Source organism: Ciconia boyciana, chromosome 21, assembly GCF_034638445.1.
Source record: "Ciconia boyciana chromosome 21, ASM3463844v1, whole genome shotgun sequence".
Classification (NCBI taxonomy): Eukaryota; Metazoa; Chordata; class Aves; order Ciconiiformes; family Ciconiidae; genus Ciconia; species Ciconia boyciana.
In genome coordinates, this window is record NC_132954.1 from 4,839,144 (window position 1) to 4,891,255 (window position 52,112).

Here is a 52,112-nt window from a genome sequence, read left to right on the forward strand (position 1 = left end):
GACAAATGCAAACGCATGAGCAGTAACAGCTCCTTCCACCCACACGGGCTGGAGAAGAATCTCCCTAAAGCAGGAGGCGGTCTGGAGAAACTCCAGCTTCGGCCAGGGCCAGTATCCTGGTTAATGCAGAGCAGTCTCTCTCTGGTGAGGATAAAACATAGGAGGCAGCGTGATTCCCTCCCCTCCCATCCCTTCAAATACTGCTGAAAAATAGTACCAAGCCCGCAAGACTGTCAACTGTAACAGAAGATGGATTACGTTCCTTTGCAGAAATCCAAGGCGGAGTTTGAAGCAGAATTCAAATCTCCCGATTCTCACTGCTTTGTTCTAAACAAGTACGTTCCCTTTGTGGCAGGTATCTGAGGAGAGACAATTACATCCTCTCAAGTAAAACGCCCTCAGAGTTTCTGTACGCAACATAATCTACATTTGAAAATAAGTATAGAGGGTCCCACTAGAATGACAGCAAAACAAACTAGAAAGAGCCTGGTGTAATTGTTTCCAGGCATCAGAATGTGCCAAGTCCGCTTTCAACTCTAAAACAAACCACCTTAATTTATTAAGTGCCATCTCTGCTACAATGCTTGGGAAGGGGTGTGAACATCTACAATGAAGCCAAGTTAAAGCTCAATCAAAGCCAATGAGTTCTCTAAAAGCCTATGCGGCAAAAGAGGAGGAGGGCGTGACTTTCCCAAGCACTTGCTTGGGAAGCGGTCCCTCACCACGTCCTGAATTTATAGCTTTTATACTATTAGTTATAGCCATACGCTGGGTTTATACATTGTTATGCATAAAGCTCTGCTTTCAACATCGGCTATTCGGTTTACAGGTCATCAGCTGCCAATCCTGGTCTTATCCCGTTAGCAGTGTCAGTGGAAGACCAAACGAGCGATGGGATGCTCCAGAACAACCGTAATGAAGTCAATGAATGCCAAAGGACCTAACGTAACTCTCAAAGAGGAACTGCAGGCCCAATTTGCAGCCTTACAAAAAACCGAAGGAAGTGACGGAACCTAATAATGGGATAAGGCTCGCTGAATTTGTACATCCAGCTGACACTTCCAAGAAGGTTTTGTACTCCTCCTGGATCATAAGGTCAGTTCACAGCACCCCTGATTAAATTTGCAGTTTGCCTGCAATTAGAAGGGTGGAGAGCAGAGCGAATACACCGGAACTGTCTTAGTAAGAAAAAAAGAGAGAACAGACATATTGCAACAGGTATCACGACCAACTGGATATTCATTGAGTCTAGAATTGTATTATGAAATCAGGACCTCGGTACTGTACCCACGGTCACAAAAAACAATTACAAACCACCCCTGCAAGGGATGGAACTGAACTGCAGAGCTGAAGCGAGGTGCCCCAGCAGAGAGCACATCTAAGCCTGCCTGCCCTCCCTAATCCCTGCTTGCTGTGCCACGTTGTTCAAACAGGGACACGGTCATTGGCTATAGAGTCAGAAAGGATACAGAATTTGTTGGGTTTATATTTTATGTAACGCAGCAAAACAACAGATTGCCGTAAGTATCCTTCCCACTGCCTCACCCTAGTACCGCTGACATCTGGGTTTCCCCTGATACTATAGTTGGAATACGTTCGCTTCACCAAGGAAATCAAACATTCCCTTCTGCAAGCCTCAACATGCCAACCCGTTAAAACGCAAGAGACCTTCTTCAGAAGAGGATTTTAACACATTAGTTAACCTTTAAAATACTGCATGTTTTCTAGTGTGACTTAATACAAACACAACTTAAAAATTAAAATGCATAAATGACCAAAGCACAAGATACTGTCTCTCCATGAAGGTGGGTACCATGGGACCGACACAAGGGCTCTAGCCCTGATCTTCAGGCGAAGGGTACGGAGACATTCAAACAGACATCGTGCAAAACTTCCTCAAGCTCCATGACTGATGTTAGGAGACAACCTCGTAGTCACGCTCGCTCAGATTTCAGCTCGGTCAATAGCTACAGGAGAAGAAGTATTTTATCTTGCTCAGAACAAAGGTACATGGCTGCTGAAGCAGACATTCCCTGAGGTATCAAGGACCACAGTTCCCTCCCGCTGACTTCAGCGTCACCGTTCAGCTCCGTCGGCGGCTCTGCGCACCTCAGGCTGACCTTCACGCGCGCGGAATGGAGAAATCCCGGAATGATGTATTGCAGGTGCTGCGTAAGCCCACACAGGAACAAAGACTCACAGATCCAGCCAGGTGTGCACCTCCTGTTTGGTTTGGTAAAGGAAATACTTCTGCATTTTTCTCCAAGGGAATGAGGCTTGGCCGTGGTCTCTTTCCACATTAAAAGCACAGCAGACCATGGACCCCTCCTAGCAAGTTTTACACATTAAGCAGAGCAAGTAAACAAAACCCGGCAGGCGTAAGATTCATAAGACAATCTTCTGTTCTGGGCTAAAAAAGATCAGTAATCCAAACCCAGACAAAAAATGGAAATATAACCTTTCATGGAATAAATTAAGCAAGAGACATGTTATGCATGAGGTCTTTCAGGGGGGAAGCAGTTCAGTAACAAGGTAGAAATAGAACAAGAAGCAGTAATCACAGGACTGCAAAAATAGGGCCCATTCTCAACTATTTTAAAATAAAAACAAAGCACCCCCGGCAACTTTTCCTCCAGAATACACAGACAGACTGCCCAAAGAAAAGACCATACATTTTTTCAGCTGCTTCTCAAGAAGAATGCTTTAAAGGAATTTGGGATATTTATTTACACAAAGCGCAAGCTCAGAAAGGACTAGGCACAGTTGGTGCCTCTGTGCAAGCCCACTTCTAAAAATAGCACTTGAGTTAATAGCAGGTCAGTGATTAAGAGAAACAGGTTCTGATGGTCGTTACTGAATCATCACGCGGAGTAAATAAAGCAAACTTAGAACTTCATTCATTTTACAAGGAAGGCTCTGCCACCCTGGAGATTATGGACAGAGCAAAAGCAGAGTAGAATCACTTCTGATATTGATCGATGGCTAAATTCAAGTTTCCTTTTTGTGAAGCCTCTGCTTTGCCTCCTCCTTGCCCACCCACGTCAGTACTTGCAAGGAGCCAGCCACCTAATTCCCTTCAGCTCCTGCGAAGCCCTGCCTTCGCCACAAATTCTGAGGCAGGCATTGTGCTAGACAAAGTCTCCCATTATATTTGCACAATGGGGCCCCTAGGCACTGTCACGGAAAGGAGGCACGGCTTCCCATACAGTAAAGGAATGTGATTTTGTAGCATTTCTAATAGAATTCAATTCTATTGCACCAATGCGCGTCAGGAGAAGGGCACGCAGCTTCCCTCTACCGGCTAAGACAAAAACACTGCTGAAATTTGCCTGATCCGAGAGAGAGACGGGAACCTGGTGGCAAACACACATGCAGTGCAACAAGCTGATGTTTTAGTTTTGTTGATCAATGCATGCACATTTTATATAAAGTCTGACCATTTCCTTCCTGTGGAAGTTGGGTCTTTGGAGATTTTTCAAAACAAGTAATTACTTATCTTTATTACAACGATAACTTTGAGCTCAATACTGCAACCCAAACCGGACATGCTCTCCCACAACAGCCGAAGCAGGTGTCAAACTCCCATTCCAAATTCACGTGAGGTAAACATGCAAATGGAACTCCGCTGTGACAGGCACCCAAAAACACCGTAAAAACCTTCTCAGGCCCTGCTTCAGCCCAGCTCTTCCCAGGATTCTTCTGTTGAAATCCCCAACGTCTTCAGTGCTATTTTTCCAATAATTCGCTTATGGAAAACCATAAATTATCTTGACTGTTCACTCCATTGCACAAGCATGCAATACTATTAGAACACTTAATGTATCTAACTCGGGCCACTACAGAATACAGTTAAAAAACCACATCTGAATGGCACTGCATTGTTTTTATTTTAAGTGTCTTTACACAGTGGAAGATGTTGGAATGCAAGTTGTTATACATTTTACACAATATACCGACAACATTACTTGCTTGATTTGCCTTATAAAACTGTTTCTGAAGGTTTTCCACTTATTCCTACTAACAGCAACTTCTACAATGGGGTAGAAATTAAACAATTAACAAAATATAAACACCACAGAAAATCCAAGACGGACTTCTGGAATTTTAAAAATACACAAGCCTGATGGACAATACAAGTTTTTTGTTGTTTTTTTTTTAATAACATGGAACAGTGAGACAGAGAAGTCGGACGTTGAGTGTGTTTAATACCTGAAGAGATACATAAATATCATGCCCGTGGAGGCAAGATGAACAAAAACCCATTTTCCTACCTTTTTAATATATACTACTCCTGCCTCTGGAACAGGGACCTGCCTGCAGGATCCCGTTTTGCAACTTGAAGCTGGTGGCAGGAAGGGATCACGAGCTGGCACAATACGGAGTTGAAAACTACCATGCCCATGCAAATTCATGACCATTACTTTTTCTCTCTGCCGTCAATCAATTGAAAAACACTTTTGAAAATTCAATAAGCGCTTCATGTAGAATTGAAACACACTAAAATGAATTTGAAAAAGGCCAATTTCTGAATGATTTTTATATATGAACATCAGCAGCCTGGTTTGTTCACAAATTATTTTATTTTTTTTAATAGAAAAAAGAAGAATCTGTCTAGACTAAAAAAGGTTGATTATAAAATAGCATAAAAGTATAGGAGCATGTGTCATTATACCGAGGCATATTTTCCTCCTACTAAAACACATAACACAAGATCACAAAAGTAAAGATCTGTATTTTAAAAGATGCATCCTGGTCTCAACAGTAGCAGATGTTCTATCAGACAGACAGGATGCCACACAGAAAAAGTCTTCATGAAAAACAGCAAACAAGGGCTGAAACTGCATAAAAACTGGCTAAGCCAGGCAACTGATTGTCTTAAAAAAATACAAAACAGACTGGAGAAGTTCAGGAGCACAAGTTAAAAGTTAACCCTAGATGTTCTATCTCCTAACATAACTTAGTCATAACATAACAGTCACTGAATTTATCTCTAAATGTCGGCCATCTCTAGGACTGTAGAGGAACAAACGTTACTGTATTTTCAGAGAGGATCAGAGACAACACATTCAATAGCTGAATCCGTATTTCACTCTCCATATTGTAATTCACTCCTAATTAGGTGTCAGTGCAAACCATCGCACCTATCGGTGTACCATCACAGATAGTAGCAGCAGTAGTGTTGGCGACAGACTCGGAGTCTGTCTTCTCAGTGGTCTGTGGTTCTTCCTTCTGTATTCTTCTCCGTGTAGTTAGCAAAACTACTTGAATTTAGTTCCATACGTGTATTTGTGCCTCATGTCAAATTAAAAACACATACTTGGCATTTCTGAGAAAAGCAAAGATTAATCTTCACTTCAGAAGATTACTAGCTGGGAAGGAATTTTAGCATAAAGAGTACGTTTCACTTGTATTTAACACTACATTAATTGGAAGCTGTTGTACCAGTACAGATCAGCTTTTAATTGCTATACAATGAACTTTCTTGAATCCAACTGTGACAGTAAGAAAGATATTATTTCAGCACTTGGTACATCACACTGTAAAGTATAAAGAAAAGGGTAACATCTTAAAAACCGAAACAAAACAACAAAACCACAACCAGACTTCCTATTTTTCACTATTTCAAGTCAGGTGGATTTGCTACACTTGGGGGACTAGTCCCTAAAATTAAAGTGCTTTTCAGAGCATTGGCATCCAAATTCTTGAACATGAGAGACAACTACAAGTAAAATCTGTTGTCGCTATACATAACATATAGCAGCAGTACAGACATCAACACATGTACTCATTAAGTGTCTGATTTTTTGATACTATCTTAAGCATCACACAATTTAACAGTGCATAGTACCCCCTACCTCCAGTGTACAATCAAATGCTTTAGATTCATTCAGTATTGTTGCAGGTGGTTCTGGGCGCCTTGTCTGCATGATCTTCTGTTTGGGATTTTTTATTTCATCTTCCTCTTCTGTCTCACTTTCACAGACATGGACAACTACACTAGGAGTTGATTCTGTTCCTGCGTGAAGCTCGTACTTCTCTCCTGAAGAGTAGCGAACAAAAATCATGCTAAGAACATCCCCAAGGAACAGCATTAAGCCACTTTATCTCAAAAACTCCTTAACAGCTGCAGTAACACAATCAAATATTCATTTATTCCCGTCTCACCTTTAATTTGCTCAACTTACACACTTCACCACACCTGTTAAATGTTTTAAAATAGTCCCTGTATCTGTTATACTGTCCTTTGAATACAACCAATCTTTTAATCGATATTTAAAGGAAGGGCAGGAGGGATGTAAAAAACTATTGTGAAACACTGAAGACCTCAGAAGACAAGCAGCATGCAAATTTTTAAGTGACATCATTTATGCTGTACATTTATATGACATTTGTAAATTAAAAGCTACAAAAGCATTTGAAAACATTAAGCCTCCCGATCCCCTCTCGTCACAGAAAGCAAACAGCATGTTTCCTCAGAAGGCTCATAAAGAAGTTTGACGATTAAACACAAAAAGTACGTATTAGCATCCTTAATAACTGGAGCTGTCCATCTGCAAGAGACTGAACTTTTCATTCCTCCTCTTGTTTGTTACTTAAAACATGGATGTGACGGAGCTAGTACCACACAATCCAGTTCTGTGCTATACTTTCAATCAATTAACGAATTAAGTAAAAAAAGTGATGGATCATTCTATTCAAGTAAGAAACATCACACAAGAGAGACTCAGTTTCTTCTCACAGAAAGAAAGATAAGTAGATAAATTCCCTCGATAACTATTTTTGAAGTAACACAACAAAAGCAGGTAAATAGTCCCACCTGGCCCCAACTTGGAGACAGCACAAAGCAAGTCATAGTTTATCAGGGGAGTTGCATCTTCACTCTGTTTCCATCCAACTGGTGGAGATGCAGGTGGTGATATCAGGAACTGTTTAACAGGTTGTGGAGGAAGGAGGTAGGACTTGTCGCCTATTTCACTGGATACCTGTACCTGAAGACAAAAGCCAGGAGATACAAAGTAAGATGACAAATATTAATTATCTTTTTATTTAGTCTACTTCCCCAGTAATTCATGCCTATTCTCTGTATTAGCAATGCTTGATTCAGCCTGGCTTTAACAATAATAGTACAGCTTTTGTCAGTTCTTGGTATGACACCTTGGAGAAATGCTGCAGGTAAGAAACTGGCCTATGTAAGTGCTGACAACGTAGCTGTATATGACACATGCAAGCTGCTAATCCAACAAGAAGAATATGCCTGTAAAGCACCTATTATAAAGAGATCTTTGGACCCACTTGTTTTCTTTCAGCACATTTCTGTTTAGGCATGAGGGAAGGTGGTTTGTGTCACTACACTACAGCAACTGTTCCACACCAATTACAACTCTGTAAGCTCAAGCTGAAAAGCAAAACTGTCCCCTAAAGCATGAATTTTCTCAATGAGTGAAAATAATACATCTCGGTCTAAAAGAATGAGGTTGAAGGTAACTTCAGATCTCTATCAAATTAAACTCGTGGGCAAAAGTGGAACAAAGAAGAAAGAGGGACACATCTTAGTGTGTAATACTAAGGTAATGCAAAGGTAATACACAGTAATACCTGTGCAAAGTACAGCTTCAGCTTTTTCCCGTTGAAGTCAGTTTCATGCAGTTCTATCCGTGCTCTTGCTGCTGCCTCTGGATTGCTGAAGTTTATCCGTACTCTTCTAAAGCTTTTAAACAACTGGAATGTAACTTGATTATCGTAGACTGTGAAAAGTGCTTCAAATCTTTCCTAGAGATGAAGTACAAAGATTCTCCAAACACAAAATGAACATTTTCACTCAATGAAAACACATTTTCCTTTCACTTTCCTCTCCCAAATCCCAATAATTTCCTTAATCACCTTCTAAACCTGCACCTTCCATACTTCCCTCAATTACCCCGACTTGCAGATCTGTATTCAGTGTAGTACTGCTTTGTCTCACTATTTAAATCTGAATTCCAAGAGCACATTGATGTGAACAAGCCTACAAAACTCTCAATACATAAACTGCCACCTAGCGACACTTACTCAAAAGTGCAAATGTCAGGGAAAATACTGGTACTTGCACATGACTTCCACCCAAGTGTCTCCAAAAATACTATGCAAATCAGTTAATTTTTATATTAGATAAACTAAAGTACCGAGTGCTTACAGAAAATGTCAAAATTCTCAGGATGAATAAGACTACTTTGGAAGAGACAAAAATCTATTATCACTAAACAACACTTGTTCACAAAAATAAAAAATTGAAAAAAATCATGTTTTCTTGAATATGGAATCTTATCCTCAAGTTCTCTAAAAAAACCAACAACTGAATTGTTATGAAATTCAATCTGTTTTAATGTACTATTTCTCTGATCTACAAGAGACCTAATTTGCAGATATTTCTTTTTTTTCCTAGTGTAAATGCACTAGGAAATTCCCTGGTGTAAGTTTTCATTCACTGTAGAAAGTCAGATTAAAATCAGTAGATGAGAAGTATGCAAGCAATCTCTTTTCAATTTTATTTACTATGTTCTGATAATATTCAGTTATTTAGAGAGATCTACATAAGCAAATAAGCGGAAAAGGAGTACTTTTCCATTATGAACTCTTTCCAATGACAACAGTTAATTTGCTTGATTCCAACAGACCGCTCTCTTTACAAAAATCCTGTTGATGCCTTCATTCCCGTGAAAATAATTACAGGATGAGGGGCTTTCATTTTAAATAGGACTGAAGAAATTCTTCAGATGATGCCCATGTTAGTTTTAACAAAAATATTATTTTGCACAATTCTCTCCAATCTGTACGTCGAGGTCTTTATTAAATCAGAAAACCTGTTCCTTCTGCACACTGGCCAAATGTTGTACTTGACAAACACAATACTGCAATCTAGTGCATCAGCCCTGCAACTGAAAATGATGACGACAGTGTTCCAATCATGACATTACCCTCCAAAAGGTGAATATTTGAGAAAGAGTGAAAGTACGTATTGTTTCTATCTGGATTTTTCACCTTTTGCTGTTTGAACTCAACTTGAAAAAACACTTTTAGATGCTATGTAAAAGACAAAATGATTAAAAGATGTATGCCAGCTTAGACATCTTACAGTTTTTCTGTAAACATACCACGTATTTAACCTACAAGTAGAAGCTGACTGCCTTAAATTCGACAACTTAACAGTCAATTCAACATGAACTGTTAATGTTTAAGTGTTGCTTTAACAAATCAGCAGTAAAACCAGAAATGTAGCTAAAAAATGTCAAAAAAAAAAGGATGAAAGAATCAGGGCAGAAACAGAACCTAAGCAAAATGCTTCATAAGAATTATACAGATTTCAAATCAATAGTGTCTTTTTAGCCTTTTCTCCTCACCAGAATATTAATCATTACTCACTTACGTGAAGTTGCACAAATGAAAATGCTGAGCATAAAATATTTGTGCCTACATACAGAACCGGACAACCTATTTTGTACCGTGGTGACTACTACAATATCAGGGAAGAGGAAGACTGATTTTGATAGTCTGCTTGCCAGTGCTGCTAGCTTTGCCAGCGTTACCAAATGAACTAGAAGAACATTGGGTAGCAAAACCATAAGTGCAATGAAACACCACCCAACCCCCTCACCCCCCAAAACCCCTAAAACTACCACAAATTGTCAAATTGCTTTCTGTTTGTGCACAGACAGCACAATTTCCATTTGTTTCATTAACTGTTTGCTGTGCATTCAGCCTTTAAAAGAAGACGTAGGCAGAAGTAAACCAAGCCGTTGAAATGTGTGTCCAGGGGCTGACTAAGCTGAATTTCATAAGACAGATAAAAGCCATATAATATATCAAAGCACCTCTACTCTTCCAAGCACTAGGAAGAAGTCTTCATAGTAAACACTCAATTTAGAGATATATATAATTCTGACCTATTCTAAACTAATGTCTTAGCTATGACAATCAGCTTAGATGAGCTTGCTGACAGTACAATCAGTACACTTCACAAACTATATTTAAAATTTAAAATTTAAAATTTGTGGTTAAATTTACAAGTGGTTTAACGTGGCAACTAACTATCCCAGTATAATCAGAGAAAAAGCTAGCACACCTCCCTTGATGCACCTCATATGCACGGACATGCTGTGAGAACACTTCCATGGAAAACAGCAAACGTGCATTAAAGTGACAAATCACATGTAGACATGTGCAAAACAATTCAGCAAGGCAACATTTCCTGTGCACACTTTCTATACCGGACACACAATGAATTATGAGGCACTGTTTCTGTAGCATCAGAGTTAAATTAGTCCAGCGCATTATTTAATGTTCCATTGATTAACTGATGCTTTACTACCTTCATCCAAGGGTAGTAACCACTGAAACAAACGGAGTGCTCCCTGCTTACAGAAGTCTTTTGAACTAGAAGCTGATCTAGTAGAAACAGTGACAATTTAAATTAGTCATCAGTGAGTTAAAAATTTACCTAGAAAGGGAGACATCACCTTGCAATGTTTTTAAATTAGATGACATATGATTTACATACTCTTATGCATCACCTGTTTTGTTTTCCAGTTAAAACAGCACTACTATGCAAGGCTAGAAATTAACTCTCCTATGGACGTACAGAGGCTAGCAATAACTCATGTCCTTTGAAGAAAACCATTTGACACCAGGCACATAAATAATGGCTAATGAACTGTATCTCATTCTCTCTATAAACCATGGGGAAGAAAAAATAAAAGCATTGCATCTGAAAATAAGCCACTAAAGACTCAACAGCCTTTTCTGGCACCTTTCTTTCATACCCATAGGAACACAATTATAACAAACTACAAGAGCAACAGCTCTCATTATGTAATATCATCCTCCCGACCCGAAAGGGCATCTGTAAGCTGCTTTACAAACTGTTTATGTGACACCATGTGCACGTTCTCAACGGATCACTGTTCCTTTTATTTTGAACGTACGATGTCCATTTGTTAGCAGCACTGGCTTAGGAATTCAGCGCAGAGCACATATTTGAAAGACTGACTTAAATAGAAGTACAGAATTTAGAAACTGAGGCAGAGAGCAGCATTTCCTATCTGACACCACACCTTTCCCTCAAATGTTGAAAACTTTTCCGCAGAACTGTAGGCTTCGTAAGTACTTTTGTAAATGGAAACTGAAGAAGCCACAGACCAAAGCTTTCATATCAGCCCCTCCTATCTTCCCTCACTCATGTAACGTACGTAATTCTTCCTGATGCTCTTGGAAGGAAAGAGAAAGTACAGATTTGACTGAATACAAATGTTAGCAGGCCAGAGAAGACTTAGTTTATTACAAGGTCTTTATAAGCCACTTGCAAAGTGATCAAGTCAGAACACACATCCTGCAAATTTATAATGCTCTTTTAACAGAATCCTTGCCTTAAAATAAAACATTTAAATTTGCTTTCAGATTTTATTATTTAAATCTGCCCTTCGATTTGGTACCTTGAATAAAGGGGGGAGGGGATCAGAAGAGCTTTTCATGGGAGAAGCACTGTATATCCATTAATAATTTCAAATGCCAGAAAAGTGTAGTATTATCTGCTCTTTGCTAACTGTACTCATTCTGATCTGAGCTTACCAGGTAAGTACTTTGGGTTGGTTTTTTTCCCTCAGTTATAATATGCAGTAATACACTGAAAATCCAGACAAAAATGTTCCAATAGCTGTATCTATACTTACAATACTATACCCCAAATATGCCTCTCTCTACCTTACCTTTTCTTCCTGTACCTCAAACACAGCTTCATGAACACTGCAAGCAAAGAGGGAGGTAGGCAAGTCACTTAAATCCATCATCTCTTCCAAATCATCTTCATTTTCTCCAAAAATCATCTGTTCCTCCTCTTCTTGGTCACTGCTGTAGAGGTCTGACTGGCTGTCACTCCAGGACTTCATAGTATCTCTGAGCATCGTTCACCCAAAGCAACTCTTCTTTACGTTCCAGTTTCTAGTAGGGGTCTGCCATTCCAAAAACCAAAACCAAAACAGAATGTGAAGATATCACAGCTTCTTGTTTTGACTGTTCTTATTAAGGCAAATAATTTTACAAAAAATAATAGAAATCAACATGAAACTTCTCCTCTCATCCACAAAACAGAAGCACTGTATCCCATTTCTGCAAATGGGATAAACACACTGCTGTTCAATCTATGAAAAGGAACATAAAGTCACTCAGTCAAGTAAATAAAATTTCTCCTCCCTTTAACTCTGACATAAATCAAGAACTACAATACTGTTCTAGAAGCTTTTCTCCATGACACGCTTTTCAGTTAACAGTAATTTCTTATTTAATAACTTAAAAGCACTTCCCAAGTAATCAGAGTAGGCTTCTGATATGTGAAGAAATATCTTTATTTCATCAATGGGAACACGTGTATACAGCAAAGTTAAGTCATCTGTCCAAAGCCTCTCCGAGCCAGTTCCAGATATGGGAACACACCCCAAGATCTCCTAATGTGAGGACATTTCCTTCTCCTAAGCACTGGAGCATGCCTTTCCCACAGGTAAGAGAGTATCTGTAGCCTGCAGTAAACACGTCAAGGGAGAAAAACAGTGCAAACAAGCAAGAGATGAAATAAAAGACTTTAGGTAACAAACTAGTTTTTACACAATAAAGATTATTTTAACAGAGCATACCTTTTGCCACCTATGGCTGCAAAAGTCATGAGGAGGTTATCACACTACTGTATATTCTAATGTAAATGATAGAAAACATGTAACTGTACTATACCTAGATTTGGAGGGGGTGTTAATTTGTGACATAACGCTAAAAAAAAGGTAAGTAAAGATATTATGTTTCATTGGCAATGATCTCATTTGAATATTTGCTTAACTAGCTTACTCTTTTGAAGCAGGCACCAAGAAATGCCATCAACTGAAACCAATATGCACTCAAAAATGCATTAAAAAATCCATAATAAATCAATGCTCGCTCATGGGAAAAGGCTTAAGACAAATTTTCTAATCAACCACACCCAAACACTCCCAACACTTTGTACTTAAGGAGAAATAGCATGTGAAAATGAGAAAAAAAGATTTAGTACCTATTTTAAGTATTTACAAACTCCTTAGAGACACACAGGCAAGGTGTGATGCTAACTTAAATGAGTTAAATCCATGTAACCTCGGTGCGGATACCTAAAAGCTGTCTGAAGCAATGTGCGCACATGCACACGTAACTGCACCGGTTCACTGTCACACCTTTAGTCAAACCATTACGAAGTCATGCACAGAGCTGGCTAAATCTTCCCAGCACGGCAAGTTTCAAAATTTTCACAGGAAACACTCCTCAGCATCACCGAAAGAAGGATGCAAATGCAAGAAAGCACGTAGCTGGTGGAAACCTAATTTTTTGTGCTCGCTGATTCATGCAAAAAGGAAAGAGAAAAGGGAAAGAAAATACGCCGACACAGTAAAAACAAAAGCCACCATCTGGCTTGGCAGCACAGACTCCAAGAGAGTTCTGGGCTAATCAATCCAACATGCAACAGGACACAGACACCTACAATCAAGCCAAGCTGGGCGCAGACAGAATTGAGAGCCACATGCTAGCCTTATCCCGGTTTTGGTCCTACCTCCCCAAGCATCCCTGCCAGAGAGGAGTACAGATCACAGTAAGGAACACCTAACCCACACATAACTGCTCCAAAAACCTGGTTTTCTGACAAATCAAAGAAGGAGGAGACTTGCAAACAAGGCAAGAGAGCAAAACTGGCACAGAAAAGGGAGAGTCTGAAAATGATGGCAAATTCAAAGATTTAAATTAATGGTGAATAAGACAGGAAGCAAGATAACATACAGATCAATACAAAATTTGGTGAAGTTGGCCACGCTATGAAGAGCTTTAAAAAGTTCAGCCTGTCTGAGCCTCACACACTGCAAAATGAAGTCAACAAAGCAGACTGGAGGGAGGCAAAAGCATCAAGAAAATAAGATTAAGGGAGTGCACGATTACTGTGACTTACACTGTGCCTGCAGTAGTACTCCTCTCTTCATTCTGTTAGTACTGTGGAATCAGACATCACAATTAAAATGAGAGAGAATTTAATCCATAGATTATCAACTGAATCCATTACTCCTCCTTTAAAGTTGTTATCATCTATTATGTCATTTAAGGAGCTGCAATCTGCAGATTACTAACACCAAGCACTGCAGTGACCACAGAGATGTTCCTCCGTTTGGTATGTTAGCACAGATGAACAGCACTTCAGGAAAAAATGAGCAAAGAGATGGACAAAATGAAGGCAGATCTAGGTTTTTATTTAAACGTATAAGACACCTGAACTCTACATTTTTGGCTAATATTCTTTACAATGAGATTTTGTATAGGCTCCTTGAATAGAAACCATCTTTTACACACCAATGAGACAAGTATGCAAATATCTGCTTGAAAATAAAATAAAGCTGATACTGTTAAAAAGAGCAATACAAGACACTTTCTAAAACACCAACTTAAAGACATAAAGAAGGTATTGTGGGGAGAAAAAGCAAAAAAAAACCCAAAATCCCAGTTTTTCCTTCTTTTGCCAAATTTGGTTAAAGTAATTCAGAGAATTAAAATTAAGTTCGAAGTTCCAGCATGAGGAGGTTCTAAAACTCTGAAACTGTCATTTTGTATTTTGAAAAAAGACGTCCATGTTATTTCCATGTCATTTAGTGTAACAGAATAGGGCAATTTTGTAAATGAAAAGGTGACAACATACAAAAGACAGAGCAGTAAAAGGCAAGAACGATAGCCAGGTAAACAATACAATTACGGATAGGTCTTTGCCAAATCAGGTTCAGAATTGGAGAGGGATCAATAACAACCAACTGAAATGTTTGCAAACAAATGCCAGGAGCTCAGATATCACAGAATACCACACACACTGTAAGAGAGGATGGGAAGAAAAAAAGAAAGGAAAAAAGCCAACAAAAAAGCCACAAGATCTAGCTTCTTTTACAATTTAATTTACATAACATCAAACGGTTCAAGTAACCTATGAAGTAGACAGAGATAAAGCGATGGCTACAAGGTCGCTATCATTTTCACTATGCATGAACTGGTGAACAGACGTAAGCAAAACCATCTAGTTAGCATCTTAACATTAACAAAATTAAACTTGCAGTTCCCTGCATCTTTAGTCTTCTGCATCCTGATTCATTTCATCCAGTTCCATGTGAAACAGGCAATCAATAACTACCATTGTCTACCTGTGTATTCCCACCTTCAAAATGCACACAGATTAAAACAAACTACGAAGGCAGGATTGCTCAGAAACAGAGCTGTGACGACAGCCCTGGTGATCCTGCACTGTAGGCCTGTCTTCTGCTCACCACAAAAGATCTTCCCTGTAAATCTTTTACAGCGTAAATACCCTTGATATGAGGAAAATACTGCCTTTTGCGCAATAGCAATTTGTGGTATTATGAAACACATCAAATTCTGCATAGGCATGCATTATTGCACAGAAGAGATGCTCTTCAGATTTGTAAAGAAGTTTAAGAATCCTGATGGAAAACACACAAATCTGTCAAGGCACACTGTGTCCAGCTTTGCACACAGCAAACAACCTCCCTGGCTTCGAGTTTCATTGTATATGAATTCATCATGTTGTAACATTTAAATAAAGCAACAAAACATTTTACTGTAAGATATTTTCTGCTCTGTAAAAAGGCAGCAGGTCTCAAATGATGTGTATAAACGATATGGGAGACCTGGAGCAGTTTAAACCTCCCCATTGCCAAGAAGTAGATTACATTTTTTTCTCAACTAGTAACAAAAATTGAATTACCAGAAATCATCTTGTTCCTTTAGAGAACAAGAGTAGAAACTTGTACACTATTAAGCTGCAGGAGACAATGCAGTTATTCCCTTGAATTCCTGCAAACAGTCTGCAGGGCAAGTGATTTAATAGAAGCAATCTTAGTCAAAGTTAAGGAAACATTTCAGCAACAAGATCAACAGTTCTGTATAATTTACAGTACGGCATTTCTTGCCAGTATAAAAACAAACTCTGAAAAGCTTCTGTAGAGAGCACTGAACTATAAAAGCTTCTTCAGTTATGTTTTGTTTTTTAAAAATTAAGAATGCATCACAGTTGTATTTTTTTTAATCATAAACCTACATGGAATTCTAGTTTTTTTTCACAGATGACTTGTTTTTCCTGACTTCACCCAAATCAGTATCAAAACACCATGGTTACTAAGCAATGCAATACCCAATAGCTTCCCTGAAATAAAGACAAGACAGGTAAGACTGAGGTACGAATGTTATTTAAGAAGTACTGTTAGAAACAGTACTGTGAGAAGTGATATTTTAACAGATTAGGCAGAACTATTTTGCTGCGCAATTATTAGAAAGCATCAAAAATCAGGCAGAGAAATAGTCCAAGCTTGACAGGTACACCGATGTGGTTATCAGTGCAACAGCCAAACCGCTCTGCTTCAGCTTCCCCTATGCAAAAAGGGAATTACTTCACTTACCTCCTTGGAAAGGTGAGAAGCACCTATTTATCAGATAGTCTGATATGAATGGAAATACACAAATGCTAGTCATTTACTACAATCAGCTAATTCCTACAGTAATATTAACTGCAATAAACAATTCAAAATTATAAGCAAATCATTGTGTAGACAACGGACAATACTTGTTAGCAAGCTATTCGATCACTCACTCCCTCACAGATTTTGGATTAAATGGCCTTACAGCACAGGACTAAAAGGATCCCAAGAACTAAAGCCAGCTGGATAAGACCTTTTATTAAGTCCTTTGTTCTTCTGAGAATTAATACCTGCTTGTCATTTAAATACCAGGTGACAGGTACACTGAAACACTTAAAAGCAAACTCTTCAACTTCATACAAAGCTAAAGGTCTTCCGATATTTAAGCAAACTGTGGAAATGCAGTTTCTGCCATTGAGAGCTTTAGTATCTGAGCCTCAGTACAGACAGAACTGGTGTTTTTACCTTTGCATCGTCTGGACCCATCTCTTCAGGCACTGCTGAAATACAAGCAGCTCATGTACATTATCGCATCCTTCCCGAAACCCCTGAACACTCACAAGGACTAAAAACGGCATGGCAATTCCTACATAAACAGTCCAATCTGCTCCGAGGAGTTTACAAACTCGGGTTCGATCCTGCAAACCCGCAGAGGACTGGTCTACCCAGGGGAGCAGCCCCGGGCTGGGGGATCAACACCCAAGTTCAGAGTTAATACGGCATGTGATGAACACGAGGGGAGGGAAAACACCGCTCTGGGATTATTCTTAAAAAAAACAAACAACAACAAACCCTTTATACCTGCCCTAACGAGCAACTGTTAAAGGAGAAAACAACTCAACTTCGCCGCCGCCGCTCCGCCCGGCCAGGCCTCGCCGCGCCCTCACCGACCCGCCCGGGAGGCGACGGCGGGCGGTGCTCGGCGCGGCACAGCGAGCCGCCACCGGGCCGGGCCGGGCCGCTCCGCCTCACCTCAGGACGGGACTCCCGGTGAAGGGACGGCTGAGGGGACGGGGGAGCAACAGATGGCCGGCGGCGGGCCGCTGGGGGGAAGCGGGGGGCGCCCACCGTCTCCTCGGCGGGGATCCCCTCTGCAGCGGCGGAGAAGGGGGGGGCCGCGCAGGGGGCGGCAGCGGGAGCGCGCACTCCCCGCCGGTCGCCGTGCGGAGTAAGCGGCTGCGGGAAGGGAGCGGCGGGAACGCGCCTGCGTGCGCGCCCCCTCGCCTCCGCATCGGCTCAGGGAGCTGCGGGGAGGGAGGGGGTCGGTGACCCGGATGGAGGGGGGCGACTCTGCGCATGCGCCAGCCCCATCCCCGCACTGAGGGGTAGCGGCGGTTGAGGTCGGCGGCCATCTCCTCAGCCGCCCCGCCGTGAGAGGCTGCGGGGGGCACCGTCCCCACCGCCCGCTTCCCCTCCCCGGTGGGTTTCAGAGGTATTCCGCCCCCCATGGCGTCCGGGGGTCTCCACAGCAAAGGGCACGAAGCGCTTTGGGGCAACGAAGGGTGTTTTACACGTATCGATCCTTGAGGCGATGGGCTTCCACCGCCTGCCGGGCCTCGAGGAAAGGCTTTGCGGGGTTCCCCGTGGGAATGACTGAGCTCAGAGAGATGAGAATTGATTCAAAAGCTGCGAATTGCTCTAGGAATGGCCTCTGGAGAAGCGGTCGGTGGCTGAGTTGCTGGCAGAGCCAAGTATGGAGGACAGAGGCCTCTTCCATGTTTTTAATTAACAGCCTTGAAACGCAGTTTGAGACCTGATGGAGGAGCGCTTTGCAGTGTCCCGGCAGGACACTTGGGTGACCTTGAAGGCTAAAGTCAGAGAAGAGGACGTGGGACTGACTCTCGGAGCACAGCACCTGCGCTGCAGTGCTTTGTGCTTGGCAGATTTCTGCCGTGAAAGGCTTGCACGTATGCTCCTAGATGGCAGCCGAAGTTAAATCGGTTTTACTTTGCCGTTGGCCTTGGCTGGCAGACACGCTCAGGCAGTTGCCAGATGGGAACAGTGAGAGTTTGCATCCCTCATCTCTGGGAGTAAATCGTGGCTTAATCCAGCGATGAGACGATTTGAGACAGTGGTCATCTGAACTGTGTGATAAATGAATGCTTGTGTACGTTTACGTCTAAAGAAAGCACAAACCAACGTCCTTTTTTTGGTTGTATTCAGTTTTCCACAAAAAGCATGCACAAAACTCCATTGAATTTCACTGGCACAAATACTTAGTTCAACAGCTTCATCCTCACTTGGAAAGCTAGAAGACAGGATTTTTCACATAAATACTGAAATTTCTGTGGTTGAAATGCTTTCTTCTAAAGTCTAGGTACAGAAAAAAGGCAGGAAGCAACACTAAGCTGGTCTTCTTTACCAGGCTTGTAATTTGTTCATCCACAGTGCAGATCTTCCCCTCGTAAGAAAACAGGGCATAGCAGAATTCACTTGTAGAAAGGTAAGATCAGGCTTACCTGTCCAGATAAGGGATTTTGCAATTTAGATGCAGTGCAAATTGAGGCCATAATTGGTTAGTCTCCATTACCTTAGCCTTTCCTTGCTGCAATCACATGCTTTATTATTTCAATACCATGCTCTTCCTCCCTGGTCAGCAATATATTCTGGCTTTAATACCACAAACTCCCAACATCTGTGTCCATTTCAGGGGCATTTTAAATACTCTGTCTTCTGTAATAACACCTCTTTTGTGGCATGCATTTTTGTAATGATCCTGACCTCGGGCTTGATCACCACCTCTTTGTATTAGCACTTGACCCAGTTGTCTCTGATACAACACACTAACCCTTAAATGATGTATCTTAACAAAGTATTTATCAGAAACTCTGGGACTTAGGTATGCTGCTTCTGCAAGCATTCAAGAAAGTGCTAGTCCGTGTCTTAATACTCGTGTCCAGGGACTTCAGTGAAGTGCACCTTAACACCAAAGTGGGTAAGGCTGCTCTTGTTGGGTTTTTTTTGTTTTTTTGTTTTGTTTTTTTTTTTTCCCATTTGTGGTTTGGGACCCCAAGAGATACATTTAATTAAGAATATCCTGAGGGTTATCTTCTGCTTATCCCCCTGGACTAAAACCCATATGGTGAGTGTTAATTAGGTTGGCAAGCATTCGATTAAGCTACATCGCCAGTATTCTAAATTTATGACCGTCTGTATCTGTTAATGGCATTGTTAGGAAATGCCCTTAAGCTGTCTACTCCTGCAATCAAAGACACGATATCCTGTATCTAAAGGATGGCATCTCCTACCGCGTAGCGTTCCCAACTCGTATTAGAGGTCTTCGCTGTCTCAGAGAAGCATGCTGTTGTCTCAATTTCAGTATTGAGTTGGCAGGCATGCAAAAATCATGAGTCAGGCCACCAACAATATAATGCTTTTGGTTGTGTGATTTGGCCCATCTTGTGTCGTTCCCCCCCTCCTTTAGGCTATACTTGGATCACATTTTCAAGCTCTTTGCTGAAATAATGAATGCTAAGATTTTTTTTCTAAAGCCCTGTAAAACTAAGATTTTGAAGTAAATTGCGTGATTCCTAAAGCTGACACCAGATACTTGGAGACTGATGTAAAATGGCGAGCATTAGTAATGCTGCAGCCCCAGACATGAGTTGTAGCAATCTGCATTTCATTTACAAGTATCCTGTTAAAAAAGACAGTTCTTTGAATGCACATAGTACTTAGGGTAGTAAACTAAATTCTGTCTTAACTTCTCTCAAGATATTTATGGCTGATTAAAGCTATACTAAGAGTATGGAGCAGGCCAGAATTCTATAGGTTTTACCACAATCTTTTATTAAGTTTCATTTCCAAAGGTCTCACCTAAAAGACAGATAGAATTAAATAGACATGCAACATTGCTTATGAAAAATTAAGCAGTTATCCTTATAGTCCAACACTGTAAAGCTTGATTTATTTACACATTTTAAAGTGAACAAGAGAACATTGTAGGCAGATCATTTTGTACATTCAGCCAACATAGGAGCTGTATTCCACAGCATTAAGTTACATGTAAGATATACACTGAGAACGTATTAAGTGCTCTGGTGCATTGAAAAGCCACGCAGTGTCAGTTCACATTTGATAAAGAAGCTAGGAGATGGAGAGTCAAGGAGCTATTCTACCAGTTTAGTAAACGAGACAGCAGTCAGTTGATTTTTGTGCATGCTTTTTCAGCTCTTGATTCCGAAAAATGCTGCGTGCTTTGGAAATCTAAGCATACTCTGCTGTTCACAGTGCCCTGCCTCTCGGGATCAGTCCTGGATAAGCTGAAGTTTTGACATACACATGTTCAAGTGTGCTGTACACCAACAGATGATTTTTCATGCTGCAAGGAGGACTAGAATGTGGCATGGGGCTCCTCTCCTTTAAATCTTCATGTGCTGTTTAGCTGTAAATGTTTGCTGCAATCCCGGGCATGGCCATTGTCACCTCAGACTAACAAATATTCTGTAAAAAGTATAGACTTGAGGGTACCAATAGCTTCCTGTTTTCAGCTTGTAAGCTCTGAACTAGAAGGGAGGCAAGGAGTTTATTTCAATCCTGAGCTACACCCTCCTACTGTTAGAAAGAGCGCCAAAGTCCTACAGTCAGTTTAAACAGATGTTTGGCTTCTAGGAGCCCCTGTTCATGCCTTCTCAGCAACAGAGATGGCAGCTGTAAGGATGTGCTGAAGAGCAGAAAATAAAATCTTTTGGAAGCTTGGGAGAAAGACCAAGAAAGGGGGAAGTACATAAAACACAAAAACCCCTCACATTTTAAAATTCAAGTATTAAACATAGGCAGCAAACAGGAGGGAGGTGCAGTCTGGCAGTCCTACTACCGTGCTTATGGTGGCTAACACAGACTGGCAAAAATGCAACCCTTACAACATCAGTGCAGTGAGTTGAGGCCTATAGCCCAAGGAACACCTCGGGCTCTACTGATGTGGCACAATGGAGTAATCTAAATATTGTGATTTATGTGCTGTAGAAACAGACATCATCTCCCTTGGAGTCCTTTGTCAGGAAGTTTCCAAAAGCAAGTCTTGCTGCAGGTAAAGGGAACTGTCATTATTAAGTAGAATTATTTAAACACACACAGGCTGTGTAAATAAAACATGGTTATATAAAGCTTTAGAGCAAGACTCTTGCCTTTAGAGTCTTTTAAAGAAAAGGGCCAAAATAGCACAATAATACAAAAGCTCAGGTTATGGCTGGAGGAAATTTCACTCAGAGCAGAAGACAGCTACGTGCTGACAACTGAGGGCTCTCTGGCAGAGAGGAAGGTCAGGCCAGGAGTCAGTCAGTGCTCAGGCTGCAGGGCTGTGGAGAATCTGGGCAGCTTACTGCAAAAAAATCACTGAATCAGGCCAGAGAGCAGCCCACAGAAGAGAAGTACAAGCAGGGGCTCAGCACCAGAGTAGCGCTCTCCCCCTGGCAAAGCACTCTGTGTCTGTCTCTCATGATGTCAGGTCCCATGATCAGGGGAAAAACCTAACCAGCCATTTACTGGCTACAAAGTCTGCACACCAGTCAACTGCAGTTTTTAAATACTACTGAAAAACAAAGAACTGAGAAAATGACGTTCTGTTACACACAGGACCATCCTAATAGTAGAAGTCAACAGCAAAACATTTAGGCGCTGCTGATTATTTTATACCACAGCAACATCTGTAATAATTAAGCACAGAGAATATTGCCATGTAAAAAGTAGAGTTTGTAGCTCTGCATGGTTTAGCACAGCTTGTTTTAAAACAGTATGTTTCTGTGGTTTCAGAACTAATAGGTCAAAACAGCTAGTGCTTCATTGATTAAAAGGGAAGAGATAAGAAAAGCCAGCATTCTTGTACCCTTCCCATTCAGCCTCCCCTGTACTACTTTGTTTTGTATTGTTAATGAACAAAAGCTGCACATAAATTCACAAACAATTGATTAGCAGGGATACAAAGCCAAAGGTAGTAAATCAGTGTCACTGCAACTCCAACAAGATTAATGTTCTGGCAGTATTAGCCCATTAACATTGTTATCTTACTTAAACACAAAAAGTATTGAGGGCAAAAGAAAAGCTGTTATTTCTTGAGTTTCATAAGCTGCAGTGTACGGGACGCCACTGATAAGATCTGAATTGTCAGACATGCCAAGTTGGTGAAGAAACTTCACATACAGGTACACGTACAGCCACGAGGCATCTACTCTTTGCAGAGGGGGAAGGTTATCATTTTTCTATGCCGCACAAAAATGCCAAAGCAATCTCAAGTATTTCCGGATTAAATTAGTATTCATAGCTGGCAAAACAAACATATGCAAAAGAACAGTTCTGTTGTCATATACAATAGCAAGAATCTGGAATAACTATATACAAGTCAGTGGAGTTCTTGGGAATTTTTGGTAGTGGGAACAGAAACTGGCCATGAGTCAATTAAACAACAACAACAACAAGAAGGCAGAAAGCCACTGTTGCAAGTCCAAGATCCTCCCAAACCCCTTGGTATCAGAGTAACCACTCAAAAATGCGTGGAACACAAGCACTATTCATTTCAAATAAAGTCTTCTAAGGTCCTGGAGACACTCCACCATGCATACAGTCCAAGACACACTGAGTAGACTTAAAATTCTGTTTCCCAGCAAAACAACTGCTTTTAAAGAAGATGATGATATCAAAGTGCCAGTATAACTTGCATGTGCCAGTAAACATCGTACTTTGTCCTTTTCACTTGACAAGTTCCGCCCCCCTTGTATCTATTCTCCCTTCCTATCAGCTTCTAGCCATCTCTTGGAAGCTGGAAAGATAAATATCATGAGTACACAATGCTCCATTATTCTTACAGTCCTCACTGAGTGCTGGACTGTGCACACTCATTTTTTCTTCTTAGGTCATTCACAATATTAGACCAGTATCTTTTTTTGCCTTTTTTAAAGAAAAAAAAAAGAGGGGGACCCCATCCTACAACACCTAGACTGAGCTTTTTAACTAAGGAACGTCAGCACCTTTAAGAATTTAAGTCCACTAAACAAAGTTGGAAATTCTGCCTCAACCAGAAAGAAAATAAAAATGATAACAGAATTAGGACCTCATCAAGAACTACAAAAAACTCCCACCAGATACCAGTCATGTTACTATTTTCATTTCTTCTTGTTCTTGTACTTTACAGGGTTCCCTCTGCACCATTTAATCCAACTTGAAGCTCCTGCTATGAAACGAGAAAACCGGCAAGTAATCTTTGTTCTGAGCTGCCATATAATCCAGTGGTGCTATAAAAACAATTCACATACTCAGTGCACATGTTCAACACGAGTCAGAGAACAGTTGTACAGGAAATGCCCAAGATTCACGTTTTGAAGGAATAAAGTAGCTGGCTTACTCTAACCAAATATGCTGCTCTAAAGACACAGTAAGTTTCAGTATTCGTGCTTGAAAACAATTACATTTTATTGCCATGTTAAGGTAGTTTGGTGGTTACGCTAGAGACACGAGGATTTACAACTTTTCTGGAAATCCGTCACAGTCTCTATATATGAAAGATTAAATCCTGCCCTCCTCTCTCTGTGAGGAACTCCTGAAAACTTCTATTTGGAGATAAACCCACTCCCAGCAGGACTAAAAATTGCAGAGTCACTTCTCTTCCCACAGCTCTGCATTTTCACAGCATCTGCTATCGCATTGGTTTCATACTGCCATGATCCTGCACTCACCATTTCACACTTCCAGACGGCAGCCTTCAATGGAGAACTGTGATTTACTTCTTGCCAAGATGAATGCTTTCAACTTCACAACTATAGAGCGCTGTTTATTTTAATAATCAGCCTTGAAAGTTAAGTTTGAGATGAGCTTGAAGCTATCAACGTTGGCTTTACACTTGCTTATATTTTAATTGGTAAATAAATAAAGGTCATACTTCCGACGATTCAAATCAGTTCCTTAAAGGTCACTCACTCCTTTTTGCTGTGCTCCAGCACCCGGTAGGGTGGAGCAGAAACGCCTTTGGAACCATGTTGCTCCTGCACGATCGGCAATGTCGCTGGAGTATAAATTTCCGGCATGTTGTCATTGTTCTCTAGGGCACCATAGGAAAAAGAAGCTTTGAGGTCAGGCTGAACTGCAATCCCTTTATCGTGCATGTTCTGCATGCCTGAAAAGAGCAAAGACAGAGATTAAATGCTTAGGAACAAAAGTGCATTCTTCCTGCACTCTGTTAAATCAGCAAATTATATAGTCTCAGGGTTTGTGATATGCGGCTCATCAGTTCCTTGAGTGTTAAATGAAAGACATAATGTTTTTCTGCTTAGAACTAAAGCAGTTAATGGAGAAATAAGCTTCAAGTGAATGAGGGATGGCAGTCAGTTATTTATCAAGTGTTGCGTATCTTTTACACAGCTCACCAGAAAGAGAGTTTAGCTGTACTTCCCAAAATAAATTTCTGCTCCCCCTGGCCTCCACCTCTTGCAACACACCTCAGTCTTCCCCAATTATCAGTTCTTCCTGCTGGATGAAGACCAAGCCCAGTCCCAAGCAAATGCTCAAAACTAGTTAATCTTCCCAGACGGTAGCCAGCTGGACAAGGCTGTTCTGACAAAATCTGACATCCCCCCTGGTGTCAGAGGACCCAGAATAAGTGGCATCCAAGTGGCACATCACCTCTTCTCTGCTCCATGCAAAACAGGTACGTACCCCTCACAAGGCACAAACAAACAAGAGAAGGAAAAACTAGAAAACAACACAGCTGCCTGATATATCCTGATAGTTAACAGAGCCTAAAGCTTGAGCTTTCACTGTGAACCCTAACACTTAAAGGAGAAAGAGTGATAAACCACTGTATTTTTACTGTTACCTGGCATAGCATCCATTGATATGTAAGGTTCAAATGGTACAGATTTCTTCCTATTTCTTGTGATCAGGAAGACACCTAGAAATGCTATGAGGCACCTGAGAGGGAAGACAAGATCTATTGAGATAACTATGAAAAGGGAGAGGAGGTAATATATTGCATGTTGCTGCTTCTGAGTGCCTATCGTGTAGCACCATAAAGAATTCAGAACAGGAAGAGAAAGAACCGTGAAGTCAGAATTACAGGGAACTGTCTCAGCCGAATAACCCTCTTCAACAGTTTTGAAATCCACCTAGCAATCAGAACAATTTCATCTTTATCAAATGGCAGGGAAAAGTTTTCTCATTAATTAATTAACCTTGACTAACTAAAGGGGAAAGGAAACATATGAAAATTTGGTTTTCTTTGATGAAATTCCAGGATTTAGCAGCTCAACCTTTGAAAGGTTTCCCATAGGTAAACACATTAACAACTGTCGATCTTGATTTTTACAGTATGTTGACAGAGAAAGGCGCAGCTCATAACATTAATCTCCCAATTGTTTTTTTTCTGTACTAATCTGAAAGACATTTCAGAATGTCCCCTGATTATGGAGAGCTAATCAGATCAAGACACTGTACTAGGACTAAATACTGAGTTACACAGCAAATGTTTTACTGATCATATCTGCATTGTGTGAGTGCCCATGCCCTAAGAAACAGGACTCCGGCAGTCCAGTCACAGTTCAGTGAAGGCTTGGAGCAAAACCTGAAATAGATTCCCTAGAGATGGTTTCTTTTGGTTATTCTGCAATTCTTCTAGGTTCACGAGCAGGTAGCTTGAAAAATAGCCCATATGCTTCAACATCCAAGCTGATCTCCAGTACAGTCAGTAAGGGATTTAGTGTTTAATGTTGTACAACTATGCATAACTTAGTGTTACACAACTCCGACAAGATACTGAGCTCTACGGGCCAGTGCCTGCTCCAATAGAGAAAGTGCTTTCAGTTTGTCCTCCTCTCCAAGAATGCACATACCTCCAATATATATATGGACAGATAGATAGATATGTATTTTCAAAATTTTAGTCATATGAACAAATACTTTCCATTTTTCTATCAAGGAAACTTTAAACACTTACCCAAGCGCAAACATACATATATGGAGAACATCTTCACCGGTGAAGTCCAAGTAAAAAGTTGCTCCTTTAAAAGGAAACAATTCATGACATCTTTCATCCCAGCTTGCCTGAGCAATTAGCGCTGCATCTCCAGCACTAGTCCCTCCAGAAACCAAATCATGTAAGATTCCTATTTTTATAGTCAGCACCTTTGGTTTTTTTATGATCTTAAAATAGAAAAAGGTGGCCTGATTTCTACTTTAACACAATTTATTGACAAATCTTTTAGAATTTCACTACCAAAACAGTTATACTGGTGTAACTAATATAGATGCAAGTAAATCTGTACGGCAGCACAGCAACTAGTACAAATCTTTCCGTATTGGGGTAGGGGGTTGTGAAGGAAACATTGCTGGAACTATTGCATGTCACTGTGCTAATAAAGCCTGAGCCAAATTCTCACCATACAGCAGTGGCTACCACATAAACAAGACAGACTGTATTTCTGAAGTCTAATGACAAACCAAATCGGATCTCTAACTACAACAGGATATAAACTCTTGACCCCAAAAAAGTATATACAGCTCAAACCTATAGGATGACAAGAGTCCTTGGTGTCCTGGATGTCAACAGGACACGCATTCTGGCTCCTACTCTTTACATTTCTAATTGAAGTAAAGTAAATAAGCTGATGAATCCGAGAGGAGTGTATGGCTTGGAACATGACAGGAAATAAACATTAGCCAAAGAGTACGCCATACTCCCTCATTACATTGAAGAAGAGCATTAAAACGCAATGTGTAATTTACGGGGGAAGCTATTGCCCTTATATACCTAGAAGAGCATTACTCTTTACACAGATAGTGCATCTGCTTGACAGTGATGGATACTTTCTCCAGTGCTGGGGTTTTGGTTGGTTTGTTTGTTTGTTTGTTTTCCCCAGTTTTGTTCGTATGTCTAAGTGAGGAGAACGAAACCTTAAAAAGGCTGCTCGTCAGGTTTGAAGCCTAAGGGGTTTACAATGCTCATCTTTGTTCATGCAGATGAAGTTTTTCCTATGTGGGCAAGGGCTGAAGCTGGAGTAAACTGTTCAGAAAGAAAAGTGCCTGTAAAGCTGTGAGCAGCTGCACGCTAGATACAATGCAAACAAGACTATGGGGAGAGAATTGTAACACATTTGTAGGGAGAAAGCAAATACGTTTATACACTGTATCACAAACATTTTAACAAAATCTAGATAAAATTACACAAGGGAGAAGTTTTAGCTGTGTATTCAAGTTGTACATCTAAGAGCATACATCACCCTCTGCTTCTACATGCTAGCACGGTATGACTAATACAGTCTCAAGCGTAAGTTCCCATGCACTTCAAACAAAATGACAGAACTTAACAGAAAATTTTAACACGGTCTAATGGGATAATTCACATTTTTGGAAAGAAAAAAAGAAACAAAGCCAGCTGCAGAAGAAAAATGGCAAGAAAATACAATTAATAATCTTGCTGAGTAGTCACCTTCCTCATCTGTTAAGTGAGGATTATTTTCCAAAATCTTTTGCCCTTCTTTTAGAAAGGACCAACACACCATTTTGTGCACTGTTACCTGCTGTGATCGCTACTGTTGTGGACAGGATATAGCCGATGCTGGCAATCTGAGATGAGTCATACAGCTGTGAGGCTTGAGCTAAAAATCTGCAATGCAATGACAGACAACAGGAGTTGATTTGGGAAGGATACTCAAATTGGATAGCAGTGATCATGGACTAGTACAGGTCTTCTTTTTGGAAACACCTTTCAAAAGTGATGCATAAATTTAAGAAACTTTATTCTCTTTCTCACTAAACCTGCAGCAGCATCCCTTGGAATTAATATAAAGATAGAAGACTAAGCCTTATGGCTGTACTGACTAAAGGCAGTGACATTACTGCCACAGACCTTAGGACCAGAATGTCACTCACATTTTGAATAGCTTTTTATGTTATTACAAGTACAGAGGAAAAAAAATAGACACATCATCAACAACACTGATTCTGCACTTTGATTTTAGCAAGTGCACAGATACTGTATTCAATTTGCCACCATTTCATTCCTAACATTGTTTTGCAAATACTTGAATGATGTATAAATTTGGGATTAAAGCTAGTTGGCAGTGTCCCTACACGGAAAAGCAAAGAATACCACTATCCCAGGCTCCTGTGACATGGATTTGAGGACAGGTCATAGTGGAGAATGGATAATTCTTCTCCTAAAAATTTAATCAGCATTCTTGGAATGGATAACAAACAGCCCACTAATTACTGATCCACTGAAACCAGCACAATTATAGACAAAAAGAGAGTGAATGTCTTACATTGCTTGAAAGATCGCCGTAGCAATCATGCACACCAACATGATATAAAATATAGGGTAGTCGAGTTGTAAGTTTCCTTGTATCGAGACAACAATCATGCCTGCCACAGCCTTCACGGTCACAACAGTCATGGAACCTGTGAATGTTCACCAAGACTCAGCTAAAGCACCGATACATGCTCAGTGGGACATGAACGCTGCACATTCGCTCTATGCATGACAGGCATCAGCAAACACACCCAAGATCTACAAGAACTTGAACCCTCCTTTTGCCAGGGCAAACAAGGGATGCAAACTGAATATTTTATCCCCAATTCTGCCAGTTTTATTCTCAACAACTTCACCACAGTGACCCTCAATAAATCACTTAACCTTTCTGTAACATGGTTCCCTTCTCTACAGGACTGGGAGCATTTACTGGGGTTTTTTTAAGTGTTTAAACAGTGTTGTGCAATCACATGATGGAAGGATACAAATTTTCATTTCTGTTGCCATATTGGCTTGGTTAATAAAGCTCAGGAGTTTTCAAAACAAGAATCAGAAAGAGCCTACATCCTTTCCTTTTCTTTAAAGCACAAGTCAGGGCCATTCAGAATTAGGATAGTTGCTTTGTCTATGATTCACGCAGCCTCTGAGGCATCAGTTTCTGAAATCCAACCACAAACAGTTAAAAAAAAGAAAAAGACAAGACACTGCAGTGACTGAAGTTGCATAAATAGCAAAAACTGAGGACTGTGACATAGATTCAACAGCATGTCAGAGTGCGTCACTGCCTTGCTATTATTCACCCTTTTTAAAGTTTAATTGATCACAGTTTCTTAAAAAAACAGATTAATGTGGAGCAAGATACGAGTGAAATCCTGGCCTTTCCAAAGTCACTGTAGGATCCCACTGTGACTATGAGGATATCACAAGCATCATTTGACCCCATGCCCAGAGGCTCTCCTAATTTAAATAGGGACATACTGGCATGGCAGAGTATTTATCATTTCTTTAGCTACACAGCAAATCTTCCCAGAGCCAAAAAGATTCTTGTAGGTCAAATCCTCTCTTTCATGCACTGAATCAGCCTTCCTTATCCATTGAATAGATAAGATATTGTACCATACTTTGCATGCACAGATTAAAATTAAGAACACAAATAAATAACTTGCACTTGCGGTATTTGGCAGATTATTCATCCTTATGGGAAATAAGTCTTAATGGTTCAAAGGTCATTTGCAAAGATCCTAAACATCACTGCAAAATATTAGCTTTATCTAATTTGTAGTAACATTTCTATAGTAGATTGGTGCATTTGATGACATTAATTAGGTCAAAATAATTCCCTAAAAGCCATAGATGCCTAAGTTTACTGTTATAAGCCGGAGTTAGAAGATCTTACAAGTCCGTATCAACTTACCCAGCAAAGCTACCAGCAGAAGAATAACTACAATGTAGTTTGCATTTTTTTCCTTGTAAAAATATAGTAGCAGGCAGAAAATGATGATCTCCACAAGCTACAAAAGACAGAAATGAGAATATTAAAAGATGTGGGTGTATGGGGTTGGCAGTAAATGGGATTTTGAGACAGTCAAACATTAGAATTACACAAAAGGGTAAATCAAAGGAAAATGAGGATCCCACACAATTATAGATCAAATTTAGCATGATCTTAGATTCTAATTTGATTAGATATTCGATAGCTTCTTGCAGAACAGGAAACATGGGACACTTTTGGCATTATATTCATGGTAAAGCAGCAGATCAAATAATCCTGACTGACTATTCACCTCAGAGATCTCAGCCTACTTTCTGTCATGAGGTTCTTTAAGTGATCCCTGCAGCACACATTTCATGGCCAAACTTATCTCCATTAAAAAAAAAATAGATTTCATAAGATTTTCAAGGAGAGATTGATGGCTCCAGAGAAAGTCAGTGTAGAAAGAGCCCAGATGCAAGCACAGTATTTGGACACCTCTGGAACAGTTGCTCTCAGCTGCCATCAGTACTACTGCCACAGGCTGAAGCTGACAGGTCAGGGAGAGAACAAGCTATTTTAAAACTTTTCAGTTAAAGGTATTTAAGTCCTAACAGAATAATTCAGAGAAAGAATGGGAGGTTTCCAAATTGTGCATGCAGGTGCCCACAGGCAATGTGGAACTGCCACCGGGAAAAGCTGGCATAGGTTCATTAGCAAATACCAGGAATATTGCTAGTAACCATACGGAAAAAAAATGCTTGGAATGAAACTCCCAGTCAGGCATATAGCAGAAAACTGTCCCACATTTTATGGGCCATCTTACCATATACAACAGAAATGGCCAGCTCACTAAATGCCTAGTGATATTTTCTCCTGTCATCTTCTCATGACTATTAGGTCCAAATGTTATCAGCAGATAAGTTCCAACAATTGCCAAACCACAGCCTACAAAGGACAAAACATAGCGCCCTTCGGCAACCAAAGGACAGAAAAAAAAAAAAAAAAAAGAGGACAAAGTTAGTGGGTTAGTGTGGATGCATGGAATTAATATTGCACATGCACAGTGACCATTAATGACATCATGCACATTCCTCTGGATGACTCATTCCTCTGCCCTTCATGCCCCACTTTCAAAATATTAGAACCAAAAAAACCCCTAGGCAATGTGTGTGCTGTGAGTTGAGAAAAAAAGCTCATACCAGGTAGCATCTGCTAAACAAACAGGAGCTACAAGATCTATATCTGGGGCTTATCCTGCCTGGCACTGCCCACAGCCCATTTTCTAGGAAATGGAAGAATGAGTGCCCCAGTTCTGCAAACACTTACACATGTATGAAATTCAGCTGATTCAGTTGTGCCTACGCTATTGCAGAATCAAGGCCCTAGGCTGCAGCTTCAGCGCAGAGAACCATGATTCTCAAATCCTGCAAACAAACAGCACTCCAGATATTTCTAAAATCTGTGAGATTCAGGTGATTTGGCACAAGTCAGAAAAAAACCAAAAAAAAATCCATTTTTAACAAACAGTGGATGGAATGACGCATGTCTTCGAACAGGTACTATAGCTAATGGAGATCTTGCCATCCCTCTAATTATGATTCTTGAGAGGCCATGCTATGTGTTGAATAGCTCGTTAACAGAGAGGAAAAAGGAAGAGGAACTGTGGAACTTACTCAAAAAATCCTTGGGCTTCCATTTTTCTTTAATAAATATAATTCCTATGATTGCACTAGCTATAAAAAAAGGAGAGAGAAACAGTGAGTTATGTATCAGCCCAACGATCAGCAATCTCACACTGGAACGCACTCAGACTTGTATGGCCGTTATCTGCCTCCCCCTTACCTATAACAGACACTGCACTGAGTGGCACAATCAGTGAAAGAGGAGCAAAGGCGTAAGAGGAAAACACTCCCAGTTCTCCCAGCACCAGCAGAAACAGTCCACACCACCATGTCTTAGTTCTGAAGTAGGCTCGGGGGTCTTTGGAACCTGCCAGTCGGATGTGGCTGTATTTCTAGAAAAGAAAATAAAGGCAAAGAACCTTCGGCATGCTTGATGCTTTTTAATGCAGGATGCTTGAGGCAGGATCAATATTTGCTTCAGGATACTCACCTGGAGGTTGAGTGCAATACTGATAACAAGATGCCCAAAAATAGCTAGTAATGCACCAATCAAGTTCTCCTGTAAAAACAAAGTAAACACACAAATATTAAATTTAGCCACTGGACCCTGAAGGAAGTTGGAGCTTTTTGCACAATCTGGAAGAGAGCAGACTTTTAAAACAGTTCCTAGATCACCTGTCAATAAAATCTCTGTTTATCTTCCTCCCTTTCTCCGTGATCTAGGGCAATGCAGGTAAGTTCCGTGTGGCTACGTTCCAAATCTGTGAAACTCAGGTGAAAGATAACCCTTCCTTAACAGACACTTTCTAGAAGAGACTGAAATTAGCATGCATATATTTGCATTCTTTGCAGTTTCTCAGAGGGGAAGAAGATAAAGCTAAACACAACAACCCATTCACTCATTCTTCCCTTTGAAAAACTCTTTTCATGAGGATGTTTGTTGCCCTGGAATTCAGCAGAGTATGGATCAGGAGCTTCTGCATTCTGCAGGTCACATCTTAAGAACTCTTCTGCTCTTCTCCACTTTTAACATCTGCTGTTTCAGTAGGTAATTTAGCCCATTTGATGAGGCAGCCCAATTATCACAGATTTTATGCTGCTTTTTATTTGAACCAGTTATTCCAAAGTAATAGGCAACTGGTAGCAGCTCCTAGCAAGCTCCCAACCCCTTCTACATTAGCATTCCCAGCTCAGCAATAATTCTCTCAGTCTAAAGACAGAATTTGAAATAAAAAAGGATGTAAATCAGGCTGAGTCACAAAGGAAATGTACATTAGGAGTGAACAGAAGAGCCTGAGGCCAAGCCAGGCCATTTAGCATTTGTGTTCTTCCAACAATTGTCTAAATCTCATTAGATGTCATTAGCACTTTTTGTTTCAGTGCTGGTCTCCAAGATACAGTCTAGGACTGTATCTTTGATTGATTTCGGATAACTGAGCTCACATTCATATTCCTCCCTTAATACTAAATATACTATTCTTGATTTTCTCATACATAGTAAGACAAGGACTTTAAGATTTCAAGTTCTTATTAGTGGAACAAAAATCTCTTTATCAGGATGTACAAAAATAAGATTCACCCAAACAGCTTAATTCAAAACCACCTGAGGGATCTTCCCACAACAGATAGTAAAGTTGGCAGAAAAACGTCACTGTGTGATCACAGACGTAGCCAGAGAAGCTCAGCACAGTTTACTGGTTCAGCAACTGGACTTCAGTTTAGAAGACATGGAGGAGATGGTGCCCCAGCTGAAAAGCAACTAAGTGCAGCACAGGTTTGGGACTGGCTTCTGGACTGTAAGAGCCTGCAAGCCAACATCAGTTGGTGAACCTGTACATCACACCTAGCGCTGCGTTCTCAGCAAAGTACTTTTTCCAGTGAAAATAAGCCCTTCTTGCTGGGATTCTCTGAGCACCTTCCGAATCACGGATTCAGAGGAAATTGATTTGGGAGTAGCTCTGTTCCCAGTTGGGGTCTAAGGAGAAACTTCAGGAACATGTCCTACCTCAGCTGCAGGCTCTCTGCATGACTGGGGGCTGACCCACCTGAAATTCAAACTCTTGAATATACAGCAGACCAGAACATCTGATCTCAGTTACTGATGTATGGGTTAGTGTGAAAAGGCACCTAGCAGAATTTATTGCACCTAATCACCTTTAGACATCCACATCTTTTACCTGCCAGTCCTTTCCTCACTGTGTCTAGCTCTTGAAGACACAGAATTTCTCTTTCTTTCTCTCACTGCTTATATACACAGCATATAATACACTGGGGCATCCAGGCACAGCTAAATACCAAGACAGCACACTTTCTGCAAAAAAATAACCAAAATACAGTGGCATTATCAGCTTACTTGAGTAGTTAGGGCCTTCTAGGGATAGACTGGGGTAGGAATCTGACCTTGTAAGAAAAGGAGTCGGCATGTGGCTGCACAGAAACCACTGCTGTGGCCAACGGGAGCTGCTGAAGTTGCAGATTTGGATTGTTGCCTCCTTCCATTTTGTCTGATTGGAGTGTTTGCTTTTCAGCCTCTTTGATGCTGGAACTTCTCTTTAGAGAAGAGACTTGGACCCTGCTGGAACTGCCTTATCTGTAACTTGGTACCACTTCTTCCCATCCATCCTATTTTCTTGGACAAGCAACAATTAGTTCAGTGAAGCACAAAAAACTTCTCTGTAGCCTGTCTGCTGCTTTTCTTCCCCCACCAGACTACACTGAGATAGGGTAGGCACTGTAGGCACAAGTGTAGATAAGCCAATATTTCCAGCGAGTCAGTGGGGCAGCAAGGTTATATTCCTCCAAGGTGACCCTACGGAAAAAAGAAAAAAAAGAAAGGGGGAAAAAAAAGAGAGAGAGAGAGAGAGAGAGAGAATTAGGTCAAATGAACTCAATAGTCCAAAATCTGCAATGGAATCCTGCTGAAGGGTAGTCCATAGAAAAGTCCCTGGAATCAAACTAAGAGCTGCACATATCAGCAGAGAAAGTGGGGTTTAAATGGCTTCTCACAAAGTCCCCCACACAAAAACTCACACAGACCTTGCTTTACAAGAGCTCGCAAACTAGCTTGGCCCCAAGGGTGACATATTCAGTTGGCATTTAACATCAGGCCTTGCCATTTGGAACGCTCTTATCAAAAAGTCTCTGAAGTCCCCCAAGCCCTGCTTTTCATTTCTCTACTGCCTGCATACCTCTGTTGTTTGTTCAGGACGCAGCATTATATTAGTCACGCCGTCCCCACGTGCTAGGGATGACAGTGCTGCTCTTCATGCAAACAGAGGTCATTTCAGTGTAATCGCTGTGAGCAAAGTTTGGAGGCTAAATTCCTTAGAGCCAGACTCATTACAGGTGTCTGGAAAGCACCACACACAGCAAGCCAGTCTCAGGTCCCCGCATGCCATGATGGTTCCTTTCACCAAAGACCTCAAGGGAGCATCAGCAGCCCTGGGCAACAGACAGTGGTGGAAAGACCCCTTTGTGTAGAGGGAGATGCTGGTGTACAGACATTGCAGCGGTGTGATCCTCACAAGTGACATGTCCCTGGTGCTCCACTCAAGGACTCCCCAAAATGGTGCAGGCTGAGCATCCCTTTGACTCAGACCCTGGACAATTGGCCTGTGGTCACATACTGAGGTAGCAGGACCCATCCCGTGCTCAGGCTGTGAACTGCAAGCTCTCTCGGCCAACCTTGGTCTTTGAGGGATTACTTTAACTCATGGGCTGCCCCAGTGCCTCCAGCGTGGGGGGGGGACAGGGGCAGCATGACAGCCCAGCCGTGAAAGGGCAAAAGGAGGGATGGGGGGCAAACCCCACCCCATCGTGAGGAAACCCTGCCCGGGCAGAGCAGAGCCTGGCTGAGGGCAGGGGGTGCCCCCAGGACACCCTCCCCGGGTCAGGCCGCCCTGCCCAGCCGAGACCCGCAGCCGGACCCCAGCGGCGGTTTGTTCCCGACAAAAACCCTCCGGAAAACCCGCAACGCCGAGAGGGCAGAGGCGGCCTCCCCCGGCGGCCCCGCTCACTCACCTGCTCCCTCAGGGAGCGGCCCGCGCGCTCTGCCCCCGCCGCTCTGCCCCCATGGCCCGGGCCTTTGCCCCCCAACTTCGGTTGCCGGCCGAGCGCCGCGTTCCGTTCCTGCCCGGCCCCTCCGATTTGCCGCCAGCCCTGTCAGTCCGGGGCCGGGCCCCGGCTGCTGGCGGGGACTGGCTACCGGGCGGGGGCAGGGCCTGGCCCAGCCTATGGGCCGAGCCCGTCTGAGGCGCAGGGCTCTGAGGAGGCGGGCGGGAGGAAGGAGCTGCGTTCCGCCGCTCGTTCCGGGCGGGGCGGGGGGGACTGTGGCGGTGCTCTGCTGCGGGCCAGGCCCCGCAGGCCCCTCCCGGAGCCCCGGTCCTGAGGGGAGGAGGGGGCGCTCCCCAGCCCAAGGCTCCAGGGACAACCGCGGCACCCGACCTTCACCCGGCGGGGCCCATCCCTCCCTGCCCGCCCCAGCACTGCCTGGCCTCCCCCGTGTGCGCGACTGCTGCCCACCCTGGGGGCGGTGGCGGCTCCGGGGGGCGCCCCCCAGCCGCCAGAGCCGCCTTAAGGCGCATGCGCAATTGAGCCTCCTCCGAGCCACCTTAACTAGGCGCGCATGCCCAACTGCGCGCACGGAGGCTCTGAGAGTTCGCCTGTGATTGGGCGTCTGCCGGAGGGCCTAAAGTAACAGGCGCAATGATTGGAGGAGAGCTGGGTCGGCCGTTGTCTCGGCAACCAGGTGTACGCGCTCCTTCGGCCGCCGGTGCCGCCGAGGGCCGGAGCGTCCCGCGATGCACGGGCAGGTACCGGCAGGTACCGGCAGGTACAGGCCGAGCCGCGCCGCCTCACCTGGGCGGGGGGTGGGGAGCACCCCCAGCGCGCACCGCGCTGCCTCAGCCGGTCAGGTACCCGCCATTCCCAGCGTGCACCGCGCTACCTCACAGGACGGGGCCGTGACGTTGCTTCCTGCAGCTCCACGAAGGGCCTTTCCTCAGGCCGCTTCCCCGCTCCGAGGCGCGGTGCGGCTGCGGCCTTTCCCTCCCGCCTGCCCTCTCACCGCCCCTGAACGATCGTCCTGTACACAGGCAGCAGTCGCTGCAGCAGGCAGGACTGTCGCGGTTCATGGAATGGAGAAAACAAGGGTTATGGCTGACCCGTTGCATCTCTGTAGAAAACTAACCCAGTCCTTCCAGCCTCTGTCCCTCTGCTGCACGTTAATGGTTCTGACTGATTTGTTTTAGAAACAAAATGGTGGTGCTACACAGGGTCGTTACATTTGATGTGCGGTAGCTCTCTGGCACGGACACCTGTCTTTCCGCAGGCACTTGTGGGTGTTCGGAAGGAGCACAAGGTACGACAAGCAGAAAAGCACCACTCGGTACCATGTAGTGAGCAGGAACAGCACTTAAACAGTCGTTTCACAAAAACCCCAACCATGCAAAGGTTTTTCTTTCAAAGGACAGCAAAGGGTTCACTAATGAAACCAATCTATAGGAAGTGCCATCTGGAACAATTTATATCCACAGCCAGTTAGAGGTGTTTCAGGTCCAAAATTGCTCTCCTTGGGGACAAACCAGCACAAGGGACTAAGAAATGCTATCAAATCCTAACCCTCCAGTTGCTGTGTGTTCTGCAAGACAGTAGAAAGTTTGCTGTTTGCTCCCCTGTGGCACTGACCACCTCCTTGCCCTGTACACCACCTCTGTAAGAGCCCTGTCCCTAGCGACTACTCAGACCTCTTCCCTGCACTGAACTTCCCTCTAATTGCAGAGCTCATCTTAAGACCTGTACTATCCTTGGTCAGAAGCACGCTTACTTTTTTAGTGACCTTATATTTAAACTTTCTTAATGCAGCACTATTGCCACTGCAGCTCTGACTGGTAGTAATAACACCAGAGCTTGATTAGATGAAGTACCAGTGTTTTTGTCATGATATGTCTGTGAGAGACTATGCAATTTGGAAAACTGTAGTAGCTTCCACCTCACCATCTCTTGGCAGTCAATGACACTGCCAAAACAAGGCTTTTGATTGTAGGCCTGCAAAGTGCAGCGCTTCTTGGGTGGCACTGGGCAGCTTAGCGTCTGAGTTCGGCAGGAGCCGGGGCACTCAGCATCTTTCCTCAGATTTTCAGTTCAGAGAGGGTCAGCCCCGTGAAGTGAGCTGTTAAGATGCCTGACTCAGTAAATGAGGACAACCTGCAAAAGCGCTTTAACAGCACTGAGTCACCCTTAAAGCCCATTCATCAACAGTTGTGCTTCAAAGTGCTTTTTTTCCCTTTGCTTCTTAAATAAAACAGGGAAATTAAATGCAGAAATGACTGCTGATTTCTTGACTCAAATACTGCATAAATGTTAGATTTGCCTTTAACTTACACATCCTATTTAAAATGAAAGCTGGTGTTGTAGCTACATGTTTTCTGCATCTCCATATTCAGAATTTTGTTATCATTGACTGTTCCTTTTAGGTTTCAAGATTTCCTCCAGTCCTTATAAACACCATAGGAAAGTAATCTCAAACTCAGAAAAAAAAAAGGGATCTAATTCTCAAAGAGATTTCAGTATAACCAAGTAACAAAAATGTTTGAACTTTATGTCTTTGTTTTGAATGTTTTATGCAACTCATAATGATCCTGTTTTGTAACAAGAATCACAACTAAGTTTAGATCAAGGTTGTTAAATTAACTTTGTAACCACAACTGATGACAGTATGAGAAAAGTGGTAGTGCAATATTATTGGTTGAAACCTTGAAATTACTCCACATAGAGCACCCACGTCTGTACCATCTCCCCATCTCTCACCCAGCCAGCTTTGGCCCTGCTCCCATTTCCAATCTTCCTGAGCTCCCCTGGACACATACACATATGTTGCATTTCTTCTGAAATTCAGGAGCAAATTTAAAGAAATCAGTGTAGTTAATGCTTGTGTAGTGATAGCACCAGGTGACCCCTGCTATCTTTTGCTGTTTTTCTCCCTGATCCTTCCCTGGTTTGTAGGAATTACATTGGTACCTCTGTTATCTGGCCAGCAGAGGGAAGCAGAAAGATATTTTAGAACCATCCTATTTTCCCAGCCTGCACCCTGCCGGGTTTCTTTTCAAGTCCAGCCAACACTCACGGGTGCCAAGGGCCTCCTGGGCTTTCTGGATCCAGCTTTCAAGCTATTTCCTCTGCTGGTGGAAAGAGGATGCCCATGGCCCCTGCTGACAGTCTCCTGCTGTCTGCTGACTACGTGGTAACCCCAGAACTCCGAAAATTAAGTATATTAAGAATTTCTGAAACTTTGTGTACCGGGTATGTAAAATAGGTAAATCAAGGAAGTATTTGGCATCTTCCCTCTTTCTTCTTCTGCCTTTGGCATCTTCTCTTTCTTCTCCTTCCTTTGATCTCTTCCTCCTTGCTTGTCTCTCCCATCTCAGTGATATCAGGAGTGTATTATCTCAGGATTGAATAACAGCAATCAAGGACGTAAAGGACAGAAGATGAGGGAAAATGATCAAGGTAGAGAAGTTGCTTAAGTACCTTCTGTAGGCGCCATCAGTCTGTCTGGTCAGCTTCCAGGAGTTCCAGATGACCTGATGCTAAGTTCTGACTAAAAGAGAAGAGGCAGAGTCTTAAGGTAGCTTCACAAAGCACTCCCTTCCCTTTGAGAATTTCCTGCTTGAAGGGCAGAGCGGGCAGGAAGCCAAACCACAAGCTACACAAGGGCTTGGCTGATTCTTTCCTAAGCTTTATCCCTAGAGAAAAGTTACTGCACCACGTAGGGGAGGGGAAGCATTAGATCCATTAACACTGGACCATTTGGGGGCTGCTGACTTAGTTTCCTCCACCAAAAGCACTTGACTGTGTCCTCTTCAGCGCAAGCCATTTTGGAGCGCATTCCTTTAGCAGGGTAGTCAGGGATAAATGCCAGTACATGAAGTTTACCCACTTGTAATTTAGGCAATGTAAAGAGCTTATTTGCTTCTTACTACCTGACCTAGAATACCTAACAGGTGAGTTGACCCACTTTTGTAACCCTGCCAGTTTACCACTGTCTTCACACATCCCTATGGGTACCGGAACACTGGAGTTTGCAAGGTATTTCTGATGGACTTACCTCACAGCCCAGTGACCCCTTACATTACCAGACTACAATTCAAAGGGCACAGAGGTGTGCAGTCGCGTTAGCAGGAGGTACATTACCAAGGGCGTGTAGATGTCTAATCTCCAATTACTTTCAACAACACTGAGGTGATGATGGGCATGCCAAACCCAGAGCTGGATGCATTGGATGGGAGAAGGGCTCTGTAGCTGTTTCCCTGACACGTGCTATCCTGGAAGGTGCTAATCAAGAACGTGCTGCTGGAGTAGTAACTCCCCTTTATGGGGCAGGGCTGAGCATGGGACTCCATCCAAGCCTCAGCAGGCTGGTCAGCAGGAGCAGCCAAGCCTGGGCAACACCAGGGAATGGAGCTTGCAGATGCAGTTTTTTATCAGCTGCTTTGGAAACCTGCTGCAATTTTAATAGCCAGTTCTAGCAAATTGGACCAATCTTGCTTTCCTCAGCACAACCCTCTTGTCCACGGAGCACAGGGTGGAGAACCTCAAGCACGTGGCAGGGCTTCCACATGGCAGGGCCACGTGGAGATGCAAGTTGAAGACCAGAGCAGTGCAGCGTCTGTTCTGCTTCTAGTTCTGGGGTTTGATAAAAAATAGCTAGCTCAGGATCCCTGCCTGCTCCGTGTGGACAAGCCCTCAGACCACATCTTCAGAAATCTCCTCCTGTGACTTTGGCATCCTAGGAGTATCACACAGGGGCTGAACTGAAACACAGTGTAAGTCAGAGCAGCTCTGCTGAAATTCCCGGAGTTGCATCACATACCTCAGCTTTTGGTTTGTCCTGAAGCATTTTCCTACAAAGAAAAATATGTGGAAAAAATTATTTGTGACCATCTGCTTTATAACTCAGGTGGCATTGTTATGAAGAAGGCCAAATCTGCAAGGATTGTGTGTGCAGATAACAAGAACTGGAGACCTGGGATCTGATTCCTTGCAGTGCTCTTCCAGTTTTAATGGTAGTGGCACATATTTGGGTTTTATTATTTTTAGCACTGTAGTAGCACTATTACACTTGTCCATGCATGTAGCAAGAAACAGCTCAGCTGCAGTGGAAAAACAGACTGGTGCAGTGATTTGCCCATGATCTCACTATAAATCAACAGCATCTTCTCCAGTAGGCAACACTGCCTGCCCAATCCCATCTATTCTTCCCTTTAGTCTACTCTTTTGCAAGACCAAGCAGAGCAAGAGCCTCCATTCTTCTCCCTGCCATTTCTGGTTGCTTCTTAAGGGGGACCAAGTCATTCCAGGGTTGCTGCTGCTGCATGGCCATCAGCACAGGTCCTGTCTGGATGGTGTTTTTTAATCAACCATATTCTCATCCTGTGCAGGCTTCCATTTCCCCACTTTTAACCTTGCATCTTTCCTGCTCCTTCTTGATCTTGCAAAAAGTTCTACACAATCAAATCCCTTCGTTCAGTCCCGTGTCTTTGCATGAGTGGAATAATGCCCAAACTACTTTATTTTCTAGTCTCAACTCCACATTGCCTTGTTCTTCAATCCCATGCGTCTTATTCTCTTTCCCTCACTGTTATGCCCGTGCTATTTTTCGGAGGGCATCTGATCATTGTCAGAATCCAACTCTGAAGTCATCAGAAGAGGAACTAAGTCACTTCCGGGTACTTCCAGAGTATTTTCCGTTGGTACACTGGCAGACAAGACAATGAATGAAGTTCACATAATGGTAGAATGCTCTCAAAGATCAGGAACTTCAGCTCTTTCCATCCTATGTACTGGTATCATTTCACATTTATGTTAGTACAAAGTTATTTCTTTCATCTTGTATTGTCCCAGACCTCCCAAATCCCACTTTTTTTCCTGGGATCGGCAGAAGGATTTCCCTGGGATTTTCCTGGGATTGGCATGCTACCAAGGGCATTCAGCACTTCATGGGACCACACCTGAAAAGCTCCAGGTATCATGCACACCACAGGCAGGTTTTGATTTATTTGGCTCTATAAATAGAATCCCACCCAGTCCTCTTTTTGAAAAGCCCAGAAAGAGAAGAGAGTCAGGAAAGGTGTGGTGACTGCAAATGCATTCTGCCCACATGCTGAATTAATGAGTTCCAACTCAGATGTTACAGGTGAGATTTTAGATTTGCTGTGGCTCCCAGTCTATACAAATTGCCGTGTAGACAGTAGTGAAATTTGATCTTCTTCAAACTCAGAAATATTCAGTTTTCCATGCAACAGAAGACTTGCATTAAAAGATTATAATTTTGAAACAATGAAGACGTCTACCTCAATGCACAATTACAATTAAAGCGTAAAATTCAGGGGTGCAAGTGATGGCTTGGAAAATGATCCAGGAAATACAATAATACCATCATTTATGCTGCTGGTACACCTTCAGCTGGAATGTTATGTTTAGTTCTGGCCACCCTATCTCTAAAAAAGGCTACAGCAGAAATAGCTTCAATTTAGAAATAAGAGATATGATCATTAGAGTCCCAGTAAAGACTGAAAACACTTAAGATGTTTAATTTAGAGAGAAGGCAAATAAGATGGCTTGAAAAGTATGTGATATAATTAAGAAAAACGAAATAGTGCGCTTCTCCCATATCATATAAAACAGAAGAATATCAGCATAAACTTAAAAACCAATGAATTTAAACCTGAAAGAAGGAAGTAATTGTACAAACAGTGTTCATTCTCCATTTGTAAACTGGGATGGTAATTCACCATGAAAGTTGTTTGGAGCAACAGATATGCAAATAAAAAAAAATAATAGTAGTTCATTTGTGGAACTCACAGCCATAAGGGCCAGTAAGACCAATTGTAAACGAGGTTTAAAAGTTGTTTAGATACATATGGGCACATATGGACTGTACGGACCATTGCTCTGTTCCAGCGTCACTGTTCTCAGAGTTATTCCTAAAACAATTGGTATGTTTTGTTCTATGCTCAGAAAGACAAAGAGCAGGGATGTACTGGGGAAAGGAGCTGTCCCATTAGCATCGGTGTGAGCCTGTGCCTGTGTCTCATTGCATTTGCCCCGGGAGAGAGGTGACTAATACAGCGTGGTCAACATGTGTGATATTTCTCTTGCTAGAATGAAAACCCAGGCCCAGGATTCTATAGTGTAACTCATCAGTCTGCAGAGATCAACAGCACCTCCTTGTCAAAGAAAGGAACTGGATACTTCCCTTCACTGGGAAGAGGAAGCATTTTATTTCAAACTGATTTCCAAAGCTGCTAAAGTCACCTAGTGCCTTTGTATTGACTTCAGTGGACTATGGATCTGGTCTTCAACTGACTCTGTTGACTATGTCTGCAATACCTATGTAGTGTTGTATTTGGGATGTTTCTAAAATCCAGCCAAGAAGGAAAATCATTTCTCATTGTCAGAAGTTATAATTAAGGTGGAAGTCCAACACCTATTCTAAGCTGCTTTTTCATATGCTCTTACCTTTTAAATTTCTACTTGGGATGAAATTTCCTTTGCTCAGTCTCACCCAGAGGTGGCCCTTTGTAATTTTGCACGAGCCTTTTAAAGCAAAATTGGCAGAGCTGTTATTAAGTTACCAAAGTGTAAAGAAGGATCCATACACACACGCTTTGTGGACTTACTTAGAATATTGTACTAAACTATCTGAAATTCATAGCTAAAGTGGATAATTTCAGGATCTGTTCTCTCTAACACAGGACTTAAAGGTTGTCTTTAAGGTTTCTTTTGCAAGCTGATAAGCATCTCCACTCCAAAAAGAAGAAATCAATGAAACTTAGCACCTGAAAAAGTCACTCTTGCCCCCATTTCATCTCATAGAACTTGCAGCCATCAATTCTGTATAGCAAAGTTTCTGCTGTTTTTAAAATGTAAAAGTTGATTTGTCCTTTAAAATAACATTTGGTAAATTCCAGGCCTCAGTTACTTCCCAGTTTCTTTCCAACTCAGCTACTGACAGTTTCCTTGCTCCCTCTGTTTCCAGGTGCCATGCACTGCATGCAAGAAAATCTCCAACTATCCAGCCGCAAATGCCTACAGGATCTTATCATGTTTTCAATCTAAGCAAGACTTTAGCAAGGGAAACTCTAGCATGTTTCAACAACCCATTGCTACGAAGGCTGAGAAAATCCCCACTCCAGCACCCAATCAATACTATGTAAGGAGATTTGGAAGGGAGGACAAGGAGGCGGGCCCAGCTAATCTGTAGTATTTGTGAAGTGATGTTTGATGTTCAGAAAACACTAGAACTAGCTGTTACCTACCTAGTTTGGGTACAGCTCTCAGGGTAGCTGCAACGGCCCAGAGCTTTGTGCCAGGTACTTATCCCATGCCTGACAATTTTGAGGTCTGTGCCACTGTGGGCATTTTGGCACCAGTATCTAAACGAACGAGCATGAAGCGAGGTCAAGTGTTTCCGCGTGACCTGCTGTCTCACCTCTGACCGTGCTGCAGATGTACCCCAAGCTGCTGTGAACCCCGAGCACACATCGGGCAGTAACTCTTCAATACCAAGGGAGGAAGAACACATCCCTGGCCCTGGGACAGCAGCAACCCCTGTCCTTGCCACACCACTGGCTTTGCTACTGAAAGACCCCATGGCATCCCATGAGTTTTCATCCCAGAAATCCGACCTGTGTAGGTTGGTTAGAGGGAACTTCTGCCAAGAAGCTCAAGGCAGGTGAATGTTACATCTTTAACAGGTACTGGGTTTTGAGGTTCAACCTCAGGTCTGCGTACGTACAACTGATGTAATTGACTGTGCCCTTCCACTTGCTGTGGAGCTGTGCCAGTTTATATCAGCTGAGGACCTAGCCTTCAGGTTCAGTTCCTGAACCTCCTGCTGATTCACCCTTGTGTAAGTCACTTAACTGTTCTGTGCCTGATGCTCCCCACCCATGCCACAGTGACCAGGCTTCACAGGGGTGTTGTAAGCTTTAGTCCACAGGAATTCAGAGTGTGTTCTGAGACATGGAAGATGTTAACAAAGCACAAAGTGTTATTAACAATTATCAGATAGTTTATAATAATATACGCACTGCTAATGGACTTTCCTGTCCCTTCCATGGTGTCTTGCTATAGCTGGGATTACTTTTGGATTGTTTTGTTATTCTTTAGAGAGAGTTTTTGTCTTTTTCTGCATAGCATGTCTGCATTGCAGCCGTTTCCTTGTGAGCTGTCTTGCATTAAACTGGACTTTAATGCAAGATACATCCACTGTGTGGTGAGGCAGGGAACGTTGACTCTTTATAATATTTGATGACTTTGCATAGCTGTTTAAGACAGAATGAAGATGACACAATTTAATAAGCTTAAGAAGTTGCCACTCATCAGCTGAGACATCTTAACTGGCTGCATGTATGTTCTTGAAGCAATTCATGCTTTTATAAAGTAATTTGATACAGTTTAAACATCAGCAAAGGTGTTTTAAACAAACATGTCTTACCTCACAATTTGGGTGTGCAAAGAGCACATGTACAGAGTTACCAAGACTCAGCTGACATGGGGTAATCATGTTTGCTCACACAACCTATACGCTAAGACTGTGAACTTTCTTATAATGACTCACTCCGACTGAATATCTGCCCCAGCATGTTCTAAGTTGATTAAACTAGTTTGCAGGCCATAATTATTTTCTATATCATACTATAATGGATTCACATCATATTATTTTTAACATTGTAAGAATTTGCTTCTGGGAACGGCCTTCTTGAATTAATCACTGACTCATGATTTACGGTAGGAGATAATATCTAACCTACAAGAAGCAGAACAGGAAACTATCTATTTAAAAGATGGCAGTGTCTGATAATTTATGACTATAGACAAAGAGACATCTGAGAAGAAAAAGAAGGCCAGATCCTGCAGTCTTTACATGGTCACTGCTCTCACTCACGCAAAAAGGAACTCGTCAAGTAACTGGAGGATCTGCTTTTGAGGCAGTGACAGCTGAAAGTTGGTGAATAGTGGAGCAAAAAAAGAGTGAGAAACAAGAAAATGGTGTCCCAAGCTGTCCTCAAAGCTCTGGGACCAAACCCTATATTAAAATAAAGCCAGCTAAACATCATGACTATTGTAGGCATTTCACTAGCTGTATGTAGGAAACATAAGAAAAAAACAGGGAAAAAGCAGCAGTCTTTTTGTGTTTGAATCTTTTATGCAGGTTTCTTGCTACCTCCTCACTCTTGTGCATGAACTGGACTCTTCCACTTACATCAGTGAATTAGCCTTGACTGTTAGGTGTTTTCTCTAACTATAGCCTGGCTAGAAAAAGTCAATTTCAGCAGCCAATAATAAAAAGCTTTAAATTCTGGAGCATGTTCCAGGAGGTTAGGCTTCATCCTGGGAATCTGAAGAATCTTCCCCTTTGTCCCATTTCACCGTGAACTATTTTGTGATTCTGGGTAACTCAACCTTTGGCACCACAGTTTTTTTGACTCTGTAAGGACAGCAATTCTCACTTTGAGCGTGAGGCTCCTTAAGAGCTGTGGATGAAATGTGTTTCTATGTATATTTTGTAGAAGAGCTGCAGTGTGCACCAGGGCAGTGACTACAGCTGGTAGCGGAGCGCTGCAGAAGAGCAGCGTGACCTGCTCCCCCAGGGACATTTGGCATCTCTGTCCAAGTTAATTAGCTCGGGGACCGCTAGCAGCGTAACAACAGTGCTGCACACTGAGCTTGGTGCAAGCTGCAGGAGGGCACAAACACTCCAGCAGCTATCTGCAGGCTTGAACGAACTGAAATACAGATTATTCAAGTCATCCTTAGCTCAAAGCCATCAGCCCACCCTGCAGTCCCAGCAGCGACGGCCACAGAGACACCTCCTTTTCTCTGTAGCGCTCTCCAGGGACTGCCACGCAGATGCCGCTTTGGTGTCTTGGCAGCACCACCTCAAATTCTGCGCTCACTTGGTGACTTGAACAAAACCAGACACTTAGAGCTGATGTCTAAGTCTGGAGACAGCAGTTAAACACACAAAGCCACATTTTCTGCAAGAGTTTCAAGTCCTTGGCGTCTGTGTAAATGCAACCTTTACATGCTGGGCAGTCACAAAGAGACCTACCTACAATTGGTAAGCACTCCCAGATTTTGGCCCTAATACTGCCTACAGCTGTATCATTAGAATCACTCACAATGGAGACAACTGGATTTTAAATATGGGTTTTCCTTTGTTGGTAATTACCCACAGGTAAAGTCAATTCAAAGGCATTCACAAGCCCTTTTTCTTTTTCTGAAACAGACCTCTATGGATTTCTGCAAGCAAAGCAACAATGTTTCTGTCCAGACGGTGTTTGTGTCCAAAACCACAAGAGGATTAAATGTGGAAAAATTTGGAAAATGGCCTTCTCCGTGGATGTGAGCCTTGAGCTGGGAGGAAAAATGTTGCTGGTGATTTTGGTTCTGATTCTCCAGGGTGCAGAGCACCATCGCACACAAATTCAGGTCACTCAGAGCTTCTTAAGGCATGTTAGATTTAGGCAGGTCTCAGGACACTAGTGAGTCTCCCTTCCAAGGGCTGTGGGTAGGTCCCTTTCAACCTCTACTGAGACAACCATCCAGAAACCATCCTGACAGTTTTGAGTAGCCGTAAGGAATCACTAGAACACCCCAAACTCACTGTAAATGCCAGAGGCGTCAGGAGAAGCCACATTAGTGCATAATGTACCAAGCTCCACAGTACTCAAGCTGCAAAAGCTCCTGGCCGATTGCCTGGTGAGGTTTGAGACCTGGAGTGTGAGGGCATGTAGCTTTGTAGCTTATCTTACAAGTTATACCACATGTGAGTTCTTCTCCTGTTTGATTCTTTAAAATTGCTAATATCTCCATTTGTTCCTATGCTCAGGACAAAGTTCAGTGTTGCCTTATCAGTGTCCCTCGAAATAAGCTCTGCCCAGGACAGGACTTTTTAAATCCAGAAGTGATTTCCCCACACAGTCCTGTAATACCGGTTCTTTTTCCTTCTATTACATTCACTGACTGATGCACTCTCTTTCCTTAGTGCCACTGTTGCGGCCTTGTTTGTTTGGTATTTACATCCCTTTCCTGTTTGTTTTGTAGGTGACTACAACATCAACGATTCCCTCATCAAGGTGTCTCCCAAGGGTATAACATCTTGCTTCAAGTCAAAGACCTCTCGCCTAACAAGGATGGACAGATTTCCTCCAGAGCCTGCAACCTATCAGCCACATAAACCTACCAGGGAAGCAAAGAGAACTCCTTTCAGGTAAGTCCAGCCTGGAAGACATGCCACTTCCATGGGACACATGAAAATATGTCAGACAGCAGAATGATCCCGCAGTGTCCCACTATATTGCCTGGTCCAATGTGACCAGTTATTGCCACAGGTTTATAGGAACTGGCTCAGAGGTGGAAGTGTTGCAGTGCACTGCCTTGAAGCGGAGTGTGGGTTGATAACACCCTGGAGCAGTGTATCAGAGGTTCCCTTATCAGACGATCTCTCAGACATTTACAAACAGTAATTAAATACTGCACCACCCTTATGATGTAGGGGTAATTTCTTACCCTCATTGTACAGAGCAAGAAGCCAGAGCACACATGACCTGGAAAAAGATCCTTCACATCCCAGGCAGACGCTTTAAGCACTAGGCTGTGTTCCTTTTGCATTGCCAGTGCCTAATCTCACCCCCAGAGGAGCACACTGGGCATAAATAGTCAAATCTGGGAACCACTGGGCAGGAACGGCGAGGGATGCTCGTGGCTGCACAGCGGCTCAAGGAACCTGATGGGTAAAACATGGGCATTTCCTCAGCCCTTGCTAAGGCTGGGAATTAGAGCTGGAAGGAGGCTTGTAAAACTTTCAAGTACTTCCTTCAAGCCAGAACTGCCATTCCCACGTATTCCATCCTACCGCTTGTTTCAAAGAGATTAAAAGGCATGAAAGGAAACTCCCTTCTCCCAAGCCCTCCTCCCCCCTGGTATCCTTATGAGAAGACAAATAAATCTGCCTATCCACAAATCGCTCAAGTAAATTTATTGTCACCATGCAGTGACGTTGCCTGGCCTAAGATTAAGATCAACAATAAATTCCTGACCATGGAAAAGAATGAGAACATGAGAAGGCCCACAGCTCTCCTTACCCAACAGGTGTATCTTTACTACATCTCTCAGCAGTTGTATCTTATAACAGGGGTTTTGTAAAAAGAGTGGGAAGCTGTAGGCTGGGAGGGAAGCAATGCCAAGTGGCATTTCATAAGGACAGAGGGCTAGAGGAAAGGGCAAATTAAATATGAGGAGAGAAGATCGCCAGCCTGTATTATCAGAAGACGCAAAAACATTCCACGCCCAACTACTGCTAGAGCCTGCTCCCTCTCCTGTTTCAGTTAGTGGGAGAGAATGGGAGGAACTCCCAGTTGGAATCATTTGGCATGGCTGTCTTGGTTTCAGTGCTATCTTGCTCTGGAGTAGCTGAGCAGCCACGTCTCTACAGAGGCTGGACCACTGGCAAGTCTTTGTATTTTACAATAAACTAAGTGGGCTGTCTATGGCATTGCAATTGGACCCTTTTCTCCCCAGATCATTTCCCAAAGATTTTGGCTTAGGAGGATAAAGCATCCACCTCCCCAGGGCACTTAACAGAAACCACAGCTTTTATTTCCAGACACAAAACCCTGTCAGTTTGGGACAAGTTCCTCAAATCTGTTTTTCTACTGAAATTCTGCTTGACTCCCTCTGCTCCAGCCATCCCACCTTGTAAAGATCCTCCTTTGCCAGGGCCTGGGCAGTACGACCTTGTGGATTACAACGAGCCTCAAGGACTTTGTAAAGGACTGCTCAAGTGCTGTGTTTGTCTCAACCACAGGGCGACGGATGGAGAGCGGATCACAGAAAGGGTTCCCTGGGCCGGGTAAAAATAAGAATTGTTCTGAAGTACTTCTCACTACTAGAGATACCAAAACACAAATGTGACTAAGCAGCGCTATTGCCCACTCAACAGGAAAAAAAATGAAGCACAGAAATGAGGAGGGCCCACCTGCAAAGGCATGTGGATGCCTGGAGACACACACCATTTCTAAAAGGCACTTAACTCAGTAGCACATGGCAGGTAGGACCTTTCGTGAGCGGGGTGAGTAGGTTTACAATGAGCACCAAGTGTCTAAATTCTTGTAAGATCAGAGCGTAGTGTCTCCTGACACCTTTAGCTGGTCTCATATCATTGCAAATCTGGCCTGAATGGTCTCCAAAGGACCACGCAGCAGCAATGTGGCAGAAGCAGCACTAGAGTCCTGACTGCCAGCTATTTATCCAACTTGTTCATCCATATTTTACAGTATTATTTTTAAAGACAAGATTGGAAAAAGCATGTTTGCAATGTAAAGGCCATTAAAGTATCACTGACTGTCAGTGCGTTTGACAAACAGGTTCTGTGAGTTCTGGTGCATGTGTAAAACTATCACATAATTCTGGCTGTTGGTACAACAGACATTTCACCTGTAATATTTTTCTAATTGATTGGAAGAGAGGAGCACTTGCAGGGAGAGAGGGGAAAAAAAAAAGCATGCCTTCTTACAGTAGAGAGAGCCTCCGTGCTCCAGCTGGAGAGCAGCGTTACAGAGCACCTCAGCACGGTCTCCTTGGTTTTGTACCCCTCTGGCTGTCCCATCCTCCACAGGCTTCACTAGAGCTTTCCTGATGTAAAGCTGAGTAAAAAGGCAGAAGAAACACATCCTGCAGCTTGTAATCAGGAAATGCCTGGTGAAGTGGGAGGAGGGACCCACCCTCAGTGAGGAACAGGTTAAACACACCACGCTGACTTACAGTGACGTGCCACCAGTCCCTCCAGCCAGGACCAGCAGGCAGCTGCCTGACTCCTGCAGGCAGCGGTCACAGCTCAAGTTGTTCCTCAACGGCAAAGGGACAGCTCACACACGGAACAGTGCCGAATTTTGACCCTGACATTGGCATTGATAAGAGAGGCAGATGCAGGGACAAATCCTGCTGCAGTCTCCTTGTGTTGTGCAGTTCTTGACTGTGTGGCTACAGAGCTTGTCATGGGGTGGAGGTAGAGCTCAGGTCAGCCTGGGCGGATCGTGTCCCTCAGTGCCCGTTGGCTAATTGTTGCCAGGCGCAAATAACATTATTTTTTCAGTTAGTCAGACTCATATTTCTTGCCCTGTTTATTTTTTCTAAGAGTCTTAAGTCCTCCTGGGAGGTTACTAAAGGGCTAGAAAAGCAGACAATAGCAATACTGCTATTATTTCTAGTGTTTGAACTCACCCAGCTGCAGATTTTGTACCAGCCACAGACAGCGAGAGAACACGCTGGTGCCATTAGTCTCTCCAGAGCCCTTGCGGCAGCACAAATGGGGTAATGGGCTTTTCTGGAGCCATGTCCAGATCATATCCCAGACTTGCAATGTACTGCGTCAACATGCCAACTCCCCGAGCTGTTCTGCTGACTAAGCTAGGACAAGATCCCCAGCCAACGTAAATCTGTTTCAGTTAAAGGAACAGAGCTAGGCCAGTTTATTCACGCTGAAGATCTGGCCCACAGTTGTTAAGGATGGTTACCAAATTAATTAAAGAGGAAGGGAATGGGCTAGAAATACCTTTTGCAGATGGTGGAGAAATACCCCCTTTCATTTTCATCAGTCTTTTATGCCAATTTGATTAGAAACCCATGCAATACCATGTCATTGCCTGAAAAGGACAAGGGGACACCATCACCACAGAATAGCCATCCACGTAGTCTTCGCTCTGTTGCTAGAAAAAAACCCACATCTCCTTTCCACTCTAGCCTGAAAAGAGGGGAAGAAAATTCCACTGGATCAAAACTCCGAGTCATGAGATTAGAGGTGACTTGAGCCCTTTGCCCACAAGGGCGCACAATACGTACAGAACTACTCTGTACTATACCACAATGAGCAGAACTACGGGGGGGCAAAATACTTCACAAAGAAATCAGTCAGTGGCTGATGCGAAGCAGCAGCTTTATTAAAGGCTGATTATTCAGCAGTTGTTGATGCCTGGGCTGTTTGGAGCCAGGGTCTCGGTGTTTCCAGGAACTCCGGGTAATCCCTCGCACAGGAATCACAGTCAAATGTACAATCAAGACAACCCTCGACATACTAGAGCAAGCCTGAAGTCTGTGCACACCAAATGTTAGCACTAAACTCTAATTCTATGGGCAAGGACACTTTCCAGCTGAAGATACAGGACATTCACACAGGCTGAGGGTTTTGGTACCCATCTCACTGATCAGAAATTTAG

The 52,112-nt window shown here is 42.7% G+C and overlaps 2 protein-coding genes across 8 annotated transcripts; both read right to left on the reverse strand.

Annotated features, from left to right (window-relative positions):
* Positions 1-3,868: 3,868 nt before the first annotated feature.
* On the reverse strand, positions 3,869-17,767 carry RCAN3 (RCAN family member 3). Of its 5 annotated transcripts, XM_072885154.1 has the most exons (7): positions 17,574-17,767; positions 16,971-17,002; positions 13,988-14,028; positions 11,739-11,981; positions 7,597-7,770; positions 6,818-6,989; positions 3,869-6,040 (listed from the first exon to the last, which is right to left on the reverse strand). In XM_072885154.1, exons 4-7 carry the CDS (start codon positions 11,931-11,933, stop codon positions 5,832-5,834), a joined length of 750 nt encoding a protein of 249 aa, XP_072741255.1. In that variant the 5' UTR covers positions 11,934-11,981; positions 13,988-14,028; positions 16,971-17,002; positions 17,574-17,767; the 3' UTR covers positions 3,869-5,831. The 5 variants fall into 5 exon arrangements, with proteins under 5 accessions (XP_072741255.1, XP_072741252.1, XP_072741256.1 ...); XM_072885151.1 differs by lacking the exon at positions 16,971-17,002; XM_072885155.1 differs by lacking the exons at positions 16,971-17,002; positions 17,574-17,767 and adding an exon at positions 17,478-17,496.
* A 5,460-nt stretch (positions 17,768-23,227) lies between these two features.
* Positions 23,228-36,200, reverse strand: NIPAL3 (NIPA like domain containing 3). 3 transcript variants are annotated; one of them, XM_072885126.1, is made up of 12 exons: positions 35,854-36,200; positions 34,234-34,642; positions 32,324-32,392; positions 32,054-32,225; positions 31,885-31,944; positions 31,035-31,156; positions 30,152-30,248; positions 28,751-28,886; positions 28,004-28,092; positions 26,425-26,488; positions 25,309-25,403; positions 23,228-24,609 (listed from the first exon to the last, which is right to left on the reverse strand). In XM_072885126.1, exons 2-12 carry the CDS (start codon positions 34,330-34,332, stop codon positions 24,410-24,412), a joined length of 1,203 nt encoding a protein of 400 aa, XP_072741227.1. In that variant the 5' UTR covers positions 34,333-34,642; positions 35,854-36,200; the 3' UTR covers positions 23,228-24,409. The 3 variants fall into 3 exon arrangements, with proteins under 3 accessions (XP_072741227.1, XP_072741224.1, XP_072741226.1); XM_072885123.1 differs by having other exon boundaries at positions 31,035-31,180; positions 35,854-36,198; XM_072885125.1 differs by lacking the exon at positions 35,854-36,200 and adding an exon at positions 35,022-35,041 and having other exon boundaries at positions 31,035-31,180.
* Between the last annotated feature and the right edge of the window lie 15,912 nt (positions 36,201-52,112).

What these genes read in the sequence shown, in the direction of transcription:
- RCAN3 (XM_072885152.1), bottom strand. Translation starts at nt 11,933, where the DNA reads ATGCTCAGAGATACTATGAAGTCCTGGAGTGACAGCCAGTCAGACCTC. An exon ending in TTGAGGTACAGGAAGAAAAG is followed by an intron (nt 7,771 to 11,738) that starts GTAAGGTAGAGA and finishes CTTCATCTCTAG; the next exon opens with GAAAGATTTGAAGCACTTTT. An exon ending in TGTCTCCAAGTTGGGGCCAG is followed by an intron (nt 6,041 to 6,817) that starts GTGGGACTATTT and finishes GCTACTCTTCAG; the next exon opens with GAGAGAAGTACGAGCTTCAC.
- NIPAL3 (XM_072885123.1), bottom strand. Translation starts at nt 34,332, where the DNA reads ATGGAAGGAGGCAACAATCCAAATCTGCAACTTCAGCAGCTCCCGTTG. An exon ending in GAAGCCCAAGGATTTTTTGA is followed by an intron (nt 31,181 to 31,884) that starts GTAAGTTCCACA and finishes TGGTTGCCGAAG; the next exon opens with GGCGCTATGTTTTGTCCTTT. An exon ending in ATATGTATGTTTGCGCTTGG is followed by an intron (nt 25,404 to 26,424) that starts GTAAGTGTTTAA and finishes CTTCCCTCTCAG; the next exon opens with GTGCCTCATAGCATTTCTAG.